The sequence below is a fragment of the Hyperolius riggenbachi genome, chromosome 8, assembly GCF_040937935.1.
Source record: "Hyperolius riggenbachi isolate aHypRig1 chromosome 8, aHypRig1.pri, whole genome shotgun sequence".
Classification (NCBI taxonomy): Eukaryota; Metazoa; Chordata; class Amphibia; order Anura; family Hyperoliidae; genus Hyperolius; species Hyperolius riggenbachi.
The window spans coordinates 227,425,434-227,497,522 of NC_090653.1; the positions used below are offsets into that span (position 1 = coordinate 227,425,434).

General features: G+C 44.3%; 1 protein-coding gene across 1 annotated transcript; it reads left to right on the plus strand.

Annotated features, from left to right (window-relative positions):
* Positions 1 to 2,306: 2,306 nt before the first annotated feature.
* MECP2 (methyl-CpG binding protein 2) lies at positions 2,307 to 59,927 on the plus strand. Its single transcript, XM_068248241.1, has 3 exons — positions 2,307 to 2,482; positions 53,138 to 53,479; positions 58,610 to 59,927. The coding sequence occupies exons 1-3, from the start codon at positions 2,451 to 2,453 to the stop codon at positions 59,616 to 59,618; spliced, it is 1,383 nt and encodes a 460-aa protein (XP_068104342.1). The 5' UTR covers positions 2,307 to 2,450; the 3' UTR covers positions 59,619 to 59,927.
* The last annotated feature ends 12,162 nt before the right edge of the window (positions 59,928 to 72,089 follow it).

The window sequence follows — 72,089 nt, forward strand, 5'->3', positions numbered from 1 at the left end:
GCGTTGCCGTGTCCTCGCTCCCGCTGATGTCATCAAGAGCGCACAGCGCAGGCCCAGTATGGTCTGTGCCTGCACAGTGCACTTCTGGTGACATCAGGGGAAGTGAGGACACGGCAACGCAGGCACAGAGGTTTTCAGACTTTAAAGTCTGAAATTCTAGAAGTGAACCGGAGGCGGGGCCGAAGCATCAGTGAGTGGCTGCGCAGGCACAGGATGCCTGCGGGGGACCATTAGAAGCCCTGGGTAACTTCAACTCATTTTCCCCCGACCCCCTACAGTATCCCTTTAAAACACTGCATTCAGCTCGTAATAATGCAGCTTGCCATCATTTTGCAAAACAACCGGCCTACAATGTCACGTACACATACAGTGCTGCCCATAATTATTCATAACCCTGGCAAATTTTGACTTAGTTACTTTAATTCAACCAGCAAGAAAATTTTTGACAAGAAATGACATAGGTGTCTCCCAAAAGATAATAAGACGATGTACAAGAGGAATTATTGTGGGAAAAAAAATCTCAGCTTTTATGTACATTTGAGCAAAAAGTGTCCAGTCCAAAATTATTCATGCCCATCTCAATAATCAATAGAAAAGCCTTTATTAGCTATTACAACGATCAAACGCTTCCTATAATTGCAGACCAGCTTATTGCATGTCTCCACGGGTATTTTTGCCCATTCATCTTTAGCAATAAGCTCCAAATCTTTCAGGTTGGAGGGTCTTCTTGCCATCACTCTGATCTTTAGCTCTCTCCACAGATTCTCAATTAGATTCAAGTCAGGGCTCTGGCTGGGGCACTCCAAAACGTTAATGTTGTTGTCTGCTAACATTTCTTCACTACTTTTGCTGTGTGTTTTGGGTCATAGTCATGCTGAAATGTCCATTGGTGGCCAAGTTTCTCTGCAGACTACCTGATGTTGTCATTGAGAATACTCATGTATTACTCTTTTTTCATTGTGCCATTTACTATAAGGTTCCCTGGTCCATTGGCTGAAAAAAAAACAAAACCCAAAGCACTAGATTCCTGCCACCATGTTTGACAGTGGGGATGGTGTTCTTTGGGTTGAAGGCTTGTTCTTTCTTATGTCAAATGAAGGAAACATCACTGTGACCAAACAATTCAATTTTTGTTTCACAGAAGACCAGAAGTCTTCTTCTTTGTCCAGATAAGCATTTGCAAAGGCCAGGTGAGCTTTTGTGTGCCTTATCTGGAGAAATGGTGTCCTCCTTGTTCTGCATCAGTGGAACCCAGTGTGCAGTGTCTGTTGGATTGTCTGCCTTGAGACCAGCAGAGCCCAGCTTCACCAGGATGGCCTGGGTAGTGATCCTTGGATTCTTTATCACCTCTCCCACTATCCTCCTGGCCTGCACAGGTGTCACTTTTGGCTCCTGACCACGTCCTCTAAGATTTTCCACAGAGCAGAACATCTTGTGTTTAATAATACTTTGCACTGTAGCCACTGAAACTGGAAAACATTTAAAAATGGCCTTGTAGCCCTTTACTGACTTGTGAGCAGTCACAATGCGCAGCCGCAGGTCCTCACAGAGCTCCTTTGTCTTAGCCATGACTGTCCACAAACCAACTGCAGAGAGCTGCTGTTTTTCACCTGTTGAATTGATTAAAATAGCTGTCCTCAATCAGGGTAATTAGGATGCTTTAGAACAGCTTGGACTATTTGGAATGATATAGAACTTTGGATTTTCCCACAGACTGTGACAGCTCGTGAAAGGATATGAATAATTGTGGACTGGAAACGTTGCTCAGATGTAAATAAAAACTGAGAAATTTTTTTTTGTCCACAATATTGCCTTTTTTTCATCGTCTTATTATCTCTTGGAAGACACCTAGGTGATTTCCCATCAACAAATTACTTGATGGTTGAATAAAAGTAACTTTAAGTTAAAATTTGGCATGGGTATGAATAATTATGGGCAGCAATATACAGGTGTGTATTTATACATACATATGCACATATACGGCACATACATTGCATATATTTATTTCATGTATAGAGAGATACAGGGAAAAAATAAAATACTGCACGAGAGGACGTACTGAGCATGCCCGCAGCTCAGACCCGGAATTATATCTGGGGTCGCGGCCATTTTCGATTGGAATACAGAAACTTTTTTTGTGACCCGGTCAGTGGCAGGAGCGGCGGAGGACGGCGAAAATGAATGGGTTAGAATCAGCAAGAGGTGCTGATTCGCGTAACGTGTTTCTTGACCTTATGTAGTCTGACTCGTTTTCTCTGAGCTCCGGCAGGAAAGAATAGCCCCGCCCCTTCAGCTGTTCAATGGGACGTCACGAGTAGAAGGCTGAGGGAGAACGAAGGGGGAAAGGGATAGAGCAGGTAGGCTCGGCGCGGTGACGTCACCTCGCTGCTGCTCTCTCTCGCCCTGCCCACCCCCTTTCCCTCCTCAGCCTGTGGAGGAGCTGATAGAAAATGGCCGCCGCGCCGAGCGGAGAGGAGAGACTGTGAGTGCTGCTGGGTCTCGGCCAGTGTGTGTCTGCCCCACTTCCCCTTTCCCGCCCTCCTGCTTGCCAAGCGCTTGCCTTTAGCTCTCTGTGTGCGAGGGGGGCGGGTCCCGCAGGGTGCCTGTTTTTAATGAATCCCTGAGGCAGAAGGGGGCGGGGTTGTGGGAGAAGAAAATGTCACTTGCTGCTTGTTTTTTTTATTTTTTGTTGTGGCGTATGATGGTCAGCTGTGACAGGCTGACATTTGCTTGGTGCGTCACCCCTCTTGCTGGGGAGGCCATGCACGTTCCATACTTCCTATGCGAATAACGGGGGCCTGAGCAGGGGTATCCACTGCGAGACACACCCCTCTCTGTCACGCTTTTGGATGTGAAGACTAGTTGTCAGGGGTTGAGCCATATAGGTGCTTTGCTTAGGTACCTTTTGATGTGGGAGCTGGTGAAGCAGTTTTGTACTAAAGTGCTATTATCTCCTTTGCTTGATACATGACTTTTGGCTACCTGTAATTAATCACTGTGAGGAATCGTTCACACTAGAGGCGTTTTAGTCATTTTTTTTAAGCGCTGGCGATTTTTCAAAATTGCCCAGAAAGCGCTTACACCACGAATTTCTATGAGAGAGCTCACATCTGAGCGGTTCGTTAACTATCCGCTCAGAAAAGCGGTGCATGGGCCATTTTTGAGTCGGTTTTTGCCTTAACGGAAGATATAGGAAAAATGCAAACGCTCACAAAATTGCTTTGTTTTCCGGATCAAGGAGTGAAATAAACGCAGTCTGCAAAAGCGCTTAGAAAAGCGCTTTTACAAAAAAAAAAAGTGTGCAGGTAATTGGAAAGAAAAATCACGTAAAAAAATGAACAGCCACGCGAATGGAACGCAATAGGAACAAGGCCTGAAAGCTGTCCCAATGGCTAACCTTAAAGTAATCCAGAGCTTAAGAAACTACAAAAATCGATACTTACCCGCTGCTTCCTCCAGCAGCATAAACATGTGCAAGTCCCTCGCCATTCTGCGGTCTGTCGTTAAGCTGCGATCAGCCTCGGTAACTGTCTCAGCTGTGTCAGTCCGGGTCTACTGCGCATGTGTGGGAGGTCTACTCATGCGCAGAAGATCCAGACGACGCGACTGAGACAGTTACCGGGGCTGGTCGTGGCTGAACGGCAGACGGCAAGGGACTCGCACGTGTTTGTTACTGGAGGAAGCAGCGGGTAAGTATCGAGTTTTGTAGTTTCTTCAGCTCTTGTACACTTTAAAGAATAGCCGAGGCAAAATAATTTGTACAAACCGAGGGAGCGGGCATGAATGGGCAGCAGTCCTTATGCTCCCCCATTCTCTGTTCCCTCGTGAATGCCCCCATATGTCGCACACTACTGCGACATCGCTAACCCGAAAAGCCCTCTGTGCAGAGAAAGTGTTAACCAATCAGTTTGATGGAAACTATCCAAAAAACATTGATTTCCTTAAAGAGACTGAAGCGAAAAAATTATGAGTTGTATGTGTAGCACAGCTAAGAAATAAAACATTAGGAGCAGAGACATGAGTCTAATATTGTTTCCAGTACAGGAAGAGTTTAACTCTAGTTATCTATGCAAAAGAGCCATTGAGCTCCACGACTTTCAAAGTCGCAGAGAGCTCTGTCTTCTGAAGTTAATCTCAACTGTAACTGTATTTTCTTTTTCTTTCCAGAGGACAGGTCAGTAATGCACTGGGCTGCTCTGTAAAATCATTTAAAATGCTCAGTAGTGTGTAAACTGCAAATATTAGAGAATGATGCAATGTTATAAAAAACTATATAACTGAAAAAAATTTGAATATTTTATTTGCTATTAACGTTCTAGTAATTAACCATACGACACAACCAATTCATTATATCATCATTTTTTTTTCACTTCAGTGTCTCTTTAATCTGAACAAATTCATTAACAATTTTCTTTTCTGTTAGTGGGCCTGGACGATCGTTTCTGATTGATTACTACGATCGATTCACACAATCGTCTGGAGGATTGAATTGTTAATGGGCACCTTTTCATTTACCCAATACTAACACTTAACTTCATCCATAATGTTAAAGAGACTCTGAAGCAAAGATAAATTATATTTTTTAACTTGTATTCCTGTCCATCACCATAACAGCTGCTAAACTGCCGCTATCCTGCGGCAAAACGAGGGGTCTATACCCCCCAAATCCCCTCCGTGGTGCCCAGGGAGCGCTTCCTGAATGAGGCAGAGCTAATGGCCGTAGCTCTGCCTCTCAGTGCGTCGATCGCCGCCTTTCCCCGCCCCTCTCAATCTTCCTTCACAGAGAGGGGTGGGGGAGAGGCGGAGATGCGTGTGGTGATTGACGCGCATGGAGGCAGAGCTACAGCTGAAAGCTCTGCCTCCAGGAGCAGTAAAATCCACAACCAAGAGAGTCATGGATTTTGCAGGGGGGATTTGGGGGGTATTAACCTCTCGTTTTGCCGGGGGTAGCGGCGGTTTAGCATCTATTATACTTAGTGACAGGAATACAAGTTAAAAAATAGAATGTATCCTCGCTTCAGAGTCTCTTTAAAGGAAACTTAAAAACTGAGAAGGATATGGATTTTTCCTTTTAAAATAATTCCAGTTGCCGGACTCACCTGCTGATCACGTGTCCCTAATAATTTAAAGCTTTGTTCTGACGCCAGGCGATATTTTTTTTTTTTTTTTCCCCTCCCGGCGATCCACTGCGCGCTTCAATTTTGTACACCGCTTTTGCAGAACGATTCTGTTTTTTTTTTTCACTTCCTGACGTTAGTTAGGAAGTGAACTCTTTCACCCGGGAATGAATAAATACAATGTACTTATTCATAAAAAACGCAATCGCCGGATAAAGCGGTTTGTGTTTCGCGCTTTTCCTATACCTTCCATTGTAGTAAAATCGCCCCGGAAATGGTACATGCACCGCTTTGCTGAGCGGAAAGCAACTAGTATGGTCTAAAAGGACACATCCATATCCCTCTCAGGGCTGGTGCACACCAAGAGCGCTTCTTAATGCTTTGAAAAGCGTGTGACTAATGTATTTGAATGGGATGAATCACACCAGAGCGATGTGATTTTCTCCCAAATGCGGATCCTGCAGCATTTCTGCGCTTTTCTGAGGCGATTCAGCCTCAATGTTAACCACTTCAGCCTAACTGGACGAGTATACACGTCCAGTGTAGTTGTGGAGAGTGCACCACCAGTTTGTTACTAAATGAGGCACATGTGGTATCATTTTAATCGGGACAAGTTGTAGAATACATTTTGGTGTGTGAAGCTTGAACCCACATCGCATAAGAAATAGGTAGTGACAAACTCGGTCCAAAATAAAAATTAATTTTCAGAATTATGATCAGACGTGGCAAAGCATTAGTAAAACTATACAAGACCTATACAGTGATAAGTAGTAGAATAGATTGTAGAGTGTTTTAGGGTTAAGGGCTATGTCTTGTGTATTATTTTTAGTAATAAGCTGAATCAAAAGCAATCAAATTTTCATATATTCTCTACCAAAACCAAGATTTGTAAAATGAAAACCGTGACAGAATCAGTACACATTAACACACGCTACCTAACCTGCCACACAGTGCTAACCCCCTTTCAGATGCATAACTATTCAATAAAAAAAAGTGTAAAATGAACTTTCTTGCTTGTTTGTAAATGGTGTGGGCCGTTGGAGGGGAGAGGGGGTTGATGGGCATTTCTTATTTTCACGGGGCTGCTCCCCAGCCACTTATCTGTATGAATTCTGCCATCTTCTACAGGCAGACTTTCAGCTGCAGCAGTGTGAAGTGGCGTTCCCGCTGTCTAAGGCCCAGTGCACACCAAAAACCTCTAGCAGATCTGCAAAACGCTGGAGGTTTTTGAAGCAGATTTCAGAGTGATTCTAGGCATGTTTTCTAAACATGCCTAGCGGTTTTGTGTAGCATATTTCATATATTGTTACTATAAAGCTGTAACAAAAAGGCTCGGAAAACCGCTCTGATCTAGCGTTTTTCAGAGCAGTTTTCCACTTTCCTATACTTTAACATTGCGGCAGAAACGCCTCAGAAATCTAAAAGCTGCTGCAGCCCCCGAGTTTGTGTTTGTGGAAAAAACGAGCCGCTCTGGTGTGCACTATCCCAGCACTTTCATTAGCCAAGCGGTTTAAAAATGCTCCAGAACCGCTCTGGTGTGCACCAGCCCTAAGTGGATGCTGAGAGATGAAGTTCAATGTGAATACATTACATGCCATGCCTTGTGGTGGTTTGGAAGGTGCATCACCACCACGGGCACGTCAAATTGTTGCAGCTGTGAGTCTGCCTGAAGATTGTGGCGTGCATACAAATAGGGAGGGGTGGGGGGGTGGGGGGGGCAAGGGAGCACTTTTACGGACCTCTTAAAATACACTGGAGGTAGTCATATGAATAACTTTCCTAATGCTTCTAATTGAGGGCTAGCTGCTGGTCATTTTTCAATTGCATCACCAGCGCTCAGTGCAAGGATTAAAAATCTATAAAACCTATGGGATGAAGTGTAACTTGTGGTCAGTCATCTCCCCACTTAACGACCGCCTAACGCCGATAGGCGTCGGCAGGTCGTTAGTGGTATAGCATGGAAACGGCCGCTCGATCGAGCGGCCTTTCCATGCTAGTTCACGGAGACTGGCTCCGTGAACAGTGTGCGAGCCGCCGATCGCGGCTCGCACGCATAATGTAAACATCTGGGGAAGAAATCCCCGCTGTTTACATCACACGGCGCTGCTGCGCAGCAGCGCCGTGACGTAGATCGGCGATCCACGGCCTCTGATTGGCCGGGGATCGCCGGCATCTGATAGGCAGAAGCCTATCCTATCAGGCGCAGGACGGATATCCGTCCTGCGCCACTCACAGGGTAAGGGAGAGGGAGGGAAAGCCGGGGAGGGCGGAAAGCGATGCGGAGGGGGGCTTTGAAGAGCCCCCCCCCCCCCGTAAAGTGCGGGTAGCCGGCGGCGATCAGACCCCCCCCCCAGCAGGACATCCCCCTAGTGGGGAAAAAGGGGGGGAAGTCTGATCGCCCTGGCTATTTCCTGATCGGTGCTGCGGGCTGGAGAGTCCACGCAGCACCGATCAGAAGAAAATCCCCTGGTCCTTAAGTGGTTAAAGGGAACTTAAACTGAGAGGGATATGGATTTTTCCTTTTAAACAATACCAGTTGCCTGGCAGCCCTGCTGATCTCTTTAGCTGCAGTAGTGGCTGAATCCCACACCTCAAACAAGCATGCAGCTAATCCAGTCTGACTTCAGTCAGAGCACCTGATCTGCATGCTTGTTTGGGGGCTGTGGCTGTGGCTGAAAGTATTAGAGACACAGGATCAGCAGGAGAGTCAGGCAACTGGTATTACTTTAAAAGAAAAAATCAATATCCTTCTCAGTTTAGGTACCCTTTAAGGCATCAACTGTGTAATAGCTGAGCACCAGTGCCCACATAAAGGGCTCTGAACTGACCTAATCTTGTAATACGTGATTTATGTAGCAGAAATTTTCGCTATGAAAGATAAGAAAAGTTCTCCACATTTGAAAAAAAGTGCTGTTTTATTTAACTACTTGAGGACCCACCCTTTACCCCCCCTTAAGGACCAGCGCTGTGCTGAGTGATCTGTGCTGGGTGGGCTCTGCAGCCCCCAGCACAGATCATGTAGCAGGCAGAGAGATCAGATCACCCCCCTTTTTTCCCCACTAGGGGGATGATGTGCTGGGGGGGTCCGATCTCTCATGCCTGCATGTGGCTGGCGGGGGGGGCAGCTCAAAGCCCCCCTCCGCGGCGAAATTCCCCCCTCCCTCTCCTACCTCCTCCCCCCCCCCCCGGAGATCAGGGCTGCACAGGACGCTATCCGTCCTGTGCAGCCAGTGACGGGACGTCCCCTGTCACATGGCGGCGATCCCCGGCCGCTGATTGGCCGGGGATCGCCGATCTGCCTTACGGCGCTGCTGCGCAGCAGCGCCGTACAAATGTAAACAAAGCGGATTATTTCCGCTTGTGTTTACATTTAGCCTGCGATGGCGGCCCGCAGGCTATTCACGGAGCCCCCCGCCGTGAATTGACAGGAAGCAGCCGCTCGCCCGAGCGGCTGCTTCCTGATTAATCAGCCTGCAGCTGGCGACGCAATACTGCGTCGCTGGTCCTGCAGCTGCCACTTTGCCGACGCGCGGTATGAGTGCGCGGTCGGCAAGTGGTTAAACTGTTGGTGTTAAGGCTCATACACACATCAGACTATAGTCTTTGGAAAATGAAAGATCACAGACCAATCTTACCACCCTTCATGTAGTATGAGAGCCATACCTTCACAGTCTATTCTATGGAGCTGAACTCCCCATCAGAAAAAAAAAATTTGCAAGATGCTGTACAGACATAAGAGATCAGTATCTGCAAAAGATCCGTTCCTGCAAATTGCATTCATAGTCTGTGAGATCTGCAGATCATCATACACACCTTGTTTAACTGACATTCATCTGCAGATCAGACAATCATCTGCAGATCTGAAAATCCATCCTGGTGGATCTGATCTGCAGATGAATGTCTGTTAAACAAGGTGTGTATGATGATCTGCAGATATCATAGACTATGAATGCATTTTGCAGGAACGGATCTTTTGCAGGAACGGATCTTTTGCAGGAACAGATCTTTTGCAGATACTGATCTTTTGAATGTCTACAGCATCTTTGTGTGCAGCATCTTGTAAAGATTTCTGTCTGATGGGGAGTTCAGCTGCATAGAATAGACTGTGTAGGTATGGCTCTCATACTACATGGATGGGGGTAAAATTGGTCTGTGATCTTTCATTTTTTGGTCTGATGTGTGTATGAGCCTTTAGATTCATCAGTAGAAATAATCAAGCAATTCAGCATTCCCATAATCCTATTTTTTTTTTTTTTTACTTGCAGTAGCCCTCTTAAAGGGAACCTGTCATAAAGTAAAAATAAATAAATAAAACATTACTTACTTGGGGCTTCTACCGGCCCCCTGCAGACGTCATGTGCCAGCGCTGGGACAAAACGATCCTCTGGTCCCCTGCTGCGGCTCACTTTCGGTTTCGTCGACTTACAGGTCGTCGGCCACTTCATCCTCGTTCGCGCTCCCGTTGCCGGAAGTGTCCTGCACAGGCGCATTGGCCAATCAGCTGCGAAACCAAAAGTGAGCTGTGGCGGGGGGCTGGAGGATCGTTTTGTCCCAGCTTGAGCACAGGACATCTGCAGGAGGCTGGTAGAAGCCCCAGGTAAATTCAACTTTTTTTTTTTTATTCTGAAAGAGAACCCGAGGTGTGTTTAAAGAATGTTATCTGCATACAGAGGCTGGATCTGCCTATACAGCCCAGCCTCTGTTGCTATCCCAAACCCCACTAAGGTCCCCCTGCACTCTGCAATCCCTCATAAATCACAGCCATGCTGTGAGGCTGTGTTTACATCTGTAGTGTCAGTCTCGGCTGCTCCTCCGCCTCCTGCATAGCTCCGGTCCCTGCCCCGTCCCTTCCCTCCAATCAGCAGGGAGGGAAGGGATGCAGGCGGGGACTGGAGTTCTGCAGGAGGCGGGGAGAGCAGCAGACTGACACTATAGAGATAAACACAGCCAGCTCTGACAAGCTGTTTGTCAGCAGCGTGGCTGTGATTTATGAGGGATTGCAGAGTGCAGGGGGACCTTAGGGGGGTTTGGGATAGCAACAGAGGCTGGTCTGTATAGGCAGATCCAGCCTCTGTATGCAGATAATATTCTTCAAACCCACCTCGGGTTCTCTTTAAATTTCATTACAGGTTTCCTTTAGGCCTCTTTTACAGTGGGACGTTGTTTGATGCGACATTAAGGTCGCATAATGTGCCTCTAATGCAACGCATTGAAAGACTATAACTTGGACGTTATAGTACATTCTTTAGCCCTACGTTTGGTGCGCCGTTTTCCAGGGCTGTGGAGTCGGTACAAAAATCTTCCGACTCCTCAGTTTATGAAACCACGACTCCGACTCCGGGTACCCAAAATGGCTCAGACTCTGACTCCTTAGTCTAATACTTACCAGGGCTGTGGATTTTGTACAAAATCATCCTACTCCCGACTCCGACTCCTCAGTTTGTGAAATCACCGACTCCGGGTACCCAAAATTGCTCCAACTCCGACTCCACAGCCCTGCCGTTTTCGACAAACAGTGATGGAACGAAAACGGCGCATGCGTTACATTTAAAAAAAAAAAAATTACTGAGCATGTGCAACACACATAACGCAGCAAATGTATTGCTAAACGCACAGCATGCAGCACTTTCTAATAACGCTACACGTTACACACAATGCAACGTGCGCACTGTGAATGTCGCACAGACTTTGTATTGCTGTGCGTTAGTCTGCGTTGGAACATTTTCTAACGTGCGACTTTAACATCGCACTGTGAAAGAGGCTTTAAGCTATGGGAACATGCTAGATTAAACGTGGCTGATAATGACCGCCTTGCACAAAAATCTAGCATGTGTACAGGAGGCCCCCAAGCGCATTATTCTCAGTCACCCTGCTGAAAGCCACTCTGTCTTGTGCAGCTTGTCTTCTCACTGCCCCCTTCGTGAAAACTGAACAGTTGTCCAAGGGATCGAATGACAGTCCTTGTACGTTTTTATCAGGCTTTCCACAAGCGGCTGAAGGCAATTACATTCACCGCCTGTCTTGTGCTCCGGCTTACCACTTGCTAGCATTTTGCACATGCAGTAGAGAGGCATCCATCGCAGCTATTCCTATTTTTAAATAAAAAAAAAAAAAAAAAAGTTGCACTGTTCATGTAAGTACAAAAAAAATCCTTTAGGCAGGGAACACACTTGACTGTTTTTGTACGTGTTTTCTGCACAGAAAAACTGAAAACGCATGTTAATCAATGGGCTAGTTCACACTTAATGTTGTTCGCACGCCGAAAAAAATGGACATTCTGCATGATGATTCTGCACATTTTGTCAGTTTTCTCTATCAATTACATCAGCAGCTGTGAAAAAACTTGCGCGTTTTCCTGCATTGAAACACACTTAAGGCTCATACACACATCAGACCATAGTCTTTGGAAAATGAAAGACCACAGACCAATTTTACCCCCTTCCATGTAGTATGAGAGCCATACCTTCACAGTCTTTTCTATGGAGCTGAACTCCCCATCAGAAAAACATCTTTGTAAGATGCTGCACACAAAGATGCTGTAGACATTCAAAAGATCAGTATCTGCAAAAGATCTGTTCCTGCCAAAAATCCATTCCTGCAAATTGCAATGCTAGTCTATGAGAGCTGCAGATCATCATACACACATGATTTAACTGACATTCATCTGCAGATCAGATCCACCAGGATGGATTTTCAGATCTGCAGATGATTGCTTGATCTGCAGATGAATGTCAGTTAAATCATGTGTGTATGATGATCTGCAGATCTCATAGACTATCATTGCAATTTGCAGGAATGGATTTTTGGCAGGAACAGATCTTTTGCAGATACTGATCTTTTGTGTCTGTACAGCATCTGTTTGCACAGCATCTTGCAAAGATTTTTTTCTGATGGGGAGTTCAGCTCCATAGAAAAGACTGTGTAGGTATGGCTCTCATACTACATGAAGGGTGGTAAGATTGGTCTGTGATCTTTCATTTTCCAATGATGTGTGTATGGGGCCTTGGTGTGTAGAAAAAGTATGCAGAAAAGAAAACTGAAAGACAAGTATGTTCCTTGCCTCACTGTATGTGTCCAGCACAAAGATTTAACACAATAAAAACATGACTGGAGAGAGGGATTCTCAAATAATGCGATTAAGCTATCATTTTTATTGCTATTATTGACACACGAGGTAGCTAGAGGAGATTTTCTTTTTTGTTTTTTTTTTATTTTTATCATTGCTAAATATCATCATTTTTGAAGATCCATCTCTCTATTCAGTCATATTTTTAATTGTTTTTTTGCGCTGGACACATACAATAAAGGATAATTTTGTGTACTTGCGTGACTAGTGCAATTTTTTTTTAATAGGAATAGCTCATACACAATGGTGTTTGGTCCTTATTTACATTATCTTGCATTGTTGATGGTGCTAGTCTGTGTTTTGTACTGTACAAAAATGCAGTATACCATGCATTTGCTATTTGGCAGAATCTCATATCGTTAGTGGGAAAAGCATAGAAAGTCTAGTATGTCATACTGGTTTGCTGATTGCACAGAATCCAAAAAGTGGACCAAATCATGTGCAGCAGGAAAAGGCCCTAAGGTTACTTTCACAGTGGCCTTTGCATTAAAGTGTACCTGAGCAGAGTAAAAGAAAAAAATTATACATACCTGGGGCTTCCTCCAGTGCCGTTCAGGCTGATCGTTTCATTGCTGTCTCCTGAATCCTCCACTGCAGTGCAGCATTTTTAGGATTAGTGCGCGATGGCAACACTGCTGTGGGCTCACTCCCGTAACCATTCAGTAGGGAAGCACTTTTAAGAACTAGCAGGATTCCTAAAAAGCATGAATCGCTGCTGAAAATGCTCTAGTGGCTGCTAGGCCTAATACATTTTAGAAAGTCACACAGAGCTAAGTCCGAGAAAGACACAAGGATTCTGCCCATCAATGACCAATCTGTTGTGATGTCTCTAGATTGACCAATTTTTTTCTTTTTGGCATGTGCATAGTAAAATAGGGCTTACCTTACCGCACCTGGATTGGCGTGAACAATATCTAAATGAACAAAATGGTTTTCCATTGTGAAGGAAAATTGCTGTGAAAGTCACTTCTAATGCTAACAAATCGCTTATTTGGAAATTCTCGTGAAATGCTAAACTTGGAGGAAAAGCTGGAGTGGTATTTGGCATGACATGGACATTCCACTGGTCTTACCATGACATTTCTGTTTTCCATCTTTTTTTCAAAAGTGCTTCTCAACACCATTAGGCTTTGTTCATATTATAAATCGCAAGCGCTGATTGCTTTTGTGAGCTCTTTTTAAAGCAATTTTTCTGGCATTTTTTTTGAGCGATTCCCGATTTTGGACACGCGTTTGCGATAGGAAAGATCACTCGTGAGAATACTCGCATTTAAATTCATTGCACAAGTGCTTTTAAAACTAGTGTCAAATTGCTTGTAGTGTGAACATGCCCATTGTTGTAGAATGTGGCTGTTAAAATGTGAAGGTCCCCTTCTTCCCCCCCCCCCCCCCCCAAAAAAAAAAGCTGTAAAAAATCTTGTCAATCTGTGACATATGCTATGCTGATCACATAGCATATGCTGTGTTGTATTGCAATGCAACAATGTGCCTGGGCTCCCCATGCCCAGGGACTTGTACAGCCTTAAAAAAAGAAAGGCTATTAATATTTCCACTTTTTTTTATTAGAAATAGGGATGGTCAATGACATGCTCAAAAATTCCTGAGTTAATGCATATTTTATTAAAATGTGTGGCTTGGAATTTTACCAAAAAATCTAGCTGCTTCTACATAATGTTTAGTTTCCATAATGCATACATTTGCATCAGCTAAAAATGATTAGCATCTTGTTCACGATTTGTCCTGTCCATTTGTTAAAGAGAACCCAAGGTGGGTTTCTGCATTCAATATTTGGACACGGAGGCACATTCTGCATACAATCACCAGCCTCTTGTCCTTATAGTGTGCTGCCAGCTGACCCCGTGATCTGCTGTTCCCCTTATTAAAACCGCCAGGCTAGCGACATATAGATTGTCTCTAGCTGGCTGTTTACAGTCAGGCTGCCACTCACCACCGCTCCCCCGCCTCCTCTATAGCGCGGCTTCCCGTCTGTGTCCCTTACTCCCTGCCTCTGTAAGCCGATTTGAGGAAGCTTGCAGGGAGTAAAGGGACGCAAGCAGGGAGCCGCGCTATACAGGAGGCGGGGGAGCAGCGGTGAGTGTCAGCCTGAATGTAAACAGCCGACTAGAGACAATCTGTGTGTTGCTAGCCTGGCAGTTTTTATAAGGGGGGACAGCAGAGCATGGAGGGCGGCTGGAGGCACACTATAAGCACTATAAGGACACAGAGGCTGGTGATTGTATGCAGAATGTGCCGCCGTGTCCAAATATTGATTGCAGAAACCCACATCTGGTTCTCTTTAAAGACATAGTCCAGGCTGGTAAAAGTCTTCAGCAAGCTGCTGCGCCAAATTTACGACTGGTAAAGAGGAACTCCAGTGAAAATAATGTAATAAAAAAGTGCTTCATTTTTACAATAATTATGTATAAATGATTTAGTCAGTGTCTGCTCATTGTAAAATCTTTCCTCTCCCCGATTTACATTCTGACATTTATTACATGGTGGCATTTTTACTGTGGGCAGGTTATGTAGCTGCTGCTAGCTGTTTTGGCTGTTAGAGACAGCTGTAAACAGCTAATTCCTGTCTGTGAACCTTGTTACATTGTAACAAACTGCCAAAAGTACCGCGGTCCCACCGTCCGAGCTTCTTGTGGGAGGGGTTTCAGCACAAAATCAGTCATACAGCGGCCCCTGATGGTCTGTTTGTGAAAAGCAATATATTTCTCATGTCAAAGGGGGGTATCAGCTACTGATTGGGATAAAGTTCAATTCTTGGTTGGAGTTTCTCTTTAAACACAATCCTACCGTTTAAAACTCTCAGAGCCCTTTTAGACAGGCTGCGTTTCATTTTGTTTTTGAAAAGGCTTGCGATTTTCCAAATGTAAGTACAGTAAAGTTACAAATGGAATTGTGGGAATTTTCAAAAAATAAAAATAAAAAAAGGAAATCTTAATCCTGCTGCAATTCTAATGCGTTGCGATTTAAGCCAACGGTAAAAATCGCAAAACGCATTTGCGATCGTGTATTGAGGTGTGAAAGAGCCCTTAGGCTGGAAGCACACTAGGCAGTGCAGATTACCATGTTTTCTGCATGTGTTTAGCTAGGTTCACAGTGGGACGTTGTGTTGTGATGCAAAGTTAACGTCGCAACGCAAAATTACATCGCACTGTGAACGTCGCATAGCCTTAAAGAAACACTGAAGTCTGAGAAAATGCAGCTTTTTATTACAAAAACCTGTTCAACATTATTGCCCTAACTAACACACCACATCCCGGCGGCTGAACTCTAACTAAATCCCCCCAAACTCCTATCGCAAAATCCACGACTTTCTTGGTCGTGGATTTTGCTGCCCCGGGAGGCAGAGCTTTCAGCTGCAGATATGCCTCCATGCGCGTCTATCAGCGCGTATCTCCGCCTCTCCCCCGCTCCTCTCAGTGAAGGAAGACTGAGGGGCGGGCGGAGGCGGAGATACGCACTGATAGACGCGTGTAGAGGCAGAGCTGCAGCTGAATGCTCTGCCTCTCACGGAAGCGCTCCCTGCAATGTTCCCCGGGTAGTTTGGGGGGATTTAGTTAGATTTCAGCCGCGGGGATGCAGTGTTTTAGTTTAGTGCAATCATGTTGAACAGGTTTTAGCAATAAAAAGCTGAATTTTCGGAGACTTCAGAGTCTCTTTTACATTGCAGTGCGGTAAGCAGTGTAGACTTTATAGTGCCGGGACCATAACGACCACTCTGAACCTTGGCTTTTTGTTCTTTTGCTGTGTGTTTTGTATGCGATTGCATTTCACGTTTGCTTTTTTAATGTTGTTTTTTTTTTTTTCTTGTGCTTTTTTGCGATTTTATGTATTTACATAATGTAATAAAATACAGTAATATGTTTATAAAATAAAAATAATCAGAAACGCATGTAAAAATGCATTCCTCTGCGTATCCATTGAGATACATTATGTGCGTAGTGTGCAAGGAGCCTAACAGTAACGCCACTAACAGTGCTTCATGAACAGAACCTCCAGTCCTCAGACCTTGTTCACACTATCCAACACACATGGCCATGCCTTTACAATGCATACCATCTGTGTTGCCGTTCGTTTGCCCATTCACTGACCATGCAATGCAGTCTATGCATTTCTGATGTTGCATATTGCACACGGCCAAACAGTAGTACAGTAACTGCTGAAATATGGAGCAGCACACCACAGAGCTCTATGATTGAAAAAAATAATGCTTCATGTACTGTACTGTCTGTTTTGTAAAGCCTCTATTAGACGGATTGCTGACAAGCAGATGAGCTCTGATTGGGTGCAATTAAAATGCAGCTGGATGTCCGTGTTTGTACCACCATGCGTGTCATCGTTCCCAGCGGCAGATACCCATTTGCGCTCATTTGTGACGGAGACAGCTGACCGATCACATTACCGCCTTTAGCCTACTGAACTCGATTTGAAATGCATTAAAACAAAATTGTGATATTTATCTCCAAAATGTTGGGGTAATCACTTGTTTGCAGCTATATAAATAGGTACCTAGTTTGGAAGTATCCTGAACACTGGAATTGTTCACAGCCCCCTCTTTGGCTACATTCACAGTGCATGAGTTGCGTTGTAGAGTAATTCTGCCTGTCAGCTCACTGCCCATATAATTCTACGGGGCTGATCTCTGCTTTGTAACTGATCTTGTTAATCTAACTCACTACATGCTATCTTTGAATTAACATCTATGTCCAGTTTCCACTGCAGTTCATGCACATAATTACACAATACAAGGCCAGAAACCCACTAGGAGCAATTTCTAAGCGCTAGTGATTTGTAAAAGCTCTTGCTAATGCAATGCTATGGGGGATTTTTATAAAATCGTATTGCTCAAGTGGGATCACACCCATAGCATTACATTAGCAAGAGTTTTCAAATCGCAGAGTGCTCAGAAAATCACTCCTAGTGGGTTTCTGGCCTAACACATGCATTATGTACACATGCATTAGGCTGGGGCACATGTGTCCATGCCGGAGAAGCCAGTCAATATATATTTGGGATTGCACCTTTTAAGAAGAAAGGGTTAAAAACCACAATGTACACTCCCTTTGTAGCTGCTGGATTCTTTGGTGACCGGCCTGTGGGATAGTGTTATTGCAACCGGTTGGTCCGATTCTTTGTCTTTTCTAATCTTGTGCAGATCTTGCTCCTAAGGTAGCCTGGGCCCAATAGAAATGTATGTACAAAGAGGCCTAATGAAGGATATTAAATGCCTGAAACGAATATCTGTCGTCGCCACTAGCAGTCAATTATTGCTAACTTCGTCAAGCCAGATTATTAATTCTGTCAGTCTCGTCAAATTTTTTATGTGATATGCTCAATTGCCATTCATGAAGATTGAATTTTTGGACAAAAGTTTTATGAAAATTTACCTTTTGCATTTTTGTGTGAATAAAGTTGTTTCGTTTTTTTTTGTTTTTTTTTTCTTGTACTGCAAGACTGGTGTGCCGTGATATTTTTACCCAGAATCTTTGTCCTCCCAGTAACTAAGCACCATGCCAGAAAAGCCTCGGTTATCTGCCATATGCATTTACAAGGTTTTTTTTCTCCTGCGTTTGTGTTTTTTCGGGTGCGTTTTATGTACATTTTTCATAGTTATTTGGGTTGAAAAAAAGACATACGTCCATCGAGTTCAACTGCGTTTTTGTTAAGCATTTTCAATGAATATATTTATATTGGGCAAGTAAAAACAAAATTATTTTCAAATAGTTTTTCCCCCTTTTATTTATTTTTTTTAAAAATGCATGCGTTTTTGAATTTCCGTAGGGAAGCATTGTATAAATTCACAAAGTTTTAAATCAGGATGATACCATTTATTGGCTGGCTAATGAGAATAAGCAAGCTTTTCGGCTTTGCAGCCTTCGTTGGGCTTAAAGAGAATCTGTACTCTAAAATTCTTACAATAAAAAGCATACCATTCTATTCCTTATGCTCTCCTGTGCCCCTCTGTGCTGTTTCTGCCACTCCCTGCTGCAATCCTGGTTTGTAATTAACCTTCCTGGCGGTTCGGGGTAAGCCGCGTAGGAGGTTTTCTCAGGCCCTACTGGGCCGATTTGCACAATTTTTTTTTTTGCTCCCGGTGACGTCATCCTGTCGCCATGGCGACGGGGGAAGCCCTCCAGGCTCCCGGTGACGTCATCCTGTCGCCATGGTGACGGGGGAAGCCCTCCAGGAAATCACGTTCTTTGAATGGGATTTCCTGATCGCCGGAGGCGATCGAAGAGGGTAGGGGGTTGCCGCTGCACAGCGGCTGTCATGCAGTGAGCCCTAGGCTCGCTACATGATTTAAAAAAAAAAAAATACAAAAAAACCGGCTGCGCTGTCCCCTGGCGGATTTTAATAGACCGCCAGGAGGGTTTTTAGGCAGTGTTTACAAACAAAAGACTGGCTTCTAACCAGAGTATCATAGGATGAGAACAGCTTACTGTGACACTCATGCAGCGCTTGGAGGGGGTGTGTAAAGCTTCTGCCAATGACAAGCAGTGCAGTACATTCCACACATTCCAGCCTCAGCCCGACACAGGAAAGGAGATAAGATTTATTATAGAGACAGTGCAAGTAGGAAAAGCTGCAGTAAGGGCTCGTTTCCACTATCGCGAATCCGCATGCGTCCAACGCATGCGGATTCGCACATGTAATGCAAGTGGATGGGCCTGTTTCCACTGTAGCGTTGTTGAGGTGCGTTTTTTTTTCAGCAGTGAAAAAACGCACAAAAGAGCCACAGAATTCGCCTGCGAGTGGAATGCATGCGAATCGCCGCTAATGTATTTAATAGGGAATTCGTCTGCGGCTATGGTATGCGAATTTTCATGCGAATTCGCATAGGTACCAATGTAACTTCAAACAGGCCGTGACATGGTTAAATTCGCATATACCCTCACCTATGCGAATTCGCATGCGAATGTGCGGCAAAAACCGCGAAAAAATTAGCATCCGCGTGCTATTTCAACAGCGGTGGAATCCAGGCGATTCTGCACCGCAATAGTGGAAACGAGCCCTAAGACAGACCACATTAGAACAGGTATAGGAACTTATAGGACAGAAGAAATAAGGCTCAAAATTTTGTTACAGTGTCTCTTCAAAACCTGTTTGCTTGCAGGCTGATGGTACAGACTGTTTTTTTTTTTTTGTTTGTTTGTTTTACAGCCCACAGAGTAACATTATGTACATTTCTCCCAAAAAAATAAAATTATTATGTACGTTTCTGCATACGTTTTCTGCTCTGTGACAAAATGCATGCAATTAATGGACTTAGAGGAATATGAAGGCGGCCATATTTGTTTTCATACCAGTTGCCAGCCATTCCTGCTGATATTTTGTTGCAGCAGTAGCTGGATCACAGCACCATCTTCAGTTTTAGATATTCAAAGCTCTTTTATTTTATAGTAGCATCACAGCATAATTCAAATGCAGACAGGTAGCAGAATAAAGAGACGTTTCGAGGGGACCAACCCCTCTATTTTCAAAGGAAACCTGTAATGATAAAAAAAAAAAAATATCATACTGCACCTGTGCAGGACGCTTCTGGTTACCGGAGCGCAACTGCAGGCATTTCCAATTATTTATACAAATAATCATTCGTAAACTATCGCCAAATTGTATCATTAGTGGCCACCTTTCTTCAGTCAGACTTTAGTCAGAGAACTTGCCTGCTTGTTCAGGGTCTATGGCTACAAATATTAGAGGCAAATTATCAGCAGTGCAGCCAGGCAACTGGCATTGTTTAAATGGAAATAAAGATGGCAGCCTCCATATCCCTCAGGTGTACTTTAAAATAAGTGTGACCCCCTACCTTATGCAAAGCACAAACTGTGAACCAAGCCTTTATCTTTGTATGTTTAGAATTACGTATTTGCAAGTTATTTGCGCATAAAAAACATCTTTTATCTGGCTCACAGATAAAGATAATAGTTAAGGCAAGAAATGACTTTTGGATGTTTGTTTTTTTGTTTTGTTTTTGTTTTTTTACTTAGTGACTCTGTAACAAAAATTACAACGTTTTTTCTACCATCCTACAAGTTCCTAAACCTATTCTAATGTGATCTGGCTTGCTGCAGCTCTTTCTACTATAACCATCTCTGTAATAAATCAATGTATCTTTCCCCTGTCAGACTTGTCGGCCTGTGTCTGGAAGGCTGCCAAGTTCTTCAGTGTTGAACTGTTCCTCTATGCACACTCCAGTGTGTGTTTTATTTACATAAGCCAGCAGCTTCTCTGCTATCTTATCAGTGATAGAAGAGAGCTGGATAAAAATCCTCCTCTGGAGGCTGTGAAAGGAGCTGGTCTGTCACATACTAAGGAAATAGGCAGAGCTGTCTGCAGGAAGCCTGTAATGTTCAGTGCATGAGAGAAGCTGGGGACAGAAGGTAAACACACATAGTGATCTCTTGAGATTCAGAAGTAAAGGTGCCCATACACTCGTCAGATTGGCAGCAGATAGATAAGAAATGCATCTGATGATCTATCTGATGCGTTTTTAGAACATTTTTTACCAGGATAGAATTCCAATAGATTTCAGTTTGAAATCTATTGAAATTCGATCTGATGGCATTTTTTTGCCATCAGATTTCCATTAAGGCCAATTCAAACTGATAAGCAATCTCATCAGATCGACCTAAATTTTCCACCCTGCAAGTTTGATGGAAATCGGGATCGATCGGTCGGCCAGAAAATCGGCTGAGTGTATGGGCTGCTTAAGGCTGTATACAGCCTGCTTGTGTATGGATGTATTTTCTATGTGTGGACATGCTGTACATCAACCTACTTCCTGTTTTGGTGGCCATTTTGTTTGTTTATAAACAAACTTTTTAAAACAGTTTTTGACTACTTTTAATGCGGCGGGGAGCGGTGAAATTGTGACAGAGGGTAATAGGAGATGTCCCCTAACGCACTGGTATGTTTACTTTTGTGCGATTTTAACAATACAGATTCTCTTTAAAAAAAAACAAAAAAAAAAAACCCTATAGCAGCAGGAAACACACAACATTATGAAAACCATTTGTAAAAACAGGCAATTGGATTTTAGTCTGGCCACATGAGAAGGAATACAGGTAGTCCTCGGTTAATGAACGAGATAGGGACTGTAGGGATCGTTCTTTACCTGAATCTGTTCTTAAGTTGGAACACTGTGCAATCCTCTGTGCCTCCAGTGTCCCCCTCTGTGTCACCTCTGCCTTCTGTACCTGCTTATACAAGTTTAAAAGCTATTTTTCTTTGAATTTTTTTAAATGGTTTTTCTCAAAAACTACAAGTCCTATTTGATTTTTTTTTATTTGTTTCCATGGAAACACACAATCCATGCCATTCGTATCGGCGAGGCATTCGTAAGTCGAAGACTACCTGTACTGTCACTTTCTGTGACTGGGGACATTTTATGAATGCTTACATTTATACCCAGTGTAATAAAAAGCGTAGTTTGTTTTTGTTTTGTTTTTTTTCCTTGAAGAAGAAAGGAAAATTTCACAGCTAAAGACATATATTGTCCACGCTCATAGTCAATTATATTCACCCTGGTACAAACAGAAAATAATAAAATTGTACATAAGGCATTTAAGATTTCCATAACTACAATCCACTGAAGGATCTTGCCTTGATGTTCGTTGGACTCCAGAGTCACCAGTAGGGATGGCCCTGCCTAGGAGAACTCATGGAGAAGCATGTGATAAGTTTGATCAGCTGATAGATTTTTAAGGTTCTGATTTGCTGTGATGACTTCCTGGTTTAGCTTATGATCATGACCAGCAAATCAGAGCCTTAAAAATCTGTCAGTTGATCAGACTGATCACATGTTTCTCAGTGAGTTCACCTAGGTAGGGCCATCCCTAGTCACCAGTAGCTTCAAATACCTGTTTGATGCTTTATAATTGTATTTTAGCAGCTGCTCTCTTATTCCAAAGTATTTGGCAGGAACCTTCCTCATTTTGCCTTTATCTGCACAAAACCATGTGTGCTCTGAGTCGGCCACAGATCTTTTAGCAGTACAATGATCACGTTTAAGTTATCATGAAATGGGTAAGGTTTTCATACCTTATGCAAAGCATTCTACTATTTCGCACTTTTCGGCAGCAGAGAAAACATTTTTCTTTCTCATATTGCTTGAAAATGGTGGATCACCCTTTTTAGTAGTTTTTCCTTTAACCACTTCATCTCAAAGTGTTTTCCCCCTTAAAAAACCAGAGCAATTTTCACCTGTCAGTGCACCTTCCATTAATTTGCCTATAACTTTATTACTACTTTATCACAACAAAATAGTCTATATCTTGTTTTTTTCACCATCAATTAGGCTTTCTTTAGGGGCACTTTTTGCTAAGAATTATTATATTCTAAAAGTGTTTTATCAGAAAACATGGGAAAAATTCATTATTTCTCAGTTTTCGGCTATTATAGTTTTAAAAGAATACATGCTACCGTAATTAAAACCCACACATTTTATTTGCCCATTTGTCCCGGTTATTGCAACGTTTAAAATATGTCCCTAGTACAATGTATGCTGCCAATATTTTATTTGTAAAAAAAAAAAAAAGGTGAATTGTTTTAGTTTTGCGTCCATCCCTAATTACAGGTCCGTGATTTATAAAGTAATAGTAATATACCCTCTTGACATGCATATTAAAAAAGTTCATTCCCCCCCCTTTTTTTTCCCCTTATTTTTGGTAACTATTGGGGAGTCTGGGAGGTCAGGGATTTAGTTTAAAATGCAAAAATTAGATACACAGGTCTTTAAAGGGAACCAGAGGCCCCAGCAAAAAGAAGTTATACATACCTGGGGCTTCCTCCAGCCCCATACGCACGGATCGCTCCCACGCCGCCGTCCTCCGCTTCCTGTATCAGCCAGTTCCGGGTCCCGTAGTTGTGGCCGACTAGCCAGTCGGCGGCAGCACGCGGACAATTGTCCGCATCACAGGGGCTCCCAGCATACCAGTACACATGCGGCTGCTTACTGCGCAGCCGCATGTGTACGGGTATGGAGGGAGCCCCTGTGATGCGGACAATTGGACGCGTCCGCCGGAAGTGACGGGACCCGGTACCGCCGATCCAGGAAGCGGAGGATGGAGGCGTGGGAGCGATCCAGGTTTATGGGGCTGGAAGAAGCCCCAAGTATGTATAAAACCTTTTTTTTTTTTTTTTTTTTTTTTTTTTTTTTTTTTTTTTTTTTTTTTTTTTGCAGTTCCTCTCTGGTTCCCTTTAACTGAAAAAAAAAATGTAGATGTAATTTTACTATTTGGCCACAAGATGTCCTCACTGCTCACTTCCTTAAACAGGAAGCAATGCGTGGACGGCTTTTGTGAATGATGGCGCTGTCTCATAGATGGCTGCGGTCATTCACAAGGGGACTTAGATCAATAAATTGGAACTGTGTTCCTATTTATTGATTTAGCGGCTAACGATCGGCGGTGGTAACAAAAGCAGTGGGGGGGGGGGGGCGAGCGGGAACGTGTGGCGGGGAGGGATGTGATAGCTATGCCTCTGCTAGAAGTTATGGGAACTTGCAGGGATGTAGTTACTCGTCCCTGGGGGAGGGGAAGGGGTTAATCGGGCTCACCAGGCAAACTAATTATCAGAGGTGTCCGAGATGGATTTCAGTGATCAAAAGTGCCCCAAGACACAATACCATCCATGAGTTTAATTGAAAAAGAAAATATTTAATCTTTATGACTCTTAAAGAAAATTTGGCTAATAATTTGGAACGCAGTGTAAAGTATTAAAGCGTATGAGCCTCAGTTGGTCTTTGAGCTCCAGTCTTCTTTATGATAACCTGTACTACTACAGGCTAGTAGTTATTACTACTATAGACAAAGCTTAAGGTATGATGATGAACACTTGAAAATCTTGAAAGGTTTCATGTGGAGAGTACCTGAAATGCAGACACATTCATGCCAATTCTGAACTACAAGGCATAGGTCTAGGGATGGTTAATGTGATGCAAACAATTCTGAGTTGATGCAGGATTATGCAAATATTGTATGCAAATCTATGGTGTTGGAAAATGTTCCACTGAAATCCCGCCAAGGAGGAATTCAATTTGTCCATTTTTGACGCTGCATAAATTTGGATGCTAAATTTGCATAATCCTGCATCAACTATTATTTGCATCTCATTGACCATGCCTAGTCTTAACACATCACAGCTCTTTGCAAAGGAAATTTCAGCTTGTTTATAAAGGTTGTAGCTGTTTTTCACAACAAAAGCACTTTTCTGCGATTTTTCAATCGCTTGCATTTTGAAAAGCTCTTGACTAATGTAATGAAATGGGCTATTTCACACTGGAGTAATTCATATTTAAAAAAAAAAAATCGCAAAAGCACTGCATGCCGAGTTTCTCTTGCCAAAATAATGGCTCCAAAGCCTCTTCTGCTTTAACTGGAGGAGGAAGATCACCCAATGGAGGGATCACAGAAGAAGGTTGGCAAGACTGTTGGATGGTAGTCGATCAACATTGGAGGACACTTGTACTCCCACTCACTATCACAAATGGGCATCATCAGCAACAAAAATCTAGCATTTCTACACTGCTTTAAGGGTGTTTTCACACGGGCAGCTTACAGGCGGGGAAGTCACCACCTGTAAGCTGCTCTCCTGAATCAGCTATTTGCTTGTTAGCGGACGTCCCCAGAGTAGGATCTGAGCGCAGCCGCGCTTGACACACGTGGTGTTTCACCCGATGCAATTTTGCTGCATTTAAATTGCACCCAAATTGCACTGGCTTGCAGGAAACTGCCGCAGCGAACAGTTCAGCCGTCTGTCTGAAAAAGGCCTGACAGAGTTGATGCACTCTTGTCATTTTAATTAGTCTCCAAAGACAGTGTTTTATCAATTGCGATGTTCCGTTTTTTCATTACAGTATTTCTTAAAGCAGAAGGTAATTGCCTAAGATTTGTAAAGATTGTTTGGCCCAGAGGAAAGTGTTTGGAGCAGAGATAGTCTTAGGACATTGTACTGCCTACAATGGAGTAGTACCAGATTACAAATGAGAGCATTGCCTTAAAGAGACTCTGAAGCGAGTCTAAATCCACGTTTTTAACTTCTATTTATGTTAAGCACTATAGCTAGAGTTAATCCCCACGGTTTATACTCCCCAAATCCCCTGTGCTAAGTGTGGAGAGCGCTTCCTGCTTGAGGCAGAGCTTAGGGCTGTAGCTCTGCCTCTTCTGGCATCAATCGCCACCTCTCCCCGACCCTCTTAATCTTCCTTCACTGAGAGGGGTCGGGGAGAGGCGGAGATCCGCGGGCAGATTGACACGCATGGAAGAAGAGCTGCAGCTCAAAGCTCTGCCTCCATTGGCAGCAAAATCCACGACCAAGAAAGTCGTGGATTTTGCACAGGGGATTTGGAGGGCATAAACCCCTTGTTTTGCTGCTGGGATGCAGCGTTTTAGCACTAGCTATAGTGCTTAACATAAATAGAAGTTAAAAACGTGGATTTAGACTCGCTTCAGAGTCTCTTTAATTTGGATGCTTTCTTGTTTGAGAGTGGCATGAAATTGTTTTTTGCTCGTTTTCCTAGCAGAGTTGAGCAGCATGGTTTTTTGTTTGTTTTGTTTTCATTATGCACAGCTGCATTTCCTGTACTCAAGTGTAAAACAACAGTGCAATCTCACATTGAGGTTAAGTGTGTTTTCCTGTGTGAAAAGTTGATTGGCACTCCAGTAAAGCTTATGTTCAAAAGATAAAGTGAATTATTTTGTTGGGGTTGTTATTTCAAATTAACCCGTGAAAGGAAAACACCCTTTCAAAAATTATCCTGAATGTATTTGGTAATCTAAAGTTAACCTGTGATAGGATAAAATCTGGATAGTAACCTCAGTAGTGGGAAGTGCCCATGCAAGTAGAACCAAGTGCTTGTGCACAAAGGAAAAAAAAATCCATGGAGAAAATTCACTTTTTCTGCCCGGAAAAATTTCCGCATCCCCCTTGTACTTCCGGTTAGCGAGAAGCACAAGGAGGGGAACAAAAATTCAAGGTGGCCATCTTGTGGCCAAATAGTAAAACTACATCTACATATTTTTTACATTACAATTTACACATAATAACATTAAAAATGAACTGTTTATTTCCCACACCAAAATAATACCCAAATAATTTTTTTAATGGGGGAAAAAAAATTACAATTAAAAAAAAAAAAAAAAAAAAAAGACATAAATAGTTACCTAAGGGTCTGAACTTTTTAAATATGCATTTGAAGAGGGTATACTACAAACATTTTTTTAAATTATAAGCTTGTAAATAGTGATGGACGCAAAACGGAAAAAATGCACCTTTATTGCCAAATAAAATATTGACGCCATACATTGTGATAGGGACAAAATGTAAATGGTGTCATAACCGAGACAAAAGGGCAAATAAAATACATAGGTTTTAATTATGGTAGCGTGGATTATTTTAAAGCTATAATGGCCGAAAACTGAGAAATCATGATTTTTTTCCATTTTTTTTGTTATTAATCCTGTTAAAATGCATTTATAAAAAAATAATTCTTAGCAAAATGTACCACCCAAACAAAGCCTAATTAGTGGCGGAAAAAACAACATATAGATCAATAAATTGTGATAAGTAGTGATAAAGTTATTAGCGAATGAATGGGAGGTGAAAATTGCTCTGATGAAAAATCCCTGCGGGCTGAAATGGTTAAGGAGTAAATGCATGATTTATTGTAATTGACTAGGCAGTCGATTCAGTAAAAAATAAAAAACCTTGAGTAAAGCAAATATCAATGAAGAGCTATGCTATCAGTAACATTATCAATAGTACAGTGATTAGGAAAGGGTTTTTTTTTTTTTTAATTATCAATTTTGGTTTTGTTAGGTGTGCTACCATGGCTTTGTAGTCGACTGATCACTACAACTCTAGGGGTGGTAAGGGCTAGATTTGATTTTGAAAAAATATATAGATAGAAGATAGCACTTAACCATCCTTCCTTTCAAAAATGGTTATAGGAAGATTTGTCCTTTTCAATCCATGGACAGTAATCTTCTATCTATATATAAGAAATCGGACGTGTTTGTGTGCATGTGTGTGTCATCTCTCAAATGCCTTCACCGAATTCAACAAAACTTGGTATACAGATCCCTTACCACTTGGGGAGATATGTTCTGGGGGTCTCGCGTCCCCCCCCCCCCCCCCCCCTGCACACCTGGACAGAATCACAGCCACGTCAGTGGAGGAAAATGGCAAAGGCTGCCATTCTTACAGTAATAAAGCCAGAGTCCTCAAACTTGGCACATTTGCTCACTTTGTGACCAAGGTTACAAATTCAGGAACATTGGGCGGAGCATGAAACAGCCAATCAAATTTCAGTCGTTCATTTTAATGGGAAAATGTAAACTGCAGCCATTCTTAGACTATTAATCGCTGGGTTTTCAAACTTGGCACAGTTGGTCACTGGGTGACTGGGAATAATATTCAGGAAAGTCAGTGGAGCCTCCAGCAGCCAATCAAAATCCACCTATTGATTTTCAAGGGGAGGATTTAAACTGCTGCCATTCTTAATGGTTATGGTTAATGGCAGAGGCCTCAAACCTGGCACAGTCGGTCATTGGGTGACTGGGGTTCAAATTCACTGAAGGGGCGGAGCCACAAATAGCCAATCAGATTACTTTGCTAGATAAATTGCTTCTATTCACACCTTTTGATGCCAGAAACCTCACAAACTTGGTCATTGAGTGACTGTGTGTCAAGGCTACAACTGCTGCCATTCTTGCACTTTTAATGACAGTGGTCTTAAACTTCGCACAGTTGGTTATTGGGTGACTGGGAATAATAATCAGGAAAGTGGGCGTGGCCTACAACAGCAAATCAAAATTCACTTATTGATTTTCAAGGGGAATATTTAAATTGTTGCCATTCTTACACTGTTAATAGCAGAGGCCTCAAACCTGGTACAATCAGTCATTGGGTGACTGGGGTTCAAATAAAAAAGGGGGAAGAGCCATAAACAGCCAATCAGATTTGTTTAATTTCTATGTGAAATTTTAACTTATTGATGCTGAGGAAGCTCACAAACTTGGTCATTGAGTGTCTGTATGTTAAAAAAGTGGGCAGAGCCAACAACAACCAAATACATACCCGGGCAATGCCTGTTTTTCAGCTAGTACATAATAATTTGCCATTACACCACCACCAGCCTGCACAGTGGTAACAAGGCATGATGGATCCATGTTCTCATTCTGTTTACGCCAAATTCTGACTCTATCGAGACTTACCTGACCAGGCAACATTTTTCTAGTCTTCAACTGTCCAATTTTGGTGAGCTCGTGCAAATTGTAGCCTCTTTTTCCTTTTTGTAGTGGAGATGAGTGGTACCCAGTGGGGTCGTTCTGCTGTTGTAGCCCATCCGCCTCAAGGTTGTGCATGTTGTGGCTTCACAAATGCTTTGCTGCATACCTCGGTTGTAACGGTTATTTCAGTCAACGTTGCTCTTCTATCAGCTTGAATCAGTCGGCCCATTCTCCTCTGACCTCTAGCATCAACAAGGCATTTTCGCCCACAGGACTGCCGCATACTGGATGTTTTTCCCTCTTCACACCATTCTTTGTAAACCCAAGAAATGGTTGTGCGTGAAAAGCCCAGTAACTAAGCAGATTGGGAAATACCGGCCTATCTGGCACCAACAACCATGCCACGCTCAAAATTGCTTAAATTCCCTTTCTTTCCCATTCTGACATTCAGTTTGGAGTTCAGGAGATTGTCTTGACCAGGAACACACCCCTAAATGCATTGAAGCAACTGCCATGTGATTGGTTGGGGGGGGGGGGGGAAGCAGAAGGCTTTCCTTAAGATGGACTCTTGAGTATTTCAGTGCATGCTTTTCACCCTTCTTTTTTCACAACTAGGGTTATACAGGTGGCAGTTATTAGCAATTCCTCCTTTGCCTGACACCACCTACTCCACCAATTTGCCAAATTCTGTCCCGGCAATGTGTAAGGAGTGTTTATTTATCTTTGTATGTGTCAGAGTGGTGCAACGAAATATTTTGAATTAAAAAAATGTTTGGTTTGGGTCCGCTTTAAGCCTTACTAGTTACCTGGCAGTTCTGCTGATCTATTTGACAGCAGTAGTGCCCGAATCACACATCAGAATCACTTTTATTTCGCCAAGCACGACTGGGTCGTACCCGGAATTGGGTTTGGCAAATGAATACAGGGCATATACTTAGAAACATCTGAGACATCAGAACATAGGACACAATATACGTCCAAACAACACATATACCTACACATATACTGTATACTGTGTGTGTGTGTGTGTGTATGTATATATATATATATATATATATATATATATATATATATATATATATATATATATATATATATATATATATATATATATATATATATATATATATACATACACATACAGTACATCTGAAGCATGCAGCTAATCCATTCAGATTTCAATCTGAAACCTCTGTTCTGCATGCTAGTTCAGGGTCTGTGGCTAAAAGTATTGGAGGCAGATGATCAGCAAAATAACCAGGCAATCTGAATTGTTTAAAAGGGGTGTTCTTTAAAGAAGCCTCAGCAGTTTCATTTATTTATATCTATATCAGTCTACTGCCATGACATTCTAGTAAATTTCAGTTGTTTGACCTTCCTGGCGGTAACACGCAGCTAGCACTTTGCTAGCTGCGTGTGCACACTGATCGCCGCCGCTACCCGCCGCGCCGGGTGGATCGGGACTCCCGATGACTTCATCACGACCGTCGCCATAGCGACGGGAAAAGCCCTCCAGGAAATCCCGTTCTTTGAACGGGATTTCCTGATCGGAGCGGGTGGGGGGATACCGCTGCACAGCAGCTATCATGTAGCGAGCCCTAGGCTCGCTACAGGTTTTAAAAAAAGAAAAACTGCTGCGCTGCCCCCTGGCAGTTTTTAATAGACCGCCAGCAGGGTTAAAGGATACCAGAGCAGAATGAAGGAGGAGAAACGGGGAGTAGGCATGTATGGGGAGCTGTCCTGATGGCCACGGCTTCCCCCGTTCTCCTTTCGTATCTTAAAGCCCCCCGGCAGCGTCTTTTGGGTAGCCGGAGTCGGGCATTAGTGCTCAGCGCACTGGCCCGGCTGCGCACATCCGACATTGCGCAACCGCGGCTGGAAGCGTTCTGCGTATGACGTAATTGTGACTTTGTGTGCAGAGTGCTCCCGGCTTCACTAATGCCCAACTACAGGCAACCTGGAAGAGGCCACTGGGAGGCTTTTAGATACAAAAGTGGGGGGTGAGGGGACGACAGAGGAGAGCAGGGGGAGTGGTGGCCATCAGGACAGCTCCCCATAGATGCCTGCTTCCCCCGTTTATCCTTCATTTGGCTCTGGTATCTTATTATTATGCTTGTCGACTTACCACAAAATCCATAGTAAGGTTATTTTTCACCATTTAAATAATTGTTCAATCCTATAGGCTAGGAACACACTAGGCAGTGTGGGAAACTTAGCGTTTTGCGCCATATGCGTTTGTGCGTTTTCTGTGCATATGCGTTTTTCTTGCGTTTTTGCATGTTTTAATGCGTTTGCAGTTTGCATATATAAATCGCGTATGCGTTTTGCATGCTTTTTCATGCATTTAAGGGAAATCACTAGGAAGTCAACAGGAAGTGGAAATACATCATCACACTTTAAAAAAAAAACGCAATATTTTTGCGTCACCATTGACTTCCATTATGTGCGTTTTTGAAAAATATGCAACAAAAACAGTGTTTTTTAAAAAAAGCACATTGCAGACTGCAAGCATATGTGTTTTTCCATGCGGTCCATTGACTTGCATTATGTGCGTTTTCCACAACGCTAGCGTTTCTGCCTAATGTGTTCCCAGCCAAATGCTGCATGCTTCCCTCAACTCACACCCACTTATAATATTCACTTCCTGTTTGGCATACCCAGACCAGATTTCCCATTTAGGCTTCTTTCACATGAACTGCTGGTTTGTCGAGCAGTTCAGCCACATGCTGCCAGCCACAAGCCAAATAGCAGCGTTCGGTAACACCACGCATCATGTTTGATGTAACTTGATTTGGGGGGAAGGCTCCTGTCCACTGCCTGTGCAGAGCACTAGCAAGAATTCACCGCCTTTAGCTGCTTGTGAAAAAGAGGCCTCATCCAGTCATACTATCACCAGTCCAGCAATTGTTTCATCTCAGATACTACTGTCCTCCAGTTTCCGCTAGCTTTATCAGTTGCAAACAGTGAAAAGCTGAAGTTGAAGAATAGAGTTGAACATGGACACAAGTGCTGCGCTAACATAAAGCGAGCCGGTGAATATATCATTAAAGGGAAGGTTCAGGGAGTCTGAAAAAAAACAATCAAAATCCATACCCACTTACCTGGGGCTTCCTCCAGCCAGTGGCAGGCAGGAGGTGCCCTCGCCGCCGCTCCCGGTGGCCGACCCGACGTGGCCAGGCCGGCTGCCAGGTCGGGCTCTTCTGCGCTCCAACGACGGGCTCTTCTGCGTCCCACGCGGGCGCGCTGATGTCATCGGACGTCCTCCGGGCTGTACTGCGCCTGCGCAGTACAGCCCGGAGGACGTCCAATGACGTCAGCGCGCCCTCGTGAGGAGCAGATTGGAGCGCAGAACGGCCTGGCCAGGTCGGGTCGGCCACCGGAGACGACCGGGAGCCTCTGGAGGCCACCTCCTGCCTGCCACGGGCTGGAGGAAGCCCCAGGTAAGTGGATTTTGATTTTTTTTTTTTTGGTTCAACCTGAATCTTCCCTTTTTAAAGGGGAACTTCAGCCTAAACAAAGTTACATTAGTTATGTTAATTAGAATAGATAGGTAATATAATCTTTTACCCACCCTGTTTTAAAAGAACAGGCAAATGTTTGTGATTTATGGGGGCTGCCATCTTTGTCATGGGGGCAGCCATATTTTGGTTGATAGGAGGTGACAGGGAGCATGAGACACATTTCCAACTGTCATGTGTCCTGATAACCCCTCCCAGCTGCACACACTAGGCTTCAAATGTCAAATTCAAAATGTAAAAAAAAAAATTGCACCAAAACAGCAGAACGAGAACAACAACATCAGAAATCCCATCATGCTTTGTACAGCATAAGGGGAAAACTGCCCGGGCAGTTTTCTTCTGTGCAGCTAAAAATGAGGCTTGTATAAGAGAAACAAAGTTCTGATGCTGTGAAACTGTTAAAGAAACACCAGGCCTTTTCAGTGCTGCTGAGTCGATTTTTTAGTCTGGAGGTTCACTTTTAATGTAGTTTAACTTGACAGTTTCTGTACTGAAATAATGAGTGGCTGTATCACTTACACTGTGAATGGCAGATATACTGATGTGCTGCTTCTAAATTGAACATGGCGCTTTAATTATGTGCAAAAAGTCACACAGGAACAATGTGCACAGTTATTTTATGACAGATCTGTGTAAGCACTTGACGTGAGAATAGCTGCAGGGTGAATCGTACATCCTGGAGGTTTTCCTTTTACATGTCTATTATGCATGTACAAAAATGGAAAAGGATGGGTTTTATTATACAATTTTAATAGCATATTTCCCCCAAGATGGCTTATAAAGGGGCCTTGTACTCAGCAATGGGAAGGCTTCTGTTTAAAGACTCGTTCACACTAGGGACCTTGCTGTATGCTTTTTACAGCACGTTGCACTGTGCGCATTGCTAGGTACAGCTTTTTTCCATTGATTCTAATGTACCACTTTTACATCTATGCGCTTTGTTACTGTCCGTTTGAGAAACGTAATGTTGCAGGCATTTCTCTGCGTTGCTCTGTGAAGCGCACAGTAATGCAAGTGTATGGGTGCGCTTTTTTAGCTCATGGAAGCGCATAGCAATAAATACGCTTTGGAGATGCAGGGGTTTTATTTACCCCTAATTTAAAAAAAAAAAATTCAAATGAAAACCAAGCTTTGACAACTGCTACATCAAATAAGCAAAACATGCTGAACAAAAACACGTTTGAGCACTCTTAAGCACATGTAAAATGCATGGGTCTGCTTAAAGTGCACCGCAACTCGCTGAGATATGAAACGTGCATTAACGAATGCGCTAAATTTCTGAACACACCCAATGTGAACGAGGCCTTACCTTAAAAGACCCATAGCAGCCAAATATTGGCTTGCGTTTTACTACTGGTGCAGAGAACACAAGAAAGCATTTGATAGTTCTGGGAATCGCAACCATCATTTGTTCTGAATTTGTGAGGCCCAATAATTGAGAAAAGGGGAACTGGCATCTGCTTGTATTTTCCAGACATATTACAGCAAATGTAATGTCACCCTTCAGTGGACTGGAATGGTTTTCTGCTCTCAGCTAATATTATTAGAAAGGCCTATTAGGACACATTACAGTTCCGTTTGTTGTATAAATGGATAATCAGCTACTGGACAATATAGTACATTTTGCACTGTGAATTTCAGTATTACAGTTCCTTTTGTGTTTGCTTTGTTCATGTGCATTAGGAAAATAATGATGTTGTGAATCTGGGCTGTACTAGTGTTTGAGCTGGATTATGCTTTCATGAGCTGACTGTAATGTTGGGCACAGACAGCCAATGAGGCCTATCCTGCATAAAGCCCCCTTGACCAATAGCAGCCACTAAAATTTCCCTTTCTTGATACAAAATGAGACTTTTATTATAGGTGCGTTTTTTTTTGTGTTTTTTTTTTCAAACTCTGCATACCCTTTCAGGTCAAGACGCGTTCCACTCGCCAGCCTCATTGTTTATTGCTCCCAAGGCTCCTGAGTCGGGATTAATTAGCATCATGGTTTGAAAACAAAAGAAGGGTATAATATATGTGGTAAACAGAGAAGTATAAAGTATAAGTAAAGGAAATATAAAGAAAAATAATAATAAAGTAAATGAAGCAAATATACTTTTTACATACGACTAAGCTCAATCAGGGTTTCCTTTTTCCTTTTTCTTTTTCTTTCCCCTTTTTTCTTTCCCCCTTTCTTCTCCCTTCTCTTCCTTCCTTTTCTTTTCCCTCCCTCCTTTCCTCTTCACCCACTCACCCTGGAGCTTAACCTGTCCTGACCCAGGCAGCCCAACCCAAAAACAAAAAAAAAGAAAATGAGTTAAAGGTAGACGTGGATAAGCTTCGTCTTAGGCTACCGGTTTCCAAGTATGCATCATCCATACTCCTAAATACATACAAAATTCACATACAGTACTCAACATCCAAAAAGGTCACTCCCTCGATCAGTCCAAAATCATCTGTCCCTTAATGCTCTCCATTACTCCCTCCAGGTCCTAATTACATTTGATGACCATCCCTCCGTACCCTCTAAATTATTTTCACAAATCTCATCCATCTCTTTTAACCACTCAGCAAGATTTAGGGGTGCAGATTCCTTCCAGTGTCTTACTATTATGCGACTGATAATTAATTAACCTGTTTTTGTTTTTTGGGGGTTTTTTAAAGATATATCCAAAGTTTCTTGTTGAGTGGAGATACCAAAAATAGCTGTAATTGGAGAGATATTAAAATTGTTCTCTGTTCTTGATTGGCAGAATTTAACATATTACTCCCATATTCCTTGTACCCATGGGCAACCCCACCACATGTGAAATTCGTCACTCGATGTTCCCCCACACTTCCAGCATGAATTATTTATAAATACTGAGAATTTACTGTTACGCGTTGGAGTGAGGTACCATCTTGATATTACTTTATATTGTAATAGTTGAAGCTTACAATCAGGAATGTTCCATATGTTTTCCCAAATCTGTGGCCACATATCTGTCATATTAATGTGCATTAGTTGATTCAATTTTTTACAATAGGAGGGGAGGTGGTCTTGATATGAAGCGGACAGGAAGTCATACATGGCCAAAATGGTATGTGGGGGCTTACGTTAGAGAGCATGATTTTTTTTCCATTTTATTTTGGTTCTCTTCTGATTGGACTGTTTTGTTTTTTTTTTGGGGGGGGGGGGGAGTTGTTTTTTGTTTTGTTATGTTTTTTTTTTTTTTTAAATAACTGTTAATTTGGAGCCTCTACCAAACTCCTATGTTGCTGGCTTCCTCTAGAATGTTAATAATACCTAGTTCTTCATTACCTACTAAGTTTATAATGCGGGCATATTGATCTATACCAGCTGCCGAGAACCAAGATCAGGTAGAAGCGGGTGGGAAGTCCGGGTTGTTTTTTGTCATGGGGAAAGACCCGTTTTATTGTGCCACCCTATAATTAGATTATGTAGTGTCACTAGAGTGGGCTTTATCAGACGGTGGGAGGTGTTTGTAATGCACTTTTTTATTACCTTGGGGTGCCATGTAAAGTCGTCTTCAAGATATGTTACTGCGTTTTCCAGAGAGGGCCATATTTTAGTGTTGGTCCCTGAAGAGAAATTCTCCATTCTATAATTGTTACCAAGTGGATACTTTGGTAATAGATAAATATGTCAGGTGAAGATATACCTCCTTTTTTTCTTATCTCTCGAAATTGTTTTATATTTAACTCTCCGTTTACTCGTAGCCCAAATAAAATCCTGGTGCGGTTTTTATTATAGGCACCAATGGCGGTGTCGTTTTTCCCGAAAGGGCTCCTGCCCCTTCTCTTGCTGCTTCTTTCCTCCTCTGCTGTGGCATGTCCAACAAACTCCCCTAGTCCCTAAATGGGTAGGATTAAAATACTGCAACGGCATTCACATGCATTACCCAAAAGACTTGAACCATGGAGCTGCTCCCTGACAAACAATGGTGAGGTGGTAATTAAGGATGTTTCACTCTTGAGGAGATCATACGCGATTACCCCACATGCAGAAGTACATTAGGTGTAACTATTCATGCTAATCGGTGGGATGGTAAACCTTTTTAATGCAGTTACTGCATGCAAAAAAAAAATGTCCATGCACCATTGTCCCCACACTTTGTGCACGTTTACCCTTGACAATCATTGTCAGTGTTTAACCATGCAGGTTGTAACATTGATAAACGCCCACAGTATGCATGAATATTGTGTGCACGTCATGTGACTTAGGCACAGTAAGGCTGCTCAGATACAGCATTTGAGTGTTCCTTTATATTTTGTTGTTGTCGTTGATTTCTGTCTTTTGTTTATTTATTTTTGGTGAGGGGCATTAACCAGCCCATTTTGAATTAGAATAAATATTGGTCCGTGTGGACATGAAAACAATGTTAGTTTCGGATGGATAGAAAGAAGAAAAATAAATTACTACTTGTAAACTGATGCAGACTGAAAGGCAAAACTATGGTCCAGTTCTCATGGACGAAATTGCGTCTTTTTTGTTGTTGTTGTTGTTGTTGTTTTTCTTTTTTGTCTGCTGAACCCTGTATTTGAAAAAGGGTCATCTGCTTTGGCATTACAATTAATGGAAGCGGTTGTGAAGACGACTGTGGCCGCGGCTTTTGACGGCTTTTGCACATTGGCTACGGTAGATCCCTCATCTCGTCTCATCCTAAGGCTTCGTACACCAGCTAGATGGGTTTTGGCCCATGAATGCCACCTCCAAGAATCTAGCAAATTCCAACCTGCTGGATCGTCATTATGAGTGCAGGCTGAGGCTATTGTGTGCCTTCTTAGGGCCTGAGCTCAGGCTTCTGTTTGCTCCTGTCCGCTATTTACTGCTCCTATCCGCTATTCAGCATCACATCGATGTTACTGTCTGATACTGCTTGTTGAAAAGCAGATAGAAGAGTGTTGGTGTGCTCAGGCCCTTACACCTCTAGCTTCATCATGTGCCGTGCAGTAATCCCTCCATAGCAACAGAACACATCGCTAGCCTGATGAGTCTGCACAGCACTTGGGCCCAACTGGTCCCCCAAGGGACTGAGTCACAATGACTGCTGGAGACAGTCCTTCTATGTGTGTATGAGGCTTTACTCTGAAATAAATAATTATGATTAAGGACTTTGCAAAGCCCAAAATGTCTAAACTGTTGCCATGTGTCCCTGATGATTTTATGCTGTGATCAAATAAAGCAGGTCCTGCAGAGATATTTGCTGAAGTGCCATCTATTTACATATAGGTTAGAGGTGGGATTTAGTTTCAGCTATATAAGATTTTGACTCTTCAGCCTTAAAGTGTACCAGAGATGGTACCAGGGTCGGACTGGGACACCAAGGGCCCACCAAGGAAGTTTCAGCCTGGGGCCCACCCCCCTCTCCTCCTTCTCCTCCTCCCTCCCCCCCCCCCCCCATTTTGGGCTCACATACACATGTACTTTAGAAATTTTGCATGACTTTATGGTAGGGAATAGATTGTGAGCAATTCTGAGGACAGTCTCCAATAGGGATATGTCTAAATGCGAAACTAAATGGGTGTCACCATGCACTGGAACATCGGCGTGGTCATGATGAGTCATGGGCAGACTTAAAAAAAAAAATACAAAACACAAAATAAGTAGCGGCGTTATTCACAGAGATTAGGTCCGACCAGATACATTGTATATTCAAGTAGTTACATGCCTCATGATAATTCATCAAGTAGTCAAATTGCAGCAGATACCCCCACAAAATGCAATCAGGTTGACGGCAGATACCCCCACACAATGCAATCAGGTTGGTGGCAGATACCCCCACAAAATGCAATCAGGTTGACGGCAGATACCCCCACACAATGCAATCAGGTTAACGGCAGATACCCCCACAAAATGCAATCAGTTTGGCTGCAGATACCCCCACACAATGCAATCAGTTTGGCTGCAGATACCCCCACACAATGCAATCAGGTTGGCTGCAGATACCCCCACACAATGCAATCAGGTTGGTGGCAGAGATACCCCCACACAATGCAAGTCCCCCCCAGCTTGGAAGGGGGGGCAGAGGGCACAGATCAGCGGGGAAGCCTCCCCCCCTCCCTCACCTAGGGCCCCCCCTTCCGCGCAGCCCCCTCCTCGAGAAGTGCAGCCAGCAGCGAGCGGAGTATAGCTTACCAGCTTCAGATGATGCTATCTCCGCTCCGCATGCCGCTGCTGCCCTGCTGGTCTCTGTCTCCTGTAGTGACGCTGTCCAATCACGCTCTAGCAGGAAGTACTGCGAGAACGTGATTGGACAGCGTCACACACTACAGTCAGAGACCAGCAGGGCAGCGGCATGCGGACTCGGAGCGGAGATAGCATCATCTCTGTAGCTATTCTCCGCTCGCTGCTGGCTGCACTTCTGGAGGAGGGGGGTGCGCGGAAGGGGGGGGGGCCCTAGGTCGCTCAGTGCCCAATTCCCCCCCTTCCAAGCTGTGCCCCCCTCCAGTGGCGTAGCTAGGGTGTTTGACACCCGGTGCGGATAATTTACCAACACCCCCCCCCCCCCCCCAAAAAAAAGCGCGCAGCGACAAAAAAAATGTGTGTGGACATGACATCACATGGGTGGGGGGTAATTGTAATGTAACTGTAACAGTAAGGCAGTGGGCTAATATAGGTAGCCAGAATAGTTTCCCTCAGCATAGGTTAGATATGACAAATATGACAACATGACAAATTCAGCAATCTTGAGGCCCCCAACAAGACAAATTCAGCAATCATGAGGCCCCCAACAAGACATTCAGTAACCATGAGGCCCCCAACAAGACAAATTCAGTAACCATGAGGCCCCCAACAAGACAAATTCAGCAGTCATGAGGCACATAAATAAACAGCATTTCACATAAATAGGCAGAATGCCCACTTAATATGGTAGACACCTCTCACCTGGCTTCTGAATTCTCCTCTACTGGCTGCTGTGCCAGGCAATACTGTTTTTGGCTGGATTGGGGATGATGTGTGGGCTGAAAGGCCTGGCGGTGATGCTGTGGCCGGCCTGGCGGTGATGCTGGGCTGTACTTGGCTGGTTGAAGTAAATGTTGGCCTGACTGTTGGTGGTGATGCTGTGGCCTTTTTGACAGTGATTCTGGGCTGGTTGGCTGGTGGTGATGCTGGGCTGGCCTGGATAGTTTAGGTAGTGACAGGTGCACCCTAGTTTAGGTAGCACCAGGAGCCTCCCAGCTTAGGTAGTGACAGGACCCCCAAGTTTAGGTAGCGACAGGAGCCCCCCAGTTTAGTTAGTGACAGATACCCCCCAGTTTAGGTAGTGACAGGAGCCCCCAGTGTTTGTAGTGACAGGTGCCCCCCAGTTAAGGTAGTAACAGGTGCCCCCCAGGGTATGTAGTGACAGGAGCCCCCAGTGTTTGTAGTGACAGGTGCCCCCCAGGGTATGTAGTGACAGGAGCCCCCAGTTTAGGTAGTGACAGTGCCCCCCAGTTCAGGTAGTGACAGGTGCCCCCAGTTCAGGTATTGACAGGCGCCCCCCCAGTTCAGTTAGTGACAGGTACCCCCAGTTTAGGTATGACAGGAGCCCCCCAGTGTATGCAGTGACAGGGACCCCCCCCCCCCCCAGTGTATGTAGTGACAGGAGCCACTAGTTTAGGTAGTGACAGGGCCCCCCAGTATAGATAGACAGGTCTATAGGTGTCCCCAGTTTAAATAGCCAGATCTATAGGTGTCCTCAGTGGCAGCGGAGAGAGAAGAGAAGCGGTGGGGAAGGGAGGACGTTTCCCCCTCCCCCTTCCCTCACCTTGGGGCTCCCCCTCTCTCGCTCCCCCCTTTAGAATTAAGTGATGCGGCAGGCAGCGCCGCTGTGCCTGCCGCTTCTTTTCTCTCTCCGCTGCCACCCCAGGGCGGGCGGGCCAGCCACGTCCGGGTAGCTAGGGGGGGCAGCAGCTAGCCAGGGGAGTGCGCATGCCCCATTTTGCCCTATGTAGGGACGCCCATGGCATGGTAGGCAGATAGGTAGCCGGGTAGGCAGTTATGTAGCCGGGTGGGAGGGTAGGCAGATAGGTAGCTGGGTGGGCAGTTAGGTAGCCGGGTGGGAGGGTAGGCAGTTAGGTAGCCAGGTGGGCAGATAGGTAGCCAGGTGGGAGGGTAGGCAGATAGGTAGCTGGGTGGGTAGATAGGTAGCCGGGTGGGCAGATAGGTAGCCGGGTGGGAGGGTAGGCAGATAGGTAGCAGGTGTGACGCCGGGCGACGCCCAGTCGTCCGAGGATTCGCGGCCGATTGTCCGATCGCAACCGTGATCGGAAAACTGACATTCTTTATTTTTAAAATAGAAGTTTTTTCTTCCTGCCTTCCCCCCCCTTTTGCCATGAGGGCTGAATGGGCCTGCGTTAGCATATGGCTAAAGCAACCTGGTTTAGCAAGAAATCCTGTTAAGGCTCCCGGAAAAGCTCTGGTGACACTAATGTGCTAATTGGGCAGAGCTGAAATACCAACAGAGTCTATTCAACAGGGGAAGCTAGCACAGCATGAGGTCTATTGACACCTACATTCCTCCCAGTCTTGACGGCACCGACTAGACTGAGTATGGAATGCATGGTGTTGATAACTTTGTCACATTTTGCAAATACCATCCATGGGAGGAATATGAAAATTACATAATTTTGTTTCCCTAATTCTGTAGAATATGGTGATACTAGACATAGCCAGGTAACCCGAGCAGGGGCTGAGATATGAGTAATGGGGTCCCCGTGCGCCCCAAATATTGCAAGTTTGATGTCCTATGAACGTGTATTCTCAGCCCAATCTGAATATGAAATCGGTTTGCATGTGCGACAAAACCCCGGCGGGGTATGAAATTGGACATATTTTGTGGATGGCTGGAAGTTCCTCCCCTGAGAACTCACTGCCTGACACGCCCCTGGGCTGAGCTTGAGACTCCGCCCAGAAATGTCAGTGCTCAAAACTGATTGCATGAGGACCCCCAGCCAATTCCCCCACTTTCCATCATACCGAAAAGACTGCCACTGCTTGGGGAAATAGCAGTGGCCATCTTGCAGGCGGAGCAACGGCCATGTGGTTCGGCCATATTGCGAACTAACTGCAACAAAGGAACTTTGTCTTTTCCCGAACGGACTTTCCACAGAATCATAAGTATTCGTTCTTTTTATCCTTTTTTCTTTTATGTACTGTGTTATCACTGTCTCTCATCGTTCAATTGTTCACGATTGTCTGTATATATTAATTATTTATATTGTAACAAATAAAGGCTTTTTAAAAGGTCTTTACCTCTCAGTAAAACCTTCTATTCAGTATACACAGACGAGACCTAAACTTCCGAAGGGACGCTACTGTTTTGATAGATAGATAGGAATTGCACAGTTTCAACCGGTTGTTTGTTTCACAGGTCTATAGCCAGTTAGCAGTTTTCTCTGGGCTGATAGAAAACAGAGATGGTGGCAAATCTACCCCTGGGTTGGAGTAAAAGTGTATTTTCGTAACCTCACAGGCTCCCTACTGCGTCGTGACGCTCAAACTCCGCCAATTCTACGCAGATTGCGTCCATAGCTCTCAATCTGTGTGCTAGAATCGGATCGGACGGTTTTGCGTGTTCACGGCCAGTGGGGCTCTTGTGACAGTGGTCGGCAGCGTTTGGGATCTGTGTGTGCTGATAGTATCTCAGGTAGGGCTATCGAATTAGCCCTATCGAGAAACGAACTAATTCGTTGGTAGTGACTGAGTGCAATATATTTTTCATATATACAGAGAGACTGTGTAACCAGTACCCCTCCCCTAAGTTTTCTTTTATTTGGCATGGAAATGTCCGGGAATTACAAGGTCATGGTCCTATCCGACCTGCAGAGTCTGTGCGAGGCGAGAGGCATGGACATCCGCGGCAAGAAACAGCAGGACCTGATAACGGACTTGTACCGATGGGATAGCCAGAATCTGCGGACGCTGGAGGTGTCCACTGTGGAGGACACCGGCTCATCTAACGCAAGTCGAGGGGAACCAGAGACTGAAGATCCTGTGCGTACCGAGGTTGAGCAACCCGCGGGCAATGCGGCAACAGATACGCAGGAGGCTGTCAGTGTGATCCCCGACCCCAGAACCCCTGAAAGTACTCGCCTGGAACCGGCCAGTACTGGACTGTCCAGTTATGTTGATCCAGTAATGCAGCAGGCATTGCAAAAGCTGATGGAAACTGATGTGGACAAGTACCTGCAGTACATGGCGGAGCAAAAGCGAGAGGAACGCCAATCTGCAGAGGCGCGGGAGAGACGACAGCATGAGCTGAACATGGCGAAAGTGCAGCAAGCCAGCCGGAGTTCAACGCCCAGCCTCCCTGCTGAAGGGACTGCCGCTCCAGTAAGTGCAAAATTTAAATTTGCTATTATCGAAAAGGACACTGACATTGACTTGTTTTTGAGGTCTTTTGAAAAGGCCTGCCGTCAGTATCGTCTGTCCCAAGACCAGTGGGCCAGACATCTGACACCCTTGCTGCGCTACAAAGCGCTTGATGCTTTCTCAGAGCTGCCTGTGGAAAAGGACAATGATTATACCGCTATAAAGGAGGCTATAATCACTAAGTACCAGCTGACGCCAGAAGCCTACCGGAAAAGGTTCAGGTCCTGGCAGAAAAAATCTACTGATTCTTATCGAGATGTGGTCAGCAGTCTGCTCACCACACTCCGCCAGTGGACGCTAGGCCTCACTAAAGGGTCTTACGGTGTCCTGGAGGACTTAATCGTCCTGGAGCAGTTTCTGAACATTTGCCCGGCTGATGTACGCCAGTTTGTGCTGGAGCGCCGACCGGCGTCAGCGACGGTCGCTGCAGACCTCGCTGAGACCTTTGCAACGACCAGGGTGCCGGAGACCCGCAGGACTGCCCCATCTAGCTGGAGAGGAGGTCAGTCCCACAATTTTGCAGACTCTCCTACCTCTGTGAGCCGTGCGCCCCAGAGGCCCTCCAGCGCAGCTGCTGCGTCCAGGCCTGCAGTAACAGAGGGCATCACCTGTCACTTTTGCCGCAAGCCCGGACACATGAAGTTTAACTGCCCGGAGCGGAGGCAGACAGCGCCAGCTCCTGCACCACCTACACCTCGCCCACGGCAACTGCCGCCAGCCAGCGCACCCCAGCCGGGAGCACCCAACAACGTCATGTTCGCAGGTGGGAGAGGGATCCACTCCGCTACGAGCAACCACCAGCTGGTTACAGTGAACGACCAGCTTGTTACCGGTTTCCGCGACACTGGAGCGGATGTCACCCTGGTGCGTGCGCACCTGGTCCCGACGGAAAATATCCTCCCTGACAAATACCTTACCCTCACTGGAGTGGGGGGCACTCTTTCTCGCATTCCCCAGGCTCGGGTGTCCATCGATTGGGGGGTGGGGGTTCAAGAGAAGGTTGTTGGGGTCCTGGACCAACTGCCGGTCCCAGTTTTGTTGGGGACCGACCTGGGCAAGCTTGTGTCCTATTATGAACCTGCCCCAAGCCCCTCAGACTGCCAGGAGGGAGACGGACTCTCCGCCCACACTAAGGTACTTTGCACCAAGGGGCAAGAACAGGGGGGAGGTGGGTTGAATGTGCCCAGTCCAGGGGTACCGAGTCCAATAGTACCTGTGTCACAGGTACCTGTGTTTGATATACCGATTGTTTGTGATGAAAATGTTGTTGTACCTGTCACTGTAATTCATGCATGCAGCCAGGATGTGAGTAATGCCAGTATGTGCCAGTCTGAAGGTGTACCTGTACTGGCAGTAACACGCAGCCGCGCTGCTCAGAACCTGGGCTCAGAGCAGGTGGAAGAGGTTCCGGCCTCCTCCCCCTCCTCTGACCACAGGGATGGTAGCCTTCAGCCACTAACTGCATATGCCACGGGCCAGCTGGCTGAGAGCGAGAGTGCTGCATTTGTGCAAGCACTCCAGACTGACCCTAGCCTCGAGGCACTCAGAAGACAGGCTTCGGAGCCCCTCACGAATGAAGATACCTTCAAGGTATATTGGGAAGGTGGTAAGCTGTACAGCGAGCCTGTACAGCCCACCGAAGGTGAAACAAGTGTGGGTACCAAGTTGCTTGTGGTACCCAGTGCCTTCCGGGGGCATGTGCTGAAGTCCGCACATGACATTCCCCTGGCAGGGCACTTGGGAATCCACAAGACACTTGACCGTATCCAGGGTCATTTCTACTGGCCCAGGATGCGGATCGATGTGACCAACTATTGCCGCTCATGTACTGTTTGCCAAAAGGTAAAACGGGCTGGGAACCCCCGCAAGGCTCCCTTGTGTCCACTGCCAATCATAGGTGAGCCCTTTCACAGAGTGGCAGTCGACATAATTGGACCATTGCCCACTCCCAGCAGCAGTGGCAAAAGGTACATCCTGACGGTGGTGGATTACGCCACCCGCTATCCTGAGGCCATGGCGCTTTCCTCCCTGAGGGCGGACAAGGTAGCAGACGCGCTACTTAACATTTTCTCCCGAGTCGGGTTCCCTGCGGAGATGCTCTCCGATCAGGGATCCCAGTTTATGTCCGAACTCATGGAGGCCCTGTGCTAAAAGATACACATGACGCACATTGTCTCCAGTCCCTACCACCCGCAGACCAATGGACTGTGTGAACGGTTCAACGGGACGCTGAAGCAAATGCTGACCACGTTTGTTGAGTCGCAAGGTGGGGACTGGGAACGATACCTGCCTCATCTGTTGTTTGCGTACAGGGAGGTGCCGCAGGAGTCAACCGGGTTTTCCCCGTTTGAACTCCTGTATGGGAGGAATGTCCGAGGACCCTTACAATTGATGCGGGAGACATGGGAGGGCAAGGGCGACCCCACTGATGTCTCCGTGGTCGATTACGTCCTCAAGTTCAGGGACAAAATGGAGTCCCTGTCCGCAGTAGTGACCAACAACCTGGCCCAGGCTCAGGCCAAACAAAAAGCATGGTACGACCGCACTGCTGGAGAGCGGTCATTTGATGTGGGTGACAAGGTATATGCCCTTCTTCCCGTGAGGCAGAACAAGCTGCAAGCAGCCTGGGAGGGGCCTTTTACTGTAGTGCAGCGGTTAAACCCTCTGACGTATCTAGTGAACATGGGGGGCAGGAAGCAGAAGAGCTTTCATGTAAACATGCTGAAGGCCCACCATGACAGGACCCAGTATGCGCTGCCAGTGTGCAGCCGGTTAGAGCAGGGAGAGGCAGACCCCCTGTTAGACCTGCTGGCTGACGTACGAGATGTGGACGGCGACCTAAACGTCAATCCACAGCTCGCCTCAGCCCAGCAAGAGCAGTTACAGAAGGTGCTGGGCCAGTACCAGCACACCTTCTCCGGTATCCCGGGGCGGACCAGTATGGCGGTGCATGGGGTAGATACAGGTACCCATCCCCCCATCAGGCAATCCGCTTACCGTGTCTCTCCCGAGGTACAGGCGGACATGCAGAAGGAGGTGAGGGAGATGCTGGAGTTAGGGGTGGTTCAAAAGTCCAGTAGTGCCTGGGCAGCCCCTGTTGTCCTGGTCCCCAAGAGGGACCAGACAACTCGGTTCTGCGTAGACTACAGGAAACTGAACGCCATCACCACTACAGACGCCTACCCCATGCCTCGCATTGATGAGCTGCTAGATACACTGGCATCAGCCAGGTACCTATCAATCATGGATCTGAGCCGGGGGTATTGGCAGATACCACTTGCACCTGACGCGAGGCAAAAGTCGGCCTTCATCACCCCTTTCGGCCTCTTCGAGTTCACGATGATGCCCTTTGGGATGAAGAACGCCCCCGCCACGTTTCAGCGGGCCGTGAACGACCTGCTAGAGGGAATTAGAACTAGTAGAGACAGAAAAACACAAGGACACCGGGAGCCCGATATCGAGTATTATCGTCGTGTAAATTGGTCTATTGTAGTGGAATTATACTCACAATTCTGGGTTGCTTTTATGGCAACCACCATCAGAGCATGTGGAGAAGTACCGTCTCCACTCGGCCTTGTCGGTCGCCGTTCCCGGAAAAAATATATCACTATAGAACTATAATGATATAACCCCACACTGTGAGGTATAATTTAGTAAAAACCACTGTGGGAGGCGCCCTTACGAATCAATATATACAGCACAACATAAAAGTGTTTCAAAGGTAAGCGTAAACCGTCTTACCTGGTGCGAAGACTCAAACACATAAGATAGTAATTCGTATTTATTTATTGCACTAAGGACAACGCGTTTCGCGACCACAAGTCGCTTCTTCAGGTCAAATATGTGCTGTATAGCAGGGATGCTGAGCGTGCCCCAGACTTCAGTCGTCGGTTTGTGGTGCAAACCGATGCCTCTGACTACGGTCTCGGCGCAGTCCTCAGCCAGGTGGATGGAAAGGGGGATGAACACCCTATCCTCTACCTGAGCCGGAAGCTCCTGCCCCGAGAGGTAGCCTACTCCACAACTGAAAAGGAGTGCCTGGCGATCGAGTGGGCCCTACAGAAACTGCAGTCGTATCTGTACGGCCGCTCCTTCACGATCGTCACTGATCACAATCCCCTGAGTTGGCTAAACCGTACTGCTGGAACCCACGGCAAGCTCCTACGGTGGAGCCTGTCATTGCAGCAGTACGACTTTACGATCCAACACAAAGCAGGCAGCCGACACCAAAACGCTGATGGGCTGTCGCGGTGTCAGGGGGAACCCGACCCAACAGCGCCAATAGCTGCTACGGAAGGCGTCCTGTTGACACCTCCCTGAGCAGAGCTCGGGAAGGGGGAGGTGTGACGCCGGGCGACGCCCAGTCGTCCGAGGATTCGCGGCCGATTGTCCGATCGCAACCGTGATCGGAAAACTGACATTCTTTATTTTTAAAATAGAAGTTTTTTCTTCCTGCCTTCCCCCCCCTTTTGCCATGAGGGCTGAATGGGCCTGCGTTAGCATATGGCTAAAGCAACCTGGTTTAGCAAGAAATCCTGTTAAGGCTCCCGGAAAAGCTCTGGTGACACTAATGTGCTAATTGGGCAGAGCTGAAATACCAACAGAGTCTATTCAACAGGGGAAGCTAGCACAGCATGAGGTCTATTGACACCTACATTCCTCCCAGTCTTGACGGCACCGACTAGACTGAGTATGGAATGCATGGTGTTGATAACTTTGTCACATTTTGCAAATACCATCCATGGGAGGAATATGAAAATTACATAATTTTGTTTCCCTAATTCTGTAGAATATGGTGATACTAGACATAGCCAGGTAACCCGAGCAGGGGCTGAGATATGAGTAATGGGGTCCCCGTGCGCCCCAAATATTGCAAGTTTGATGTCCTATGAACGTGTATTCTCAGCCCAATCTGAATATGAAATCGGTTTGCATGTGCGACAAAACCCCGGCGGGGTATGAAATTGGACATATTTTGTGGATGGCTGGAAGTTCCTCCCCTGAGAACTCACTGCCTGACACGCCCCTGGGCTGAGCTTGAGACTCCGCCCAGAAATGTCAGTGCTCAAAACTGATTGCATGAGGACCCCCAGCCAATTCCCCCACTTTCCATCATACCGAAAAGACTGCCACTGCTTGGGGAAATAGCAGTGGCCATCTTGCAGGCGGAGCAACGGCCATGTGGTTCGGCCATATTGCGAACTAACTGCAACAAAGGAACTTTGTCTTTTCCCGAACGGACTTTCCACAGAATCATAAGTATTCGTTCTTTTTATCCTTTTTTCTTTTATGTACTGTGTTATCACTGTCTCTCATCGTTCAATTGTTCACGATTGTCTGTATATATTAATTATTTATATTGTAACAAATAAAGGCTTTTTAAAAGGTCTTTACCTCTCAGTAAAACCTTCTATTCAGTATACACAGACGAGACCTAAACTTCCGAAGGGACGCTACTGTTTTGATAGATAGATAGGAATTGCACAGTTTCAACCGGTTGTTTGTTTCACAGGTCTATAGCCAGTTAGCAGTTTTCTCTGGGCTGATAGAAAACAGAGATGGTGGCAAATCTACCCCTGGGTTGGAGTAAAAGTGTATTTTCGTAACCTCACAGGCTCCCTACTGCGTCGTGACGCTCAAACTCCGCCAATTCTACGCAGATTGCGTCCATAGCTCTCAATCTGTGTGCTAGAATCGGATCGGACGGTTTTGCGTGTTCACGGCCAGTGGGGCTCTTGTGACAGCAGGGTGGGTAGATAGGTAGCCGGGTGGGTAGATAGGTAGCCGGGTGGGCAGTTAGGTAGCCGGGTGGGCAGTTAGGTAGCCGGGTGGGCAGTTAGGTAGCCGGGTGGGAGGGTAGGCAGAAGGGTAGCCGGGTGGGAGGGTAGGCAGTTAGGTAGCCGGGTGGGAGGGTAGGCAGTTAGGTAGCCGGGTGGGAGGGTAGGCAGATAGGTAGCTGGGTGGGTAGATAGGTAGCCGGGTGGGCAGCCAGTTAGGTAGCCGGGTGGGTAGATAGGTAGCCGGGTGGGAGGGTAGGCAGTTAGGTAGCCGGGTGGGAGGGTAGGCAGATAGGTAGCTGGGTGGGTAGATAGGTAGCCGGGTGGGCAGATAGGTAGCCGGGTGGGAGGGTAGGCAGATAGGTAGCTGGGTGGGTAGATAGGTAGCCGGGTGGGTAGATAGGTAGCCGGGTGGGTAGATAGGTAGCCGGGTGGGCAGATAGGTAGCCGGGTGGGAGGGTAGGCAGATAGGTAGCTGGGTGGGTAGATAGGTAGCCGGGTGGGCAGTTAGGTAGCCAGGTGGGAGGGTAGGCAGTTAGGTAGCCGGGTGGGCAGATAGGTAGCTGGGTGGGTAGATAGGTATCCAGGTGGGCAGATAGGTAGCCGGGTGGGCAGATAGGTAGCCGGGTGGGAGGGTAGGCAGTTAGGTAGCCGGGTGGGCAGTTAGGTAGCCGGGTGGGAGGGTAGGCAGAAGGGTAGCCGGGTGGGAGGGTAGGCAGTTAGGTAGCCGGGTGGGCAGTTAGGTAGCCGGGTGGGAGGGTAGGCAGATAGGTAGCTGGGTGGGTAGATAGGTAGCCGGGTGGGCAGCCAGTTAGGTAGCCGGGTGGGTAGATAGGTAGCCGGGTGGGAGGGTAGGCAGTTAGGTAGCCGGGTGGGCAGTTAGGTAGCCGGGTGGGAGGGTAGGCAGAAGGGTGGGAGGGTAGGCAGTTAGGTAGCCGGGTGGGAGGGTAGGCAGTTAGGTAGCCGGGTGGGAGGGTGGGCAGTTAGGTAGCCGGGTGGGTAGCCAGTGGGGGCCCCGACTCCTATGCTCCCCCTCACCTGGGTGTCCCCCCTCCTTACAAGCCGCGGGGAGGGCAGCCCGACTGTTTTTTTTGTTGTTTTTTTTTCCCTTAAAAAAAACTATTTTCCCCGGGGGCCCCCTCCTATCCTCCCCCTCCCTCACCTCGGACTCTCGGAGGGCCCCCTCCTGTTACGAGCGGCGGCCGGCGGGTACAGCAAACTTCCGGGGAGGTATAGCAGAAGATAGAGGTCCAGCTGCCTCCCAGTCGCTGTCTCCTCTATGCCGCTCGCACTAAACCAGGAAGCAGTGCGAGCGGCATAGAGGAGACAGCGTAGCCCGGGAGGCAGCTGGACCTCTATCTTCTGCTATACCTCGCAGGAACTTTGCTGTAACCGCCGCCGCTCGTAACAGGAGGGGGGCCCTCCGAGGTGAGGGAGGGGGAGGATAGGAGGGGGCCCCCCCGGGGAAAATAGTTTTTTTTAAGGGACATAAAAAAAACAAAAAAAACAGTCGGGCTGCCCTCCCCGGCTCTCCCATGCAGCGCACGCCTTCTAGGGGGCCCCAGGTCAGGAGGAGGGGCAGTCGGGTCGGGGCCCACCGATGGGACCGTCGGTGGTTCGGCGGCTCTGTCCGAGCCTGGATGGTACACTATCGCTAATTTATACTTACCCGGGGCTTTCTCCAGCCCCATGAGCCGTCCTCTTCAGCCCCTTCGTTCTTCCGGTACGACTTCCAGTAATCCGGTCAGTCGCCGCCAGTCAAGGTGCAGAATGCTCCATGAGACAGGAGCGTGATGAGGGGGTGCACTCGCGGCCCAACCACGCATGTGCAGAAGCATGCGACTGCCCGGATTACCGGGAGTCGTATTGACTGAACGGAGTGCCCTAAGAGGACAGGGGGTTGGAGAAAGCCCCGGGTAAGTATAAATGCCATCTCTGACATGTTCTGCATTCCTAAATTGCATTGTGTTACTAATGCACACTATCATCTAATCCTGCTGGCTAAAGCTGCAGAATATATTGTATCTACACCGAGGATCTGCATCTAGCTTTCTTCTGATTCTGAAAATATAGAGTGGCTATTGCTGCCAACTGAGGAGAAAATAAACAAGGAATGAAGCGAAGATATCTGAGCAATGGGAACATCAGAGTTAAAGTATAGCTATATGTATACATCTTCTTCAAAGGAGAACTTACAAATACCTGTTAATATGTAGACAAACTTGTTGGTACCCATCCACGAGAAAAAGCACAATCCATAATTGCCTCTGAAATAACTTGAGGCTGACAGAAGTAATTTGTGTCCGTCATTATTTATTCAGAATTTAACAAAAAACATACTGTATATGAAGGCAGCCCAAAGAGGCGTCTATAAGGGTGAGTCAACACCCCTTCTGCTATGGTGCGCATGTATGAAGATTCAGCCTCTGATCAGCTGAATTCGGAACAAGGTTTCAAATTCAAATATGTCAATGCTGCAACACTATTTTTGATTAAAATTAATATTTCAAAATTATAGCCCAAATGCCATGGACCCAGATAATGCAATGAAATTTGAAAGGAAATTACAGATGCCTGTAGTTCTTAGTTAAACTTTTGCATTGGTAGTTGTGGCAGAGGGTACAGGACCCCTGACAGACTGGCGGCTATTTTTGAGATGAGGGAGGATAGGTGCTGGAGACAATGGGCATAATTCACAAAGCTTTTCAAGGTTAGAAAAAGTAGGCAGAGCCAACAACAACCAAATGCATACCTGGGCAACACTGGGTCATCAGCTAGTAAATACTATAAATGTAAAATGGTGGAGGCGCTCAAAAAGTTAAAACAACCGAATATAAAAAGGAAAGGTATGATAAGCTTACTTCTCCTGTGGTGGTGAAGTAGCACATGTAGCGATCAAAAACTCAATTCAGATTTTTAAGAGTTTATTGCTCAAAAGTTTCAGAAAACGCATCAAAAAGTGCCTCTTAGCTGAAATGTAGTAGACTTGAGTGCCTCAACTGATTGTTTGTTTTGGAGGTTTTTTTTGTTTGTAATTTTGGTCATACATCTTTAAGATTTACTATTCAGGTTTATATGTTTCCATAATTATGTAGTGTTCTACAACAATGGACAGATCAGTATCTTCATTATACTTAAAAATATAAAATTGTCCTGCCAGCTACTTACAGGTTTTCTGCCAGTAAGAGTCAGTGCTCTGCCAATATCTTTACAGCAAATGATAATTAGAAATTTTCTGGTAGTAAAACTAAATGCATTAATCTACTAACAGAGTGCAGTATGTCTGTCAATCCGCTGCTATTAACCACTTCAGCCTATGGTTGTTTTCACCTCAAGGACGGAAGCAATTTTCCCCTGTCAGCGCTCTAGCCATTAATTCGCCAATGACTTTATCAATCACTACTGATCATAAGTAAATGATCTATATCTTGGGGGGGGAGGTTGCCACAAATTAGGCTTTTTTGGGGGGTGATACTTGTTTTCAGTAATTTATTTTCTATGCATTTTATAGGGAAATATAAGAAGCAAAAAAACAAAATACACAATTTCGCCAATTCCCCTTTCCCTATAGTTTTAAAATAAGCAATGATACGTATGTATGGGGACAATGTATTAGGAATTTGTTTCTGTTTTGTGGTTTTTGTATCCAGTCATTGTATCCAACATAACAGTAATATACCTTCATGTCATACATATTAAAAAAAATCTGAATCTCTAAAGCAACTATTAGAAGGAGTAGAAAGGATTAACTTTATTAATTAAAGGATTAACTTTATTAATTTTTTATTAAAATTTACCGAGTGTATTTTTAACCTTTCCCACTTAGATGGCGCTACAAAACACTATCCTAGGGTTTTGTTTTGTTTTTTTTCTCCACACGTCACTTTACTTTCAATATTCTGAATGGACATGGCCCCTGATCGATCATGTCCATTCATTCCAGACACTGATTGGATCGGGGAATATTAGTTCTCCTTCTCCCATTGCCGCCCCATTAAATGCCGCCGGGATCGAGTGGCAGGCGCACGTGTGCGGAAACTCTGGATGTGTCTACGTGTCCAGATAGACCAGAGTGGCCTCCTATCAAGACGACTATAGTAATCCAGATAGGATTAAGTGGTTAGAAATGGTTGCCTAATATCTCTTCCTCTAATGACTGGCAAACGTGCAGGGGGTTTATTTGCTGCACTGGTCTTCCTGCAATTTTTTTTTTTTTTTTTTTTTTTTTTTTTGCTTAATCCAAGCAGATATTCTTTCAATATCATTACCTGGACGATGTTTGGATGCAGATTTTTGTGTATTAGTCTTTTTTTTTTTTTTTTTTTCAAGCTGCATAAAAATAAGCAACAACTCGGAATTATATACAACTCATTGATCTTGTTTAAAATTGAGTAATAGCAGCTAATTGGGGCATTTGAGAGTAAATTCAGGAAGCCAAGTTTGTGACTTTTCCTTTAAAGCCCAACTAAATTATGTCAAGACCACTGTCAGGCTTTTTCCCTGATGGTGAAGTATAGGAAATCTTGCTGGCAGTATTTGGGCTTTACAGTGTATAAATAGGTCAAAAGACTTGCATAAATGTATCAAGGCCACAGATTCCCTGGTGCTGAGTGCTTAGTAATGGCAATGCAGAGTGGAATAGCTTAGGCAGGGAGCACACATACATCACCAAGAAATGATCCACACTTCAAATTCTTGCTTACTCTGGACTGTTTCACACTGAAAATTGTTGCAAGTTCGTTACGTTTTTTTCACGAACACTCACAAAACCTTGCATGCAGCGCTTTTGCGATCACAAACGTAGCTATAGCCTTGCTATACACCAGCGGTTCTGGATGTAAGCCTGGCTTCAGGGCACAAAAAGATAATTTGCATATTCAGCAGTGGTGCATTGTGGGTAGCCAAAGTTACACACTTAAAACAGAAGGTGTTTGCGATAATTCATATTTGAGAAGGCAAACCACACTAAAAAAAGTTTGTAAAAGCTAATTTGCAACTTTTTTTTCTTTTTTTTTGAAGGGAAGAGAAACCAGAAGATTTAGATCAAAAGGATAAACCACCTAAATTCCGGAAAGTTAAAAAAGATAAAAACAATGGCGAAGAGCTTCCTGAAGAAGCCCACCCATCTACGCAGCAGACAGAAGAACCCACTGAAGCACGGAAAGCTGAAGTACTGGAAAGCACAGAGACTGCTGCGCCGGCAGTTCCTGAAGCCTCCGCTTCCCCTAAGCAGAGACGCTCTGTTATTAGAGACAGAGGGCCTATGTATGATGATCCCACTCTTCCTGAAGGCTGGACAAGAAAGCTCAAACAGAGGAAGTCTGGCCGTTCAGCTGGAAAATACGACGTTTATTTGATCAAGTAAGTGGTCCGGTAGATTGTGAAAAAGGCCTTCCAAGTTTAGAGTAGAGAATACTGCAAAAGAAATTTGTAGGGAGGGGTGGGTATTATTTTAGAGTGGATCTGTAATTTAAACTTTAAAGCTTTGTGCGGCACATGCTAGATGGCTTTCTGGCCGAGGCAGCCTCCCTGCTCCGTTCTGCTCTTTTGTGTGCCCGAACCGTTGTCTGTCCGTCCACCTCCAAAGCAACAGAGGCTAGCAACCCCTCTATACAGAACTCAACCCCAAACTGTTGCCCAGGGATTGAATCCCAGCCCCTGTGGGCAACCGTAATAGTGCGCGCGCATGCACCTGCATGTTGATAACTGCCATAATATTTTTTTTTTTTTTATGAATATAGCTATGACGTTTTCCAGTTATCCTTGATGTATGAGAACACACTTCCTGTTCATCATAACATATTGTCAATATGAGGACCACTCAAACACAAGGGGTGATGACTTATTGCTGACAACAAAACACCTTTATTTATAAAAAGTAATCCAAAACCCAAGGGGAAAATAAACTTATGAGATAAACTATTTAATCTATCCTCCTACTCCTGAAAAGTACGTTTATAGAATCCCACAGGTTTATTTTCTTTTAAAGGCTTCAAAAATTAGGTTACATTTTGTATTGTCTCATATAAATGATACAGCCTCTCACACAGTCTCTGACCAAGAGGTAAAATATATGAACTATTGACCTTTTTATCTATCCCCTGCAACAGTTTTATGGCTGTAATTCCTTATCTGTGAGGGTTGTGCTGCAGTCCGACCAGGTCCAACCCTGGAGAGAAACTGTCACTTGTGTAACTTCTTAATGTGTAACTCTTTCAAGAGTCGCTATTAGGCATAAAATCAAAATTCAGTTCTCTATTATTAACTAGTAAACAAATAATAAGGATGCTAACCAGGCAATCCAAAGGTTAAAAATCACTAATTTTCTTCTCAATAGAATATCATTTACCAGGTCCCCTGGCTCTTTATTTGGTACATCTCCCGCAAAAGAAAAGTTGCAGTGCATGCTGTTTTTTTTTTCTTCTTCTTTACTTCCTTCCCCTTTTCCCCTCAGACATAATTAATGCACCCTTATTGGCTGAAGTTTCTTTCACTCCTGTCTTCCCCTCCCACACCTCTTTTCCTCTCTGATTGGGCAATATTTCTTGTGCTGAGAAAGCTGAAATCCGATCCATACAAATAAACCAGGTCTGCAGTCGCACCATGATTTGTGACGATGCACTTCTTACTGCAGAGCTGTGTGGGAGTGTCTGAAGACTGGAAGGAGGGCGGGCAAACATACTAAATCAGAGAGAGGAGAGGAAACAGGGTAAGGGAGGAAATGACATCAGTATTGGCTTCAGACACAGGGATTCCAAAATGGAAACTGACAGAAACAGAATTCTATTTATTTACTATACAAAACCCACTGAAATCAAAATGGGTAATATGTTATTTAAGTAGAGCAAGTATTTATCTACTAATATATGTGAGTTTTTTTCTGAGATAGTATGGCTGACAGCTCCTCTTTCAGGCAGGAAAAAAAAAGAAAAGGAACAAACCTAGTTATTTGTATGCTTTGCACTGTACATACACATATCTATCTCATCATGTCACCTCTGGTACACTTTAAATCCTACAGGTATTTAAAAAGCAACGAAGCAGTTGGGCACCACCTTCACTTACATGTGAAGCACTCCGCATTAACATCACATATGCATGTAGTGTTTGCACTCACAACTGTAGTTGCTTGCTCTTTTTAAGACACAGTCAAGTCAGTTTACCTGGCCATAAAAATTATTTTTTTTAGCTCTCTTGTACCTATGCTTCACGATGCCTGTTTCTGCCCTTTGAGGATTTAACACTCAGTACACAAAGGCATCGGGAGTAGTCTGAAGGCTCTTCCAAAAACAAAAAAAAACAAAAAAACGAGACCCCAGGTGTCCTCTATACTGTAGTATCTAGTTGTGCCAGATGCATAGATTGGTAGAAAAAAGAGGTACTCACAAACATAGGTTGCAGTACCAGCAACCACAGTGTTAGACACGTGAGGAAAAGCGCTCCTTCCACACTCTTCAGTCTTCAGTTCCACTTTAAATGTATATAAAAAAATTTTTTAACTTACCTGGGGCTTCTACTAGCCCCTTGCAGTCACCCTGTGCCCGCGCTTGGACAAATAGATCCTCCGGTCTCCTGCAATTTAGTTTTTGGCGACTGGCTAATTGATTGCCAATGTGCTTGCATAGCCCACATGTGCAGTATGATCTTGTACTGCGCATGCCCAGGACACTTCCTGTGACAGGAGCATGATCGAGGACATGCTCAGCCAGGGCAGTGCAGGCGCAGTGGCCATCGACTAGTCAGTTGCCAAAAACAAAACCGACTTGCTGCCGGGGACCAGAGGATCGGTTTGTCCAGGTGCGGGCAAAGTGCGGCTGCAGGGGGCTAGTAGAAGCCCCGGGCAAGCTAAAACAAATGTTTTATACAGTTAAAGTTCCCTTTAAGGACCAGAGTCCTTTTCTTTGCTCACTTCCTGATTCCCTTCCTAACACACAGTGATCAGGGGGTCTGGAGCCCATGAAATCGGCTCCTGACCAAGATACTGAGTGCAACTGTCTTTAGACAGCGGACATTTGTGACAGCAGGGACATGCGATCTTGTCCTGTGCATGGGAGCCACCAGTGTTAAAATTATACCGCATAAGGCTTAGGCAGTCACAAGGGAGGTGTAGTTTTAACTAGCGGCTGTCCCAAAGTTTTTAAAAGGAATCTGAGGTGGGAGACCTATGGAAGTTGCCATATTCTTTATTATTATTATTATTGAGGTAAACAAAGCAGTATGTATATCTTCGCTCCTGGTTTTTAAAGGGACTCCGAGCAGTGCAGAAACTTTGGAAAGATGCATATCATTTTAAAGCTCTCTTTCTCCTCTTTCCAATGATATATAAACCACCGCCCTACGCCTTTTAGTTTTCGCTATTTTCGCGATTGAGATTGCCGCGGCCGTGATTTCGATCGCGAAAATAGAGAAAACTAAAAGGCGTAGGGTGACGATTTAGGGGTCGTCAGAAAGAGGAGAAAGAGAGCTTTAAAATTATATCCATCTTTCCATAGTTACATTGTATTACACAGGGCGACTTTTTCCTAAAGTCAGCAGCTCCATTCAGCAGAAAAAGTCGCCCTGTGTAATACAATGTAACTATGGAAAGATGGATATCATTTTAAAGCTCTCTTTCTCCTCTTTCTGACGACCCCTAAATCGTCACCATACGCCTTTTAGTTTTCTCTATTTTCGCGATTGAAATCACGGCCGCTGCAATTTCAATCACGAAAATAGCGAAAACTAAAAGGCGTAGGGCGGCGGTTTATATATCATTGGAAAGAGGAGAAAGAGAGCTTTAAAATGATATGCATCTTTCCATAGTTTCTGCACTGCTCGGAGTCCCTTTAAGTGAAGTTTTTAGAAGTGTAAATATACGTACCAGCGGTGGGGAAATGGTTAAATCAACTTAAATTTTTGCCCAATTAGATCATTTTTGTCTTATTGAATGTCTGATTGGTTAAATTAATTATATAGTGTATGGCCAGATTTAAGGTAGCCATACACTGTACAATTTTATTTTTTTTGCATAATTAGACCTTTGATCAGACAATAACATCTAATCAATCGTAAATTGAAGTGGGTTTAAGGGTTTATGAACTGAATTATATTATGATCAGAACACCGAGCCACAATGTTTTTTTCTGGTCGGTCAATTGTAATGTTGATCATAATATTGATTGGAGATGCGATCGTACTTACGATCAAAAAGAAATTTTTATAGTATATAGTCAGCATTACTAGTTAACCTCTGAATGTGTTTTTTTTTTCTGCAGTACAATTAGCAGTAACACAACAAGAACACAGATTTTGAACTTAGAGCACCACCTAAAGGACATGAAAAGTCTTTACACATTCATTCAAATTATGTTCTTCATATTGCCCAATCCATCACAGTTTATTTCAGAAATCATTCTTTATATCAGGGCTGTGGAGTTGGAGTCAAGGAGTTGGAACAATTTGTGGGTACCTGGAGTTGTAAAAATGCTTCAACTCCTAATCAATTTAAACTGTAATTAAAAGAAAAAACATGATAAACTGTTCTATTGTTCAGATAATGGTCATCATAAATAACTTGTAAGGAAAAAAAACACAACAGCAACAAGCACTGCGTCTTGTGATTCGCCTCTGAAGGCGTTATGTAGAGGAAATAAATAACTTTGTATATACGGTTATAGCAGTGCTTAGTCCACATCCACAAAAATGAAATAATAAACCAATCAAAAAGCAGTTACTTGTGCTGCTGCAGTAAAACAGTCACTGTATTTAAAAAAAAAAAAAAGATATACATATCTGATTGTGACTGTATATTTGATATATACACAGGAATCTTTTATATATAATAAATAACATTACATGAGCAGCAGAACCGAATTTGTAAGTTAAAGGGACTCCGAGCAGTGCAGTAACTATGGGAAGATGCATATCATTTTGAAGCTCTTTTTCTCCTCTTTCCAATGATTTATAAAACGCCTTTTAGTTTTCGCTATTTTCGCGATCGAAATCGCGACCGCTGCAATTTCGATCTCGAAAATAGCAAAAACTAAAAGGCGTAGGGTGGCGGTTTATATATCATTGAAAAGAGGAGAAAGAGAGCTTCAAAATTATATGCATCTTTCCATAGTTTCTGCACTTTTTGGAGTCCAGCATTGTATTACACAGGACGACACTTTCCCCAGTGTCGGCAGCTCCATTCAGCACAATGCAATGAAATACAAGGAACCCAGGGGGATATAGTTACAAACATCTTGCTGGTAGGTGTGAGGATATAATTAATTAGTTGTTTGTATGCTTAAAGGCATACCCACAGGCACTGCTCGGAGTCCCTTTAAGGTTGACCAATTTGGTTCATCTTACTTTACAGCTCGTTTTATGTGATGGTATTGGTCCCCTCGTGTTAAATTATACATCCTTTACTCAACACTTATATCAGCAATACAGAGATAGTTAAAATATCCACTGTTTATCTACTATGACTTACCATCTGTTTTTCTTTTTTTTTTTTGTACATAGCCCAAGTGGAAAAGCCTTTCGGTCCAAAGTTGAGCTGATCGCATACTTCCAAAAGGTAGGAGACACATCCCTTGACCCCAATGATTTTGACTTCACTGTAACTGGGAGAGGAAGTCCATCACGGCGAGAGCAGAAGCCGCCAAAAAAACCCAAGGCTCAGAAACCCATTGGCACTGGCCGAGGAAGAGGAAGGCCAAAAGGAAGCGGGAAAGCAAAGCCAACAGTCAAGCTAGAGGGTGTACAGGTCAAGAGAGTCGTTGAGAAGACTCCTGGAAAGCTTCTAGTCAAAATGCCTATAAGTAAGGAAGAAGCGACTACATCAGAACAGGTCCTTGTTATAAAACGCCCAGGCCGGAAAAGAAAATCAGAAACTGACCCAACAGCGGCCCCTAAAAAACGGGGTCGCAAGCCAGGCAGTGCCATCGCTGCTGCTGCTGCTGCTGCAGCTGAAGCTGCTAAGAAAAAAGCAATCAAAGAGTCTTCCGTTAAGCCTCTCTTAGAGAATGTATTACCGATAAAGAAACGTAAGACACGGGAAACTGTGACCACAGAGGTTAAGGAAGCAGAGACCCCAGAGATCCCTTCCACTGTCATAGAAAAGAGTCCAAAAGTACCAAAACCGTCAAAAAGCCCAGAAAGCAAAAGTAAAGAGAGTAGCCCTAAAAGCAAGAGCAGTTTACCTAAAAAGGAGCAGCAGCATCTCCACCATCACCACCACCATCATCACTCCGAATCCAAGGCATCGACAACAACAAGCTCGGGGCCAGAGACTTCAAAGGACAGTATAAGTGCCCAAGAGCCACAGGACTTGAGTGTCAAAATTTGCAAAGAGGAAAAAGTACCAGAAAGCGATGGCTGCGCACAGGAGCCACCAAAAACTCAGCCAGTAGAAAAGTGCAGAAACCGAGCAGAGGGCGAAAGAAAGGACATTGTTTCTTCATCTGTACAAAGGCCTACAAGGGAGGAACCTGTTGACACAAGAACGCCAGTGACCGAAAGAGTTAGCTGACTTTGCGAATATACAAACAGAAAACGGTTAAATAAAGGCAGCTGTTGTCTCTTCTCCTTGTGAGTAGGGCTCTGACAAAGCTTCCCTAAAATGAAGTAAAGAAAAAAAAAATCTATTTTTCCTCCTGTAGCTTGGAGTTTCGTAGCTTCAGGGTGGGAGTGAATGTCAATTATGGATCTTTTTAATACCGACGAGCACAGTGAGTCAGGGGTGAAGACTTCTAACAGAGACAGAAGCAGCTTTGCACTTTTTCTATATTAAATAGGCTCCTTTGATCATGGCTTACTCTGCATCATACTACTGACCAAGGTGGGCTGTCTACTTAATGTTTTAGGTATGCCAACTTAAGCTTTGCTCCTGTCTAGCACACTTCAATCCCCGTGCCATCTTTAGTGGGGTTCACATGCTGCAGATCAGCGTCTTGCCTATAATTACTTTACCTGTGGTAAATACAAATAAAATATATGGGGTTTGATTTAGTCCAGACCACAGTATTGCCAAATGATTGTGTCCCATGGACTGAGCCAGGGTATACAGAAACCTTTTAGAGAAGTTATGTGTAGTCATTTATATAACTTGTATCCCATTTATTTTCCTATTCAGTTTTTGTGACATATTACTTAAAAAGGTTATGTATATATTGTTGTTATTCTTGTGACTTCAGTACACGGTCATATTTATCTAAAAGGATTTACTTATTACTGTGGTCCTCCAAGAATTTCATCAGTTACATACCATTTTTATGTCACACAGAAATAACCCAATTTGATAACACAAGACATTATTGCTGATTCAGCTGCTTAATGTTTGGACGTCTGCAATAAGTTACATAATTGTAAAAAGAAGTGATCATAAAGCTTTCTGTATCATGATATCTGTATGTTTAGTTAAAATGAATCTGAAGCCAAAAATTAAAACAAAAAACAGATACCTAAGGAGAGGGAAGGCTCTGGGTCCTATAGAGCCTTCCTGTTCCTCTCCTCTTGCCCCTGTAGGGTCCTCCATTTAAATCTCCTGCCTTGGGAGGCTTCAGCAGTCTTTGGGAGCCTGAGCACTCCCAAAGACAGGTGGCTCTGTACTGCGCACGTGAGCAGTATGGAGTGACCTGTCTTTGGGAAGCCGAGTGCTCCCAAAGACCTCCGAAAGCGCAAGCGAGCAGTTTCTGACCAATCGGTTAGAGACTAACGGGGAAGCCAGCACAGGGACAAGGAGAGGAGCGGAAAGGCTCTATAGGACCTAGAGCCTTCACCCTCCTTAGGTAAGTATATGGTTTTTTTTTATTTTTGGCTTCAGACTCCCTTTAAGAGGCCGTTAAACTTAAAATACAGTTGGCATATATGAACTAGTTTCAGTAACCTAATACGTAAGTATAGAGACCTCTGAACTCGGATTTAAATGCCAGGCAAACAGCTAAGTACATAGTTGAAGTAGAGGATATGTGAAAGTCTTGTTTGCCAAAAGATTTGTGATCCAGTCTAGCCACTCCAGCTTCCACAGTACTCCTCATATATAGTATAGGTAGGCAAAGGCCTGTTAACTGGATAGCAGAAAATGGCAGCAAGCAGAAATTATTGGTGTCTCCGGGGATGAAGTGCTCAGTGCAAACCTAGTACCAACCCCTCGCTGTACCAGCTGCACAGACGTATTACCAGAGGATATTTTAAGGAGAGAATCTGATTCACAAGCTGTATAAATTCTTAAACGTCAATTTATGGCACAAATGGTTTCCTAGCCTCACTCAGACAATCTGGCAAAGTTCTTTTTATAGTTATATAATTACTGAAGTAGAACTTTCCTGGAGTCCCATAATCTTATTTTGATTATAAAGGTTGGAAATCTACTTCATGTTTGATACATACCTATGTGGAGGGAAGGCTCTGGATACCATATAGAGTCTAAGGTCCATCCCTGGAAGGTTGAATAGCTCTTTGGTACTCCTCGGGCAGCCTTTGGAACTACTTGCAACTCCAGTAGTTTCAAAGAGGAGCGCATCCATGCTGTGCATTTGCCATTCTGCATATACTCTTCCTCAGAACTACTCGGCAACGGGAGTAGTGTTTAAGGCTGCCAGAGGAGTATTAAGCAGACCTAGCAGCTTAAATAACTGCAACTGGGGACAGTGCAGGAGCATCAGGACAGCCCAAGAAGGCTATATGGTGAGCCTTATCCTGAGCCTTCCCACTATTTAGATTAGTATCAAACCTGAAGTGACTTTCTTCACCTTCACCTCCTTGGTGGTAACCCCGAGTCAGGCTCGGGATGGAAATCTGTAGTTCAGAGTGGTAATCCCGAGTTGGATCCATGGAAGGTGTGTAACGTGCAGGGCTGTCACAGACCTATCTAGCAGTGTGATTCTAAGGGTCTAAAAGCTTGTGAAAAAAATTGCACCACTTTTAAACAATAAAATCTGGAAGTAATCATACCACCAGGGAGGTTAAGCCTGCTTTAACCTCCCTGGTGGTATGATTACTTCCTGATTTTAGGGTCTAAAAGTGGTACAATTGTTTTGATGTGCTTTTAGACTTTAAAAGCAGGGAAAAAAAACATACTGCAGAGAGATCTGCAGCCCCTGATTCGCCTCTCTGGGATCCAGCACTGCAGCTCTTCATCCTGTCCTCCTGGTGTTGCTCTATCACTTTGGTGAGATCTCCACCTGTCATGTAACAAATGGCAATCTCATCAGAGGGTTCCAGAGCCTCCAAGGCACGCACGCTGCTTCCTTATACCTTCCGGCAGCTACCCCTAGCCAGGTTCTTGACTACTGCTCCCAGAATCTTTTTTCCATCCCAACCCTGGCTCAGGGTTATGCCAAGTAGGTTGATGTCTCTGACATGTACTATTTATTAAGCTCCTCCCACTCAGGAGCATAGTGATTAAAAAAGTTGGCAAATCCACCGTTTGCCTTAAAGAGACTCTGTAACAAAATTTTCAGCCTTATTTCTTCTATCCTACAAGTTCCTATACCTGTTCTAATGTGGTCTGTCTTACTGCAGCCTTTCCTAGTTGCACAGTGGCTGTATTATCTCTGTTATATAATCTAATCTTCTTTGTCGGCTGAGGCAGGAATGTGCTGCTCTGCTTGTGATAGGCAGAAGTTATACACACCCTCTCCAAGCCCCTTCCAGGCTCTGTATGAGTCACAGACTAAGCTTCTCTCAGCCTATCACATGCTGGTTAGCAGCCATGTCTTTTGTTTATAAACACTGCCTAAAACTGGCAATTGCAAGTCAGGATTGCAGCAGGGTGTGGCAGAAACAGCAAAGAGGGGCCCAGGAGAACATAATGAATAGAATGGTATGCTTTTTATTGTAAGAGTTTTAGAGTACAGATTCTCTTTAAAGAAAACCTGTAACGTGCTGAAACACAAAGGTTAGATACTCACCTAAGAGGTGGGAAGGCTCTGAATCTTCTCGTTGCACAACCGGGCCCCACGTTCAAATCTCCTGCAGTGTCTTTGGGTCTCTGAGTACTTCTGAAGATGAGTGGCTCAGTATTGCACACAGAGCCACTCTACGTAAGTACTCTCATGGTGGCCATACATGGTACAATAAAAACATTCGATTATCCCGTTTATTCGATCTAAATGATCGAATTGAATGAAAGTTGAAAATATTTTTTCAATTAAGAAATTCGAACGAGTATCACGTTTTTTTGAGAAAAATCAGATCGGACATGCTGGAAAAATCTTTATATTCAATCTAACGGAATAATCGAACTAAATTATCTAATCGAAAAAAAAATGAAAAATTGTACCATGTATGGCCACCATAAAGAGTCTGTTAGAACAGGGCCCCGGTGGTGAAATGAGGAGTTGTAAAGAGGAATGGGGCGGAGTCTGGGGTTTCCCCTTAGGTGAGTATAACTTTTTTTGTATGTAATATGAGTAACTACCTAAAGTTTCCATTCACTCAGTTCACACTTCTGCTATATAGCTTTGGTAAGTTTTATACAAGCAAGATTGCTTAATTGATGGGAACCTTGATTGGTTGGACAAGTCATAGAATGTGTATAACAGCTAAACAATCAGCAGCTGCTTCTTCCTACATTTATTGAAACTGGTAGACTTTAAGATATGCAACATGTGTCTTAGGTTTAGCGGCCTCTTACATTTTATAAGGGAAAGTGATCTGAAGAAATCCTCCACTTCACTGTAAGACAAATAGCTTTTCTGTAGGAAAAGTAGTTGTACTACACTCTGCCCCCTATGGATTTAAAGAGGAAGGATTATAAACTAGAAGAATACATTGTTTGCTTTCTATTATTTTGCAGCCTTATGGCTGGTTAAAGTTTTTCATAATTTTCAAAGTGGGTTTATTCTGAGAGACTACAAAAGCTGCCAATGCTGAACTTGTGCTAAAAACAAAAAATCTGTCTGGCATTTATGCTGTCCTTTTGGCTTCAGTAGTTTCTAAATCAACGCATGTGCAGCAAGCATGCAGGTGGTTTTGACAGAATGGAGTCAGAACAGCTGGATACTCATCCTGGGCCAGTGACTCACGAAGCATTAACATCGCAGGAGCAGCATGACAGTAAGGCATTTAGGGTTTTTAAATGAAGATCAGCCGTGGCAGCTTTTAGAATCTCTCAGCATAGGTTCACTTCAAGCAGACGGTCAAATGAAGCTGCGAAACTCTAAGTGTGTTTACTTTGCTTTAATCTTTCATTTGGCAGCTTTATAAGGACTTCCTGTTAGAAAGCAGCCATTTTCATCACTTATCACCGTTATGCAAGTGAAAAAAAATGGAGGTGTTCATTGCAAGCAACCATTCAGATTACACTTGTCATTTTTAGAGATGCTTCACTGAAACACGCTTTATGCTGTCAGATTAGAGCAGACAATAAGTGCTATAATACCAGTGCTTATGTAGAAAAGCAGAGGACATAAGGTGCAAGTGGAACAAAGTGAAAACCACACTTATTGTAAAGACCCTACTAAAAGGAAACCTAACCATCCTCAAGATGACCCCCCGATGAGATTTGCAATTGCCAAAATAAATTGCTCCTTTTTGTGGCTCTTGTCACAGTGGGGCAGAAATATTGATATCTGTTCTGTGAATTTGTGCTTCCTCGTTCTACAGACATAGTTTACATGGGACAGACTACATCACGCTTCCACAGTGCTTGCACAGCTGCTTCTTACAAGTAGGAAAATGGGCTTTTTTGGCAAAGCATCATTACTATATATTATACAAAAGCAATGTTTACATGCATACTTGTAATGTAATTGATAGGTCAATTTTAAGGTATAAAACTCATACTTGTAGGCCTCACAGCCACCTGTGCAGGTATAAACTCCATTTAGAAAGCTAAATATGCACATAAAGTACAGTATTTTAACAAATGACTTATAATTCTGTTTAGTTAGTTTTGTGCTTTTGGTTCGGATTGCCTAGTTGCTCTACACCGCTAGTATAACCAGCTAATGTGAGCAAGTTGTGTCCTTTTGCGCTGCAGTTGATTAACATAGTTTTGTGAAGTGCCTCCCCAGCCTGCTGTGTGAACGCCAGTAAACTATATTTCTCTCATTTAATGCTGACAAGCTAACACTCAAACCCATGTGACAGAAACACGTGAAGAATTACTTCACAAGAGATTTACAATGAAAACTGCATTGAATTGAGAGTAAAGTGAGCAGTGTGTCCTTTATCTTCCATATTGGGCAGAGTAGCCATCCATTCCGTTAAATAATAATAATAGTTTGATAGGGCTTTTCTCCTTGGGGTCTCAAAGCACTGTGACTTTGCTTTCTGCAGGCTCAACGTCTTGAGAAAAGAAGAGGGTTTTTAGCCTTTTCTTAAAGTGTACCCGAGATCAAAGGAAAAAAGAAATTTCTAAATACCTGGAGCTTTTTTCAGCTCCCTTCAAGCTGTTTGGTACCTCGCCATCTTCCTCTTACGCCTCCTGGATCCTCCACTATGGCTCTTGGTAATTCTGCCAGTCGGCACAGGCGCAATCCGGCCATGTGCGCTCCCTTGTGCAGACACAGAACGTTCTCGGCGACAGTGGAGTGCGGCTGGGCCGCACATGTGCACCATGCCCAGACTGTCCAGATTGCCGGGAGCCCTAGCAGAGGATGAAGGAGGCAGAAGAGGACGGCGAGGGATCAATCAGCCTGAAGGAGGCTGGAGGAAGCCCCAGGTATGTATACATTTTTTTTCTATCCTTTGATCTCAGGTTCCCTTTAAAGCCTCTATAGAAGGAGCCTCTCGCACTGACTGCAAGTGAGTTCCATAGAGTAGGGGCTGCATGGGAAAAGGCCTGTGCACCAAATGTTTTTAAGTGGATCCTGGGAATAACTAATGACCAACATGAATTTTTTTAAATATCAGAGGGTAGGGACTTTCCCTTGGCAACATGCTTATTTTGAGGATCATGTTAAAGCACTGTGTGATACATTAGTGCTATCACTCACAGTGCTGTCTTGGCATTGCCAAATACTGCTGTAAAAGGGATTATAGGAGGCTGATACACTACTTGTAATGTCTGCATGTAAAAATGCTTTATTTTTGTTCCGGAATACAAAAATATAATTTTCTGTATGCATGGAATTTGTATTGCTCCATCCATATCATACAAATCGGTGCATAGTGACCCACTGGGAGGACTGAGCTTTGTCACATGAAAAGCAGAGGGTGTGGCTATGCTCTGACATTTACAACATTACTATATGCATAAGCACTTTTGAGTGGGCCTCGGAGACTTAGCTGGGCAGTGGCAGTTCACATATAGTAACACAGACTAGAAACACGGAACAGCTATTTCAACTAAGTCATACGCCTTTAAACTGACAATAACACTTTCTGCAGCATGTAGTTGGGTGGGTACAATGCTCACTTTTTACTAATAATTAGTTAAATTATTTCAGGACCTAAAGTAATGTGCATGTAGATGTAGAGTAGATGCTGCACAAAGCGTACTAGGAATCCTATGGTACTCTAATGGTTCATTCACACGTGTATGGTGCAGTGCAGTACACAGCACTTTACATGGTGTCCGGTACACAGGAACATCAGATGCTGCTAAGAAAGATGCTTTTGATGTTCTCATTAACGTGTTGCAATAATGTACTGTTGCATGATTTCTGTGCTTTGGCCACTTCAGTGTAATAAGTGGAGTTACAACAGACAGCAGTGCAGAAAATTCTGCAATGCTGTACAGCACACCAGCACAGTTCTCTGGTGTAAACTAGCCCGAAGAAAAATCTTACTGCTATCTACTCATTCCCCACCTTATTCTGTGTCATGAGCCTTGGTACTAACCCAGACCTGCAAGGAGTGGCATCACTAACCAAGCCAAGAGGCAAGGCTAACCATCGCAGTCACGTCTTCCTTTTTAAAATGCCCCTGAATTTCCCAAGTATTAAAAGATGGATGCAGAAAGTAACTTATGAATTGTATTGATAATAAAAGATGAACACAGGTCAAATATAAAGGATACCAGAGTAGAAACCAAAAAGTTTTTTCTTTTTTCTTACCTGGGGCTTCTTCAAGCCCCTGAAGTCTTGTAGGTCCCTTGCTGGCCTTCGCTGTGTGGTCCGGTACAGTGCACTACTAAATCAGCTGGCAGCGTACCTCCTTGTTCGTACTCTAATGGCCAGGAGCATTATGTGCATGCATGGTTATGAGTCTTAACATATTGGACATGCACAAAACCCTCTGGGCGACAGGAGCGCGATCAAGGAGGTGGGCCGCCAGGCCAATGGCATACACGGTAGTAAGCAACTTAGCCAAGTTGAACACTTTACTGGGTCGTACAGTGGATCAAGGAAGAGAATGCAGAGGACAGCAAAGGACCTACATGACTTTGGGGGCTGGAAGAAGCCCCAGGTAGGTAAAAGAACACTCTGGTTTTGACTTGGGTATTTTTTTTAAGGTAGCTAAATAGATGAGATGACAGTTGCTCAGGCAACTCATTTTTTAGCTGTATTGGGAGAGCATACAGCAAGACAACAATCAGGCAACTTCCTAGGTTGCTAACCGTAAGCAGTCTTCTCTTGTCTACATAGCTGATTGCCCATACATGTTCACAGTGTCTGTAGGCAACAGAACTCCACATAAACCAAAGTCCTTTAATTTAACTTCTATAAAAATGAAAGCAAGCACATCATTGGTTGCCAAAGGAACACCTCAATTTTTGTCTTTCCGCTAGTTATATAAACTACTCCAGTTCAGTGTTACGTTGTGTAAGATTTAGCAGTCCACACAATGCCCAACTGTAGCAGTGTCTTCTGTGTGATGCCTAGAAGTTAGTAGAAGCCATTCTTCAGCAATAGATGTGCGAGCCTCAGCCCCTGTTAACTGAGTGAATGTGAGTTTTGTGGTAGATTATTTTCAAAAATGTAACGTGAAGGCCTTTGTAGTTTTACTTGATATCTGTTTAAGAACGTTTGCATGGATTTTACGCTTTTTGTTTTCTGTTTTTATGTAAATGGACAGACAATGTCTACCATGTTTTCCTTATGTTCATTCCAAAGTTCTGAAATGTAATTTAAAAAAAAAATGTTCAAAGGGTAATTCTTTTTTTGACGGTCACAACATGGAGAACTCTGGAAGTCCTTATTAACCTGCACCTTATTATTATTTTTCTTTTTTTAAAGCAAAAAAAAGAGGAAAATCTTTGTTTACAGAGAACTCCGTTCTTCGCTTCTGTTAAATGGTGGAAAAAATGACCCGTGTATCCTTTCACGGCACAAGGATCATTAGATGAACAGTCACAACGTTGCTAAGGGAGGTGGAGTCCTTGTCAATCATGTCTGCATCCTGCAAGAGACTGTCCTATATGTGCAGGTGTCCTGATAACCTCTCATGTGTTACTTTATATAGTCATTTGGAATTTATTTGCATAGGATTATTTTATCATCATGTGAGACTATTCACATTGTTGAATTTCATATCTGCACTTTAGGAAGATTTGGAGATTTTTTTTTTCTTTTTAGCATGCAGGAATCACCAAACTAGAAAAACTGCTTCCGCGTCTTGCATCCAACAATACATATTTGACAGTTACGAGTGACATTACTCAGATCTTTCCATAGATGTATTCCTCTGTTTCCAGTTCCATAGTCTGCCAGGCTGAAAAATGACTGTAAACAGTATTTACAGCACACTGTCACATTGTTTTTCTTCCATCGTTTTCCTTTAACAGGAGTCGTGCACTTCTTTTTATTTGTAAAATTAGGTGCCCTTCTCAAATGCCTTTTTCATAGAGAGCACTTTAGTTATGTCTTGATCAAGTGTTTGATTATTCTAAGTGAAAGTACCTGTGACATAGGAAAGACTTTGTATCCATACATTAGGAAATAACGTGTGTAAATGTCTGTATACTGAAATATACCAAACAAACTCTGCTTCTAGCATTCTTTTGTTTTGTTTTTATGTTCCCGGTCTAAGTTATTTCATGGTTTGATATTGCAGACACTAAGGGCCTGTCTCCACTCGTCACTTTTGCTGTGCGTCCGTTTTTCTGCATGAGTTGTCTTGACAGTTTTGCACTGCTGTCAGTTCTTTTTCTGCATGTGAAAAACGCATTCAAGTGTGAACTAGCCCATTATTTAACAGTAGTTGTAGTTTTCCGGTGCAGAAAAACTGACGAGTGGAGATAGGCCCTAAGGGCTGGTACACCCAAAAAATTGTAATTTTGCCACAATTCTGCAAAATCGCAGCTTGTCAGCGATTTTGCTGCAATTACAATTGCAGTTCTATTTCAAATGAATAAGATTTGCTGCAGAAATGTTGCATGCAGTGCTTTTTTAAAATACAAACACAGCCAGTGTGGACCAAGCCTAAAAAGAGGACACATACAAGCTGTGGCTTTGTGGAGAGAAGGTGGACTTTAAGGGCTTATTTTACTAAGGTTCTAAAGTTGGTCCCAGTTCTGTGTCCTTCTTTATTGGTGCTATTTTTAAATGTATTTTAATTCATTTAAATCCTTTTTTTTTTAAAGAATATCTGGTGCAGCAGTTAGTTGGCCAGCCACCTCCTCTTGCACCAAAGTTTAAAGTGAACCTGAGATGAAAGCCATCTCAGGTACCATACTTACCTGAGGCTTTCTTAAGCCCCCTTGAGACCGCTCAGTCCCTCACTATCTCCCAGGGCTGTGGAGTCGGAGTCGTGGAGTCGGAGTCATGGAGTCGGGCAATTTTGGGTGCCTGGAGTCGGAGTCGGGAAAAAATGCACCGACTCCGACTCCGACTCCTAATGAATTTGTAACTGTAATTAAAATAGAAAATATGATAAAATGTTCTATTTCTCAGATAATAGTAATTAAATATAATGTATATATACAGTATATATACAGTAATAGCTGTGCTTAGTCCACAAAAATGAAATAAACCAATCAAAATGAGTTACTTGTGCTGCTTCAATAAAGCAGTCCCCGATTTTTAAGGTCAGATATACATATCTGATTGTGACTGTATATATGATGTGTACACAGGAATCTCTTATATATACTAAATAACATCTATGCTGTAAGAATAAAGCCTGATGTGTAGCCGTGTCACTAATAGAGATGGTCAACGAGATGGAAATAATTCTGCATTGATGCTGATTTATGCAAATGTATGCACTCTCTTTGCTCATGAAATCAAATAATTTGATCTGTTATTAAAATTTGGTTTGGTGACTACAAATTAAAGGGTAACGGAGACGGATGAAAAGTAAAGTTTTTTACATACCTGGGGCTTCCTCCAGCCCCCTTCAGGCTAATCAGTCCCTCACTGTCCTCCACCACCCGGATCTTCTGCTATGAGTCCTGGTAATTCAGCCAGTCAGCGCTGTCCGGCCGCATGCCGCTCCCACAGCCAGGAACATTCTGCACCTGCGCAATAGTGCTGCACAGGTGTAGTATGCTCCTGGCGGCGGAGTGTGTGCATGCGCACTACGCCTGACTGGCTCAAGTACCTGGACTCATAGCAGAAGATGCAGGTGGTGGAGGAGGACAACGATGGACTGATTATCCTGAAGGTGGCTGGAGCCTTGGAGGAAGCCCCAGGTATGTATAAAACTTTAATTTCATCAGTCTCAGGTTTACTTTGTTACACAGCAGTGTTCTCCCCAGAATTTTTTTCCAGCCGGGTGGCATGAAATAGTAGCCGGGTGGCATGAAAAAGTAGACGGGTGGGTTGAGATGAAAATGCAGGGCAACTCTGCTTACAGCATAGGAGGAGGTGAGGAGGTGAGCCGATGACAGCCGGGTGGTCACCAAATCTAGCCGGGTGGAGCACCCGGCTAAAAGAGCCTGGGGAGATCACTGCACAGTAGTACTATACTCTACATATGCACTCTCCACAGAGCTGCAGGGGATCCACTGAGAATGCTGTGCACATTGAACACAGAGGTGTTGTCTGTTTACAATCTCCTCATTCCCCTGCAGAGTACCTGCACATCACTCTTACATGTACCCACACTTACATTGCCTAGGGCCTGATAGATGTTCTTTGTTCCGGTTTGTACCTTTTACAAGTACTCTTACCAAGGACTAGTTTTAGTCTAAAGGGAATAAATATAGTAGTCTACATATCCTTCTCACTTTAGTTGTCTTGTAAAATTCCTAAGCGTTGGCAGTTAAGAGACGAATTTCATGTTACATACTTTTAATCAACAAAATTGTAATATGCAAATTAGAGGAGTCGGAGTCGGTGGAATCCTAAACTGAGGAGTCGGAGTCGGTGGATTATTGGACCGACTCCACAGCCCTGCTATCTCCCATCTCTTGTAATACAGCCTAAAACCTTGCCGGGCCAGGCGCGATCCCCTGTCATGCTCCCGTCCCTAGGAGCATTTTGCGCCTGTGCAGTAGTACTGCGCAAGCACAGAATGCTCCTAGGAGCCAATCGGGGAGACAGCGAGGGACTGAGCGGCCTCAATGGGGCTTAAGGCAGCCCCAGGTAAGTGCCTGCGATAGCTTTCATTTCAGGTTCACTTTAAGACCATCCTCCTTTCATCCCTCTCCCTTACAATCATGTCAAGTCACGTGGCCACAAAGCTTGGGGGGTGTTTTCCTACTTGCCTCACTCAATCCATACTCTCCAAAGGGCCTGTCCACATTCCTGTGTTAAAAAACAAGCATAAAAACGCTATCGTATTCAGAAACCCATGCTTTTTTTGGACTTATTCTTTTATCTGTTTTTATCCCAATACCTTGGAAACACAGTCATACTGGGAGGACATGCAGTGCATTGCATTCTAGTGCATTACTTGCAACACATCCATTGACACTTCATGTGTTGGGGGAAAAAAATTACTTGTCATGTGTTTTTTATACGCGGTGCAGGAAGGCAAGACCTCAGAAAGTACTTTCTATGCACTTTCTGATGTCCTTTCAGATCGCAGTGTGCAGTGCTGAAATTCTGCAACCAATGTATGAGTTTGGACAGGTCCTAATAAAGTGTAGAGAGGCAATAAATTGCAAATACTTACAGCTTGCATGCAAATTGTATGCAGTTTGGAACCAGGGCTGTGGAGTCGGAAC

Excerpts from the sequence above, each read along its gene's own strand:
- MECP2 (XM_068248241.1), top strand. The coding sequence starts at position 2,451 with ATGGCCGCCGCGCCGAGCGGAGAGGAGAGACT. Across the intron at positions 2,483-53,137 it reads CCGAGCGGAGAGGAGAGACT|GGAAGAGAAACCAGAAGATT; the intron begins GTGAGTGCTGCT and ends TTTTTTTTGAAG. Across the intron at positions 53,480-58,609 it reads TACGACGTTTATTTGATCAA|CCCAAGTGGAAAAGCCTTTC; the intron begins GTAAGTGGTCCG and ends TTTTGTACATAG.